Source organism: Misgurnus anguillicaudatus, chromosome 11 (assembly GCF_027580225.2).
Source record: "Misgurnus anguillicaudatus chromosome 11, ASM2758022v2, whole genome shotgun sequence".
Classification (NCBI taxonomy): Eukaryota; Metazoa; Chordata; class Actinopteri; order Cypriniformes; family Cobitidae; genus Misgurnus; species Misgurnus anguillicaudatus.
The window spans coordinates 30,323,564-30,390,667 of NC_073347.2; the positions used below are offsets into that span (position 1 = coordinate 30,323,564).

Here is a 67,104-nt window from a genome sequence, read left to right on the forward strand (position 1 = left end):
TACATCAATGGAAAGCAGAGATGTATAAATTTACCAGATGATGTATGAATTAGCAATTTTTAAATAGAGATGGCATATACAGGCAGATTACAACTTTATGAAAATGTATATTAGTAAAGAAAAATACTTTTAACTTTGATTACAGTAATAATACAGGTCACTTTTTATGCTTTATCCTAAAGCATGAAACTAACATAAAATCAAATATTACACTGTCAAAAAAATGGTCCGTAGCTCTCAATGGGGCAGTACCCTTTAAAAAGTCCTAATCTGTACCATTTAGGTACAGATATGTATACATTTGGTACCAATGTGTACATTTGGGTTCCTTATATGCAATCTTTAGGTGCAAAGGTGTATTTTTTGAAACGGTGTCAACTGAGTGACAGCTAGGGACCTTTCTTGACCATTATTTTTTTTGACAGTGTACTACTAAAATTTGGGCACAAATGTTTTGAGGTCTCAGAAATCCTTTTGGTCATTAATCTTAGTGCAGAAAGCAGAACTATATGAGAATGTGCAGAAACAGTGTGTGACTCTCAGCATGCACCCTGACTGCAGTGTTTGTATGTGTGTAGGCTGCAGTATGACAAACTCACAGTATGTGATGAGAAAGTGTGAAGGTAAACTGTGATAGCCTGCTCACTAAAGCCACCCTTGAATCCGTTCACAAAATATTTGTATGTGTGAGGTATAATTTTACATGATAAATAGTTTTATGATAGGTATGTTTGTATCACATGAGCGATGACGGAGATAACATCACAGTATTGCTTCAGGCGTCTCGTCTGTGTGTATTTAAAGGTGCAGTCTGTAATTTTTAGAAGGATCTTTCGACAGAAATGCAAAATAATATACAAAACTACATTATCAGGGGTGTATAAAGACCTTTCATAATGAACCGTTATGTGTTTATTACCTTAGAACGAGACCTTTTTATCTACATACACTGAGGGTCCCCTTACATGGAAGTCGCCATTTTTCTACAGAAGCCCTTAACGGACAATTTGTTTAACTAAGTTGTCTCCGATGATGACATGTTTTTCCAGTGGCAGCCACCGTAGCTTCTCTATGTGTTCTCTAAGCGAGGGGTGAGCAGTGGACTAAGCCGTTGGTTGCAATTTGCAACCTCACCACTAGATGCCGCTGAAATTTACACACTGCACCTTTAAATCTGATTTCTTGTATGGTTCCTATCAGACACTGTTTCAGTAATGCCTCTGATATTTATGTTGTCTATTGCGCCTCAAGATTTCAGCACATATCCTGATGCGCTTAAGCATAGGTCAGTTGTCCTTTCTTTCTAAAATTACACCAGCCCCCAATGTCTCTTGAGGTCTTGATGTGAACACTTGGCATTACATTTCCTAACAAATGAATCTTACTGCATTACTTGCAAAAAATAAAACCAGTGTGCGGTCAATCCTAGACCTACGGAAATGTCAATGTATCACAGGGTTTATTATAATCCTTAAACTTGGAGAACAGATCTGTGAACAGCTACACACACACAATAACACAATATTGAAACTCAAATCATTTCATAGTATTTTCATAATATAGTATTTTCAAATCATGTGACAGATGACACAAGCTGAAGGGATTTTAAAGACAAAGAGGATCTCTTTAGGGTAACATAAATAAACTCTCTGTTGTTAATTGGGGGAGGGGGTAAAAATATACGATTCAACCAAGTAAATCAATAACTGTGTCAGTACTGGTTTGCGTGTAACAGTCAGACAGATAGCATCACAAGGGCATGTGATTTTTACATGATACGGTTGTCATAGCAGCACCCTGCATCACACTAAGACAGTGAACAGATCATTAAAGCTTTCTGAGGACAAGAAAAATATATACAAGCCGAAACGTCTAATCACAGACCACATATGAACTTAATGTGTACAGTTTCTAAAGAAAATGTTAGTGGTGTTGTAATGTGCTCCTGTATAGCTCAATGGTAGAGCTTAATAAAACATGCGTTCGATCCCAGGGAACACACATAAAGTTGTGTTATAAGTCGTTTGGGATAGAAGTATGCATAAAAATGTATGTAATAAATGTGAAAAAGTCACAATCCTTTGGGGTTCGTAGACTTGTTGCTGCAGTGTTTGGAAAAGATTCAATGGGTTGCAATGTGATATATACTAAGTAGGACTGTCAAAAGATTAATCGCGATTTATTGCATACAAAATAAAAGTTTGCGTTTGCATAATATATTTGAGTGTGTATTGTGTGTAATTATAATATATAAATAAACACACACATACATTTAAGAAATAAAAAAACATGTTATTTATGTATATATTTTTAAATAAATAAATAAATAAATAAATAAATAAATAAATAAATAAATAAATAAATAAATAAATATATATATATATATATATATATATATATATATATATATGCCTCGTCGAAAATAACAAATGTATTGGTTTCCTAGGTAATATATGTGTTGTTTTTTGGTTGTTATATAAATAAACTACGTTTAAAGAACTTTGTTGTTATTTATTCTTAGCGGAGTTTACCGGAAGTTACGTGCAACCGCTTGTTTATGTTGTTACTGCTGAAACGGTCTATATATATATATATATATATATATATATATATATATATATATATATATATATATATATATATATATATATATATATATATATATATATACAAATTACACAGTGCACACACATGTTACGCAAAAACAAACTTTTTTTTGTATGCGATTAATCGCGATTAATCTTTTGACAGCCCTAATACTAGGTAAATGTTAATATATAAAATAGCTATTTATATAAATATCAAGTTTATATATATCAGAAATCAAGCTTGTTTAATTGTTTATGTATTCTTAGGTTTGGCAGTACAAAACCAGTCACCTTTTTGAAATTGAAATGTATACAATACTGTGTAAATGTCTTAGGCCACCATGCTACCATTAGTTTTGTTGTTAAATTAAATCCTAATTTCTAACTTCAGTCTCCTAAAAAAAATCAAGATTTGTTTCGGGCCAAGAGAGGTCACACTACTGACTAATCCCTGAAAAAGACATTTAGTTCTAAAAATTGTTTTGCTAATTTTGTATACACATTTCCTGTATTTTCTATTTGTATCTTAAAAAAAGAGTGAAAAATAAATATGGATGGACAAACTTTGCTAAAAAACAACAAAGATGGTGATGGTGGCCTTTTGACTTTTGCACAGTACTGTATGTCATCTGAAAGTTGAATTAATAAGCTATATGGTTTGATAGGATAGGACAATATTTGGCTGAGATACAACTATGAAAATCTGGAATCTGAGGGTGCAACTGCAACAAAATCAAAATTTTGAGAAAAGCTTCTTAAAGTTGTCCAAATGAAGTCACATATTACGAATGATAAATCGATTTTTATATATATTTATGGTAGGAAATGTACAAAATACCTTCATGGAACATGATTTTTACTTGATAGGTGTGAAGTAGGTGTGACGTAGGTGTGAAGTCTGAATAACGACTTGCCTCTGAGAGACTTATTTTAATTTAGTGTCATTGTTTTTGTCTGACATGTTTTTCTCGTTGTGGGCAATTTGATAGTGGAAAGCACTTTGGTGTTCTTTTTAAAGTGCTAAAGAAATAAATGTTGTTGTTTTTGTAATATCCTAATGAGTTCGGGCATTACAAATAAATCATTTTGACCCATTCAATGTACTGCCACAAATTTGGTTTGTGGTCCAGGGTCAAATATTGTATTGTTTACATTCATGCCAACAAGACCATTTTGAATTGAATTGAACATTGGAGTGACCTCAGTGACTGAATGTGATATCAAATAGATTAGTCTGTATCTGGCCTTGATAAACAAGTTGTTTCAGTTCCTTTACCAGCAGCCATAGGGAACCATGCGTTCGTTCAACAGTTGAGCTGTTTGCCACATCCTGCTGCTTTACACACACAAACATACAACCAGCTTCCTGTCACTGGCAGCACCAGCTGGAGGTGACTGATAGTCGTTTAGTATTTGCCACACCCTCACACGCTAGGTGATATTATTTCAATATATTTATTTCACTACTGTAAGGTCAAAGGCACAATTTCAAAGACTCAGATATCAACTGAATTAAATGTAATTAGATCAAACAACATGAGACTGAATCAATCTGACATCACTCAATTGTCTTCTTTCTTCAATGACTACAGGAAAATTTTGAGAACAAAAATACCACATTAAAGGAGTGACCTATATAGAGAGAGACCAGATTATCACAGTGACTTTTGACCATGTGCCCTTTGCATTTAACCCATCTCAGTGAGTATTGAACACACAATGAAGGTCTCTCAAGGGCACCTCAGTGGCAACCCGCCAGTCGTGAGACTTGAACCAGCGACCTTCGTGTTACAAACTATCGACCACACACTGACAACTGACTAACAACCAGCAGCCTGAATGTCAATCCTGAAATACACATATTATTCCCAACAACAGATGACTCTACACCGGATCAGGGCCGAAGTCATCGGATCCGGTGCGAATTCGGTGCCAATCCAGCCCAGAGTGTGCAGTTTCGGATAAGTTACTCAAAAAAGTAATTAATTACTAGTTACTAATTGGATCTTCAATCATGTAATTAAATTACTGTACAAATGACTCTTTCCAGAAAGTATTAAATTGCTTTCTAAATCATATTTAGTAAATGATACAAAGATAGGCTTGAAATGACTCGAATAAATCATATAAGATTACATAAACTATTCTGGTTTAACTTTAGGGTCCAATTCTTACTATTAACGAAACATTAACCACTTTTCCCTCAATATACTCTAACTACTGCTTATTAATACTTAGTAAAGTAGTTGTTAATTTTTTTAAGAAAGTAAGGTATTGGTAGAAATGGGGAGGGTTAAGGATGAAGAATAAGATTTTGCAGAATCAAGTATTAATATATGTGCTATAAGTACTAATAAACAGCAACATCTCAGTAATATTAATGCTAATAAACACCAGTTAATAGTGAGGATTGGAAACTAGAGTGTTACCATTATTCTTATTAACTATCAAAGTATTTTAAGTAAGAAGGATACATAAAAAACATGCAATTTAACGTTAGACTTAAAATTATGACGTTAAATCAACTATAGTATTACAGTATACACTGAAAAAAATTATTCATTGAATTTAATCAATTTTTTTAAGGTAAGTGTTGCAATAAATTTATTTAAGCTACATTTAAACAAAAAAGATTAGTAACGTAAAATAAAATATAAAACTTTTGTTTAAATGTAGCTTAAATAAATTGATTGCAACCACTTACCTTAAAAAAATTGATTAAATTCAATGAATCATTTTTTTCAGTGTATTTGTGTGTATATACTGTAGATGTGTATATCATGATGTTGTGTAAATCGGTTATATTGTGTGTGTGTAATCGAGATATGTAAATTGTGATGTGTAAATCCGATGTTTATTGTAAATTGAAGTTTGTTTCATAATTTGTTTTATTACTGTCAATACTGACATGTTGCTCAAAACTGTACCTATGATTTTCATATAATGTTGCACTTGTGTATATGGTTGAGTGACAATACAGGGTCTGATTCAATTTAAAAGTGAAAAACTACTGGGTGGTACAATATGACATTAGCATAGTTGTCATAGTATTTTGATATCAAAAATTCCACTGTGATTCAACACTTGAATTTCTTTTTATAACAGTATACCATTAGACATGTGGGTATTTCAATGCACCATGGTATACTTACTATACATTCATAATTATAAGTTTCACCCACATATGCTAATGGCCAGTTTTGGGCAGCATATATATGTTAAAACTTTTTTTCACTAGGTTAGTTGCTATCTTTGTAAGAGAGCTCAAACTAGTGTGTTTTAATATAATGGTGTATAGAGACATCTAGCGGCAGAATCGTATATTTACAGATTAGAATGTTTAATGTCTGATTAATTTCTAACCATCGTTTCTACTACACATCAAGTCTTGTTATTTCCTTATTTAATGAAACGTTTTTTACAAAAATCTTGTGATATCTTTTGATATTTAAATATCCGTGATTTAGGATGGCATTATTTTGTGACGCAACCTAATGCAATGACTGTTGGAGATATCACATTTGTTGTATTATTTATTTCCCAAAGCATGTATTATTTAATACTGTGCTACTAAATTACTGACATCACATACTATATAACAAGGCCACATAGTCTGGTTAATAGACACATTTAAATACTTAATCATTAATAAATAATTAAATTACCATGTCAAATCTGACACTTTTCCAGAAAACATGAATGTCATGAGATGTTTTTGAGAAAAGTACTTTCACCCAGCTGATCATTTTCCTACAGCAACATTTGAAAAAAAAAATAGGGCTGCTTCATACAAGAAATGATTCATCTTCATCCAAATTGATAACCACATATGATGTATGTCCGATTATAAAGATGCACAATTACAGTTCTTGATCTCCAGATCATCTTTAAGCTTTTCTGATGAAAAACATATTCAGATTTTGACTAAAATGTATTCAATCAGTATTTATGCACCAAATAACCACACCCGAGAGGAGTGACCACTTTTTGTTAGATAAAAGTAACTTTAAAGTAACTTCTTATTTTCTTACTAAACTAAATTCTTAAATTCTAACTAGCTTTAACTTTTCAGAATGTACATAGTACAAATCCAATCTTTCCACTAAAACCATTCCCAGCCAGCAAAAATCGAGACACGTATGTGAGTACAGAGTACTTATGTGAAGATCTAGCTCAAAATACCACATATCATTTATTATAACATGTTAAAATTGTCACATTGTAGGGGTGGGCAAAAAATTTCCCATTTTGGGTGTGTCCTTTTAAATGCAAATGAGCTGACCGCTGCACTAAATGGCAGTGCCGTGGTGGGATATATAGTACAGATTAAGGGGCAGTATTATCCCCCTCTGACATCACAAGGGGAGCAAAATTTCAATAAGCTTCAATAAGCAATAAAAAAATTTCCACATGCTTGCAGAAAATAGTTTACCAAAACTAATTTACTGGGTTGATCTTTTTCACATTTTCTAGGTTGATAGAAGCACTGGGGACCCAATTATAGCACTTAAACATGGAGAAAGTCAGATTTTCATGATATGTTCCCTTTAATAAAAGCATAGCATAAACACTCACTGCATGTATTATGGTTTGTAGCTTTAAATCACAACATTGGTTATTTACAAAAAACCTTATAAATCTCTAGAACAGTGGTTCTCAAACTGGGGGCCACGAGGTGGTGAAAGGGGGCCCCAGTTTTATGATATTTAATAAAATACATTCCTTTTTTATAAATTATGTGTAATTATTATAGAAAAATAAGGCTAACCAACAGTGCGACATTGTGTAATTAAATGTTTTGTTTAATTCAAATTTGAAGTTTTAGAACATTTTATATCATCATTTTTCATTAGCGGGCCACACAGTGATGTACCCCAAGGGGACCACATGCCAAAAAGTTTGAGAACCACTGATTTATATGTATGGTGAGGTCCATTTATGATATTAGGCATTTCCGCAATATTCTTATTTTGGAGATATGTGGATATTTGTTATTGATTTACTATTTTGCTGCACACATACATAGGCCTATATAGGATATACCTGTCTGAACTGAGGTGACGTCAGTGTGACCAGGTGTAAAGTAATCTATCGATCATTCAGCTTTCCAGTGACAGTGCACCTGCAATTGATGTCAGTTAGGATCATTATAGATCTCATGATATCTGTTTGAATGCATTACATAAAATAGCCTATTGATAGCCTATTATAGATAATTTGTCTCTCTTTTTTTAAGTAATTTATTATAGACCTATACCATGGTATTGTATTGTACTTAAGCACAATGACTTTTACAGTGGTAAATCCCATGGTATTTATGTGGTTCATATGATACCATGGTAATACCATGGTACTTTTGTGTGTGTGTGTATGTGCGCGCGTGTGTGTGCGCGCGTGTGTAAATGGCTCCTCCTGCCACAGAAAATCGAAATCGGAGGTCTCGGACCGGAGCGCTCGGACAGTAAAATCGCTTCCTCGGAGTCCAAACCGAGCACATTTTCTGTGCAATGCACTTCAGGCTTTTATTTGCATTTTCTCAACTGTTAGCAGTGTAAAGATTCAAAGGAAAGGGCTGCAGTGGTGTGTGTTTTAACCCGAAACCCGTCAAATGAACTCCGTCAGAGCGACTAACCGCAGACCCCGGCGAGTGTCGAGGCCGCGCCCGGTGCCGCCGGACAGAAACAACGCAGAAAGAGATGAATATTTATTTTATAATCACCAGACTGTCTTTGATTCATATCAAAGCCATCCATTTAAGACGATCTATGTTGTTTCCGGACGTTTTCATGTGGCGATGTGTGTATTTTTAAGGTATTTGTGTTCATTTGTATGCGTCAGGAAACACCGAGGCTTCATATCTTCCCGCAGGCCGCGCTTTGTTTGACTAGATATGATCTGCCCTCTTGTCTGCTGTAAACCTGCTTTATCTGGTTATTGTACACTTAATTCTTGTCAGAATGAACTAGTCGTGGAGTTTAATCTCATATGAGTCTAAAGGACCGCACTGTGGATGATATAAATTTGTGAGAAATGTAAGAGGTCAGTTGATTTACTTCACTGTGATATTAGCATTTGCTCTTAGCAGTATAATAGCTAACCTAACCAAACATCGTATATATCACACAAACACAAATTAATATCACGACATGAGCAATTATTCACGTGACATTAGATTAAATTACGCAATGAGGTCGTTTTATGACACTTGACGTGTGTATGCAGGTAACAAAACATTACCAGAAACGTACCGTGGTAATACCATGTTTTTGGAAATGGACTGTAGTAGTACTATGGCATTCTTTGACACACATTAATTACCTTGTAAACACCATGAATATAGTAATCATGTTTTGGGGCATGAATACAATGTAAAACCACGGTACATGGTGGCTGGTTCTGGTTGTTGTATTCTTGTGGAAGTCCCATTGACTTTGTGGTTGAATTATTGTAGTTGCTTTGTTTTGGTGATTAGTTGGGGGTTGGTAAACTGTAGTGACTAGTTTACGTGTTGGTTAACCAGTTTCAGATGGCTCTGGGACTAAGACTTTGTTAATGGAGTTATGAATCATTCTCATGCACAGTTAAACACCAATATTTACATATGGGTATATAATGTTGTGTAAAACATGCGGTCAGGCTTTATGTTTTTGACTGTATACATTACCTTTGTGCTTATGACAGATTTGGTGGATTACTGCATTGTCAGTTTGGTTGTTATACAGTACACTCCTGTTTACTGTAATTCAGATGCATCTCTAGACTTTTTGGTCAGTAGTCGTATTAGTTATTCAGTACTAGGGATGTATAACGATTAATCGCGATTAATCTATAGCAGAATAAAAGTTTTGTTTATATCATATATGTGTGTAAACTGTGTATAATAATTATGTATATATAAATTTGCACACATGCTTGTATAATTTTAAGAAAAAAAATGAAGTATTTATATATAATATAAATTATACATAAATATACAAATGTATATACACATTAGGGATGCATATCAATTAATCGCGATTAATCTATAGCAGAATAAAAGTTTTTGTTTACATCATATATGTGTGTGAACTGTGTATAATAATTATGTATATATATAAATATGCACACATGCATGTATAATTTTAAGAAAAAATATATTTATATATTAAGTATTTATATTTATATATAATATAAATTATACATAAATATACAAATGTATATACACATGTAAACATTGCTTAAATATATACATGCATGTGTGTGCATTTAACTATAGGCCTACAAAGTTATTTTTAAGGAATAGTTCGCCCAAAAATGAAAATTCTGTCATTTACTCACCCTCATGTTGTTACAAACCTGTATACATTTCTTTGTTTTGATGAACACAAAACAAGATATTTTGAGGAATGTTTGTAACCAAACTTTTCATGAGCCCCATTTACTTCCATAGTATTCTATGCATCCAAAACCACCTATATCTATGCAGTATGCAAAAAGCAGTAGGCAAGGTGAGTAGTATGTCCAAATTTTATAGTATTTGATAAACAGTAGGCAAAAAGTACCCGGATGGCCTATTACTTTCAGCAAGATCCCAAAGTGTTCATTTATTTAGCACTTTACTATCCTCCTGTGAGCCCCTGGGAAAGGAGTTATCCAACGACGACCAAGGAGAGGTGTTTTTTTATTTAAAATGTCCGAAAGCGGTAACGCGGCTCTATTCAAATGCACATGCATATTAAACGGCTCACCCTTGTGGTTAAATTGTGCTTTGTCATGTGATTTCTCAACATGGCGGATGTAGTATGTCCGAATTAATTCATACTATCCATAGTCATACTATATAGTATCTACTGTTTTTTAACGGTCGATGAGTAGGTACTTCATCTAATTTATGACCTAAACTCACAGTATGCGATTTTGGACGCAACAATGCACTGCTCGTTAAACGCATTATTTGTAATCCCATCCAAAGTAGTCATAACCATAAAAATGTCAAAAATATAAAATTGTATTTATACTTCTTCAGGAAACTTAGCTGGACCAAAAGAACAACAACATGATTGATATGGTATTGACAGACGTAATTCTTATAGCAGATATTTTACCTTGAATGTACTGTAACTCATATTCATGATGCTCTCTGTAGAAGATACCTTTTCGTGGTGTCTTTAGACATCACCTTAATATGGAGATGTTTCCTCGGATGTGTTTTTTTTACCTGATGATGTGGTATAGTTCACAGCAGACACTTAATTTTAGCTTTGTGAGTATTAGGCCACACAGAGTCTCGTGAGGTATGTTAAGGTGAGCTTGGCACATATTTAGTGTTTGTAAAGCTCTATGGAGGCCCTCTAAAGGGAATGTGTGGAAATAAGCTGGACCGTAGGCCTATCTTATTTTCAAAAACTGGGTCATAACTGGAGAGCATTAAAACACTATGGTCTTAATAGGAGTGTAGTGATATTTCGCGATACACACTATAATACCTGTCCAAATTCGATTCGGAATCACAAGGGCGATATTATGCACAACTAAAATCAAAGTTTGAGTCGTTTATAACATGTATTTGAAAAAGCAACACTCGTCAAATATAATCTTTATAAATATTCTTTATTGTCATGAAAATACTGTAAATGTTTGAAGAACAGCAATATAATTATGCTTACACATTTCCTGGAACTGCTTGTGTAATGGTACTTCTTCTGCGGTGTGTATTGAGTTTCTGCATGAGAGCGCCATCTGGTTTTTGGATGTAGCGACATTTCACCATAATTCATTGAGAAGCATAGCAATCAGAATCGCACAATGTATCGTCACACCCCTAATTGTCTATATATACGCGTCGGTTTTTATTTACTTCTGCGTCTTTACATGTTACATGCAGATCGCTAGTAGGCAGTGTCCACTGACATGTTACGGGTGTAACCTACAATATCAAGGCAACCTTTCGATCTCTCTGATAAAGCCAAAAATACGGAAGTGACTTAAGCTGTAATTCATCAACTGTCCGCTAGAGGCTGGCTCCAAAAGGGAGTCAATTCCCATAGACCCCCATGTTACCTGCCCAACTTTACAGTAGAAAAAAATGTTTACAGTCTGGTACAAAAAGTGGTTCTTGGGATGTGCACTTAACTAATTTTTTCATTTAGATTAATCCATAGGGCTGAAGAACAAGTACTCGATTAACTGGGGGTGGGGCAATCAAAGGGGCATTGATCGGGGCATCCCTACAACTAAGTTATGTACATAAAGTTTAATTCTCATTGTGGATGTGCACCATAAACAGCGCGCTTTTAAACACATCCAGTCAAAGCATAAGCTTCATAACATTAAGCAGCTTTAAGTCTTTTGCTAACATTTTAGCGATTAGCTGTGTCATGTCGTCACCTGTTCTCAGTCAAGATGTAATGTTAATGCTCGTATGGCTCCCTGGTATCTCTTGACATTTGATGTTTAAATATGAGATGATAACCCATTGAACTTGTGACGGCGCTGTACATTTTGCACCTGACTGACTGTATTTCCGAAAATCACAGCATGCAGTTTACACCATAGTGCCTCAGTGATGTGAGGTGTGGTCGGCTTCACAGGATCGGCGGGTTGCTGCTCATTGCGCGGATTGGTGGGTTGCAGACTTATCTGTTTGTTTTTAAATCATGCATGTTAACGTTACTGATGTCATATGCCGGTCTGCGTAGCTCAACACGACGTCAAACACGCATCTCCAGACCCAGTCTTTACCACCACAGGCGCTTGTAACGCTAACCAGATATCCAAATGCCACCATAACCACAATAAATAAACCAACATGATCATCGTTTTCGTGATCGATCATCGATGCCACGTTTAAGTACTCAAGCGATCAAGTACTCGTGCCCATCCCTACTATATAGCCACTTTTGGCCTTCATGACAACTGTGAATTTTTTTAATGAGGGAGGGGTTTCAGCAGACCAATTACAGCGCTTGTAGTCTGCATAAAAATTGACACGTTGTTAAATTTTTGGAGAGGTGTGCAACAAACTACTCACAGCCTACACCATAGCTTTGGCACATGTCTGTCTTCGAAGTATAAATCAGGGTTAAGAAGAATTACCCATTTGTGATTGCATGTTATTTAGTGACAGCTAGTTTTGTGTGATTTAAATTAGTGAACAGTGTAAAGATTTTGATTTTGTGTTTCACAACTTTTTTCGAGGTTTACATCATTATGAGAGTAAGAAAGTGATGACTACATTTTGTATTCAGGTAAATTGTCCCTTTAAGGGTTAAATGGTCACACAAACTATGCTCCTGTACTATATGTAATAATAAACTGGTTTAGTAATGAAACGCTGAAGCTGTACTTTGTATCTTAATGCTTACATGTTTAATGAAGTGACAGTGTTTTATCCTTAACTAAAACCCAATCCACTGACTATTCAGGTTTATCATGTTTAGGAGGTCATTTATGCCTTTGATGCTTCATGGTTGTGGTGTAGAATATTAATGAAAGGTGTAGTAATGTAATTCACACTTTACAGATTGTTTAAACGCCACTCAGTGAAGCGTAACACCCTATCAAGCATACTTCAGTCTGAGAATGATGCTTTCTCAAGACGATGAACTTTGTTAGAAAGTCTGTAGGTGTAATGTTTTGTATTCTTCTTATGTGCTGCTTGTACAGGACTGTATGCTTTTTGTTTAGAAACCCTCGTGTTATGCTGAAGTGTAAATAATGTTAAAATATTTTGGAGACAGTCAAAAATCTAGTTATTTATAGGGATGCACCAATTGTTTGGCAATAAAAGTATTTGGTAAAAAAGCATGCACGCCTCTCAGTCTACGCTGGTTGCTTTTCGATCGCATCATGAAAAGTTTTATTATTCTGTAAAATAAATTATTCTGTACCGAACATGAAAATACGATTTCAGCCGAATAGTTTGGGTTGCAGAACATTTGATGCATCTCTAGTTATTTAATCACAGTTGAACACAGCTCTGTGTGACAATACAATATTTTAATATATTTTAATTGATCTGTTTGGGGTTGCGCATAATGCTAATGTTATTAAATAAACGTTTTTATGGGATACTAACATCTGTGTTGCTCGTAAACTACTTCAAACCAAATTCTTTGGTTATGATTCACTCATTAGGGGCTCTCATATAATGTGTACATTATATTGAAGCAGTCTGCATGTATGTTTGGAGACAACATGCTGTGTGTTGATGTAGTTGATGGGACACAGTGTTTGTAGTGGTTACTGGACCAGTAGCCCTGGAGAGTCTCTGAAGCTACCGGAGCAACAGATCTGCGTTTGTATGCGCTTCATTCACTTCTGGTCCTCCGGCACAATGTGAAGGTAAAATCGAGTCACTACCGATTAGAAAGCTTATTACTAGCGTCCTGCAATGATAAACTGTGTGTTGTGTTATAGCTAAGACCTGCGGTGTGTTTGGATATAGTCTAGCTCTTATCATTATGTGTATTTGATTGTGTTTGGCTGGTTAAGGCTGGCATTTGAAATGTCTGCTCTTACTTTTTATCACACTGTATATAAACCGTGAGGTGAAAACTGGTTTTATTTTTGGATCGGTAAGTAATTGGGTCTGTACCAGACTATCGATAAGCGGACGTATCATCAGTGAACTACGGCTTTGTGTAGTAAATACTACAACATCTGAAAGCAGGTGATGCCGATTTACGACTAATCAAGAAGCCGCCTTTACTGACGAGATGCGCATGACAATCGCATGTGATTTAGATGTATTTGTAAACTGCTGTTCAACAGTAATAAAATAACTTAATCTTTTCACATCAAGTCTTTTTGCATCAAATTTTTGCATCAAATCCGGAACTGATAAGCTGTATTGGTACAGATATCTATAAAATTTAAGCGATACCCATCCCTAGTTATGTCGTATGTGGATTTTGGATCTGTAATGATGCTGCTGGAATATTCTCAGCTCTTGAGTCCTTTAATATCTGGTATGTTTGTAAGCATGCAGTCTGCATATGTTTGAAATTGGTAATTGAGGCCTAGTCCACACCACACGGACACAGGTTTTTTTATAACCGTGAGTTTTTTCACGCGGTTCGGCCGTTTGTCCACACGAAACCGCAGTATCAGGGCACTGAAACCGAGCATATTTGAAAACCCCGGCCAGGGTGAGCTTTTTAAGAAACCCCGGTTGGGGTGGTGTCGTGTAGAGAGTAAAACCGGGGGTTTTGCCTTGCGACGTCATAGTGTGCGCGGTTATCCACTGTGTTTGACGTCAAGATTGTGTGCCGCTGACTGCTTTGTTGATGATTCTGTGCAATGGCGAACGTATCTTGCTAATAATAACTGTGCTAACAGGGCTTCTAACATGTATACAGATAGATGCTCAGTTATCTCACTATATTGCGGAACACGATTTGGGTTATATCCCTGCCTGCTGGTGTGGCATGCTCTTGACAGCGCTTGATAGCGTGCTTTTGCTTTATCGTGTGGATGGATATTTAATTTAAACCGAGCATGTGTAGACGGGATTTTTTTATAGGGAAAACTCCGGTTATAAATATACCTGTGTCCGTGTGGACTAGGCCTGAGATTGTCCTTAAGTTCTGCTAATAATTTTACATTACGTGATGTTAATAGAGATGTAATAATTACCGGTTTAATGGTTAACCGTGATAAAAAATGTCCAACGGTTAGTCTTTTTTTAAATTGCCCCTTTACTGTGCAAGTGTCACGGCTCAACTCCTTGTCCAGCGTCAGCCAATTTAAGCAGTAAACATTAATGTGCGACAAACATTAATGATATTTATTTGATGTTTTTGCAAAACAAAGGTGCACTTACATGTAAAGTCAATTTGGTTTGCATGAGATTTTTTTTTAGAAATTGTTCACAAAACCATGATAATATTGATAACTGTGGTGATTTTGGCCACTATAATCGTGATGTAACATTTTCATACCATTTCATGTTTTATGGTAAAAAACACATTATTTTCCACATACCGTACAGTTTTGTAGCTCCATTTATCCTGCCTTCCTCAAACGCGTTGATTTTGTAAAGTCATCAGTCTGAAAAACGCTGTGTCCCTGATTGGCGAGCTAATATGTACGTTGTGATTGGCATGAATATTTCTGATGTCAGATGGAAATGTGACGCTCCTTACCATGTTTGAAAGATTCGCTCACAATGCAATGCTAACAGGAGTTAAATTACAGGCTGAGAGTCCAAAGCGGGAGGAATTATGATAATGTCGGTCTTGTCTACATCACCAATCCCATGAAGTAAACTGTTGCCTAAAATCCGTGTGTTTGTTGTAGTCCAAACTAGGGATGGGAATTGATAAGAATTTAACGATTTCGATTCCATTATCGATGTTGCTTATCGATCCGATTCCTTATCAATTCTCTTTTCGATTCTCATTGGGTGAGGGAATAAGCACAAATTTGTATGTTTGTATTAACTCGCTTTAATACCTGTTCAGAAGACACAGAACAGAGTATACACACATTATGTGTAGCAACCTCAGAACCAACTTAAAAGTAGGTGAGCTACTTCTTAAAGTAAGGGACCTATAGCCTAGGGCAGTGTTTCTCAACCAGTAAATATGTGATCGGACTAGGAATTAATAAAACAGAACTAGACTGACATAAAACATGCAACTTTTGTTCATGCATGCATTTGTTATTTTCTTTTAAAGACATGATGCTGGACAAAATACAGCAAATTAACCTACCGAAATGCAGAGGCATCTACTGTGGCAAACGGATGCAAACCCTTTACCACAAACTTAGTCACTGCTCGGCAGAGGTGGACACTACTTGAGTATTTTAGTTTCATTTTCCAAGCATCTGTGCTTTATCAGAGTGTTGTCTTGGAAAAAATGTACTTTACTAAAAAATGTTCACTACATTCTAAAGCAAAGAATCATACTGTTTATTTATATTGCATATTAAAATTGATTGAATACATAATTACATAAAAATTGTGTACTTTTACTTTTCTTGAGTAAAAGTACTTTTTACTTAAGTAAAAGTAAAAAACATTACTAGATTTATAATGTACTTAAATATTAAATATAAACCAAAAACTTGAAATTATGAAATGTAGTGGAGTTAAAATTATGATAATATGCTTTGGACTGTATGTTTTCAAAAAAATACAAAAACACTGATAAAATACAAATACTTGAAAATGTACTTTTAAGTAGAAATACTTAAGTAGTGTTCGCCTCTACTGCTCAGTGAAATGTGTTTATGCTCGCCTCGGTCATTTTATATAGATGCACGAGAGATACTTTCTGCAGCCTCTATCTGAGCCAGTGTGAGAGCCAGCCAGACTCTGGCCGTCATCAATTTGATGGACAATGACAACGGAGATTATCCGTATAGTAAAAGTTTACATAATGAAATGGCGCTCACATTAACATTAACACATTACCTTCTGCATTAATAACAGATGACGTCCCGTTAGCTCCGCTGGTGTTTGACTCGCTGCTGTTATTGTGTAATACTAGTGTATCAAACACGCGACAGTCCTGCAACCTCCTGCAACGCGGCCGTATTGTCGTATGTTCGCGTGAAATATAAGTTACTGATTCAACTGTTTCAGTGTTTCGCGAAGCCTCGCTCTGCCCACCACTAAATATAACCAAACTTTTGGATCGTTCTGCCTCGATGCAATGTTTGCTGCGTTCTAAACCAACAACACAGCGTGTGTGTGACGTCATGACACATTTGCAACGAGCGCGAGCGGAACCGATAAGAGGAATCGTTAGGCCGGCATGCTTACGATTCAAAGGAATCGATTAACTGGGAACCGGTTCTTAAGTAGAACCGGTTCTCGATTCCCATCCCTAGTCCAAACAAAAAAAGATTTACGTTGGAAATGATAACTCGCGTCATTGTTTACCTTGGGGTATGCACCTTTAGCATATTGTTAACATGTACTAATATACACACTTACACTCCAAAGGAAATGTAAAATCACGAATCTATTTTGTGCAAAATAATAATTTTTAACATTCATACCTAACGAAGTTGTATTGGATAAAATATAAAGTGATTTTTTTAAGCCAAAAAAATAAGAAAATAGTTGACTATAGAAGTCATCGTCACACAAAGCGTCACACATTTTTTTGTATAGCTCACAGTGGACATAAAAAACATAATGTGAAGTTTGTGAAATGTGTGCTGTCTGGATGTGACCTGCACATCTGTATCAACTGCTATTGTCAAAATTAGTGATGCTCCGATCGATCGGCCGCCGATCGTAATCGGCCGATAACGACATTAAATGACGCGATCGGCACTCACTAAATTTGCCGATCTCATGAGCCGATTTTTCTGTTTACTTTTGTCATCATAGCGTTCCTGATACGGCTGCAATAAGAGACCATTTTACACAGTGCGAGCATTTTGTAACCTATTGCTCATGTGTGACGTGCAGATTTGGATTTCCTATCTGCCTTTAACAGAGATATGCGTATTTTCTATGAGGACGCGCGATGCGTCTTCACATCCCTATCAAACAGCGTATACAACACATATCTATCGCGGACAATTGCATCCTCGTGCCTAAAGTTTATTACTTGCATTCGTTTTAAAGTTTTGAAGGTTTAAACATCTATTTTCCTCATAGCTGCTCTTGTTTGCGGACTACGAGGACGCGCTCTGGTCCTCAGCGCAATGCGTCTTCACATTAGCGTATACAACACATATCTATCGCGGACAATTGCATCCTCATGCCGAAAGTTTATTACTTGCATTCGTTTTAAAGTTTTGAAGGTTTAAACTTCCATTTTCCTCACAGCTGCTCTTGTTTGCGGACACCCGCCGCACGCATACACAGCAGCCTGTCATCAGTGCACGTGAAGAGAATGATCTCTCCCACGTCTTAAAGCTACAGTATCCTAATTCATCTCTCAATAAAATTACTCTGTGCTCATCAGTGAAAAACTGTTTTACTTCATACGAATGCGTGTATCTAATTTATACAGTAAAGACTGTGAAGTGTTTTATTTTAATCACTTTTAACAGACATAAACCTTTTTAAAGACATATTACATTTCTCTTTGCAAGAAGAAATATTTGTTGTGCTTATTTATTTGATTCTCTAATTAAAACAATAATACACCTAATTTATAGTTAATTTCATTTCTACAAATGGTGCAAACTCTGCTAGATTATAGATAAAAGATTCCCATTCCACTGCCATTCTGTGATCGGCACTGATCGGCGATCGGCAGATCATGATTTTGGTGATCGGTAATCGGTGATCGGCCCCAAAAATGCTGATCGGAGCATCTCTAGTCAAAATGATCATGAAATTAAGTCAAAAATAGAAGTTACCCTATTTTACAATCTGTCATCAAAGTGTAATAATTCTGTCCATCTCAGCGGGATGTTTTTCTACTATTGTAATCAAGACCAAGCTGGTGAAGAAAACGAATATTTACTATGACTGCACAATATATAATTTCAGCATAAATATTGCAATGTGCGCTGTGACCTATACAAGAAATACAAGGCAGAAGTTTATTCCTCTGAAACAAAGATTTTTAAATCATCTGACAAAGTCATCCACTATTTCTCATATCACAATATAACTGGTGAATGCAGTAATATATAGTATTCATACTATTTAGTACCTACTGTCGATAAGTAGGTACTTTATCTCATTTAGTACCTACTGTCACAGTATGTGATTTCGGACGCAGCCTGAATCTTGTTTTATTCAGAGGTGTATAACATTGTGTTGTGAATTGTGTCTGTGGTTTTCTGAGATGTGAGCAGGAGGAACAGATTTGTGTGCAGTAACCTCAGTAAATGGAGAATAAATGGAGACAGCTGGAGAGATGCTGGCTTGTAAATGACCTCCATCAAATGGGGATGGTTACCATGGCAATGACCATTGAGAATATTACAGCAATATTTTGGTGTTGCAAATAACCGTATTGTTGGATGTGCCCTTTACAGATTCAATTCAATTGCTTTCTTCACTCCCTGAGTGTGTAAAGTTCATTTTGTACAGGAAAAGAAATCTAGTTAGACATCAATTGATTCATCTTCATCTTCTTTTTTTTTTTTTTAAATCTGTGCTTTACACAATGCTGCTTTTTGGGCTCATATTCACTCTTAAGTTAAACCATTTCCACTTGTAAATTGCTTGTGTTGTATACTTGAAAATGCACATGCATGGATGGTCGTGCATTTAAGGTAAAAATTACAGATATAGTAGCATTTTCTTTAATTCCTAGACAGATAGAAATTAGTGATGCACCGATGTATCGGCCGCCGATATTTATCGGCCGATTTTTGATGAATTTGAAACCATCGGCAATAGCACGAGAAAGGCCTATACCGATTGTTTATTAACTGCATAAAGAAATCCATTATATGTAAAAAAAAGAGTTAATGTTGTTAATAAAATAAATGCTGAATAGCTAAAAACACCTTCGAAGGTTGTCATTATATTTGTTTTAGCTTAATTTGTGCCTCTCTTATTATGTTGGTCAGTTGAATGTTAATTAGATCCAATCCATGTTCAGTAAAAATAATTTGATGCAGAAATAAACTAGCTAATAGACCAACTGTATAGTATTGTATACAAGTGTTTAATATCGGTATCGGCCAGAAGTTGTCTGTTTAAATTGGAATCGGTATCGGCCCAAAAAAATCCTATCGGTGCATCCCTAATAGAAATCATAAAAATTAGCTTAATTTATCTCTGCTTACGAATTGAAAGGATACACATTTTTTAAGCAAAGTTGAACAAAAAGAAAGGCTACCCAAATTTTCATACTCATTGTTACAACTAGGCTAAAATCGTTGTCTACTCTCGCCCATTTCTGAATGAAATTTTCTTTCAGCGAGATGAAATGAATGTGATGTGTCTATCTAAAGAGGTCGAGTGTGACCTGTAGAAGAGGAAATCTGGTCCGTGTTTGGGCTACTGAAGCAGTACGGCACTGTCTCGGGTTACGAAGGCTGTCATAAAAGGGATGTCATGCGGTTCATTCACCCTGTACTGGTGTCTTGCTCACCCCCTCTTCCTCTTTTGACCTCTGTTTTTGTCGGTGTGTGGCGTCACCTGCTCAGTTTGTCGCAGCTGTGTGGAGATCAGTGTTGTGTTAGTGGAGGTCACGGCTTCTTGACTGTTTTTCTTCACAGATGTTCTTTTAGCGCTGGTTTTCATGCCGCACACCATCTTGATTTGATTTCAATATGCTGTACACTGAAGTCATGTTGTTCCACCTTTTGCTGATCTAAGATTTTATCCGAGGGATGTTTGTTGAGAAAAAGACTGCGGCGTTGCAAGGCTCCCGTTAGGCTTGAATTATTGACGCGCCTCCTGTTTTATCACTTTTTGTTGCTTTCACTGAGACTACACGAGTCGTGAAACAGAATTGTGGTATTTTAAATTGAACAGGGAAATGAATAAACATGAGAACTGAAGCAATTATGCAATTTTTTATTATATCACCACCATATGGTAATGTGGATGGGTTAAAATAAAGGAAATCAAACCCATGTAGACTCATTTAGTGTGGTACGTGCTGTTTCTTCTTATTTACAATGTTAAGCTACGTTTACATTAGTGTGTTTTTTTTTTTAAATACATTACTTTTGCTTAGGTTACGTCTGGCATCAACACTACTCGGGAGTCAGGTCAGGATCTTTTGACCCTCGAAGCCTGAGACTTTTGTAAATGCTGCAGACTTTGTTTTTGGCTATGTTTAAATGACACTGACGAATAGTTTTTACCTTTGTGTTTAAAAAAAAAAATTAACATACATGATAACACTTTTAACTCTTTTGCTGCCAGCGTTTTAAAAAAAGTTGCTAGCCAGCGCCAGCATTTTTCATGATTTTCACAAAGTTTAATGCCTTCCAGAAAATGTTCTTTTTTTAAATATATAAACATGCAATATTATCAAATGAAAGAGCAGACCCTCTGCTTTCAATAATAAAAAGTTTCTTCCTACCTTCATTAGTTCTCTTGTAATCACCTCTCAAATATGGGTAGGTTTCTTCAAAAACACCAAATTTGAACAAAAAACTGAAATAATTACATTTTTGTGAAGGACTTTTGATAGAGATCAGATGCAGAGCGATCCTCTAAACTTACACGGACCCACAGATGTTTGCTCTAGGGCTATACTTCCGGGTTGCATAAGTTCCTGGTGGATAATAGCGGTATTGTGGAAAGCTGGAAAAGGCGTTCAAAATTTAAAGCAACACTAAAGAGTTTTTGCTCTTTGCTACCCCTACAGGTTAGAAGCGTAAATGTTTATTACCACTGTCGAAAATAATGCACCATAGATGGCTCTGATAGGATTGTAGGTCTGCCGTAAAGCAAGTTTTTGTAGTTTTCACTCGAACTACAGGACCACTACCCGACGGTTGGAAACTTCTTTGGTGCGGTTTTGGCTGATAGAGCGAATGTGAAAGTGCCATTCACCCTGTTTTGAGTGGATAAACCACTGAAACTTTTTTGGAAACGTTATTTTAAAGCTCCCGTTCTGTCTGTGTTTTTGAAGCTTTGATTGTGTTTATAGTGGGCAATATAACATGTGTTCATGTTTCACGTGTAAAAAACGCGGTATTTTTCACACAATTTACTTATCTGTATAGCGCTGTTTTCAGTATCGTGATACGTGTCGTATCGGGAGGCCCTTGCCAATACCCAGCCCTACTAATATGTACCATTTAGGTACAAATATGTATCTTTGAACTGCCAATATGTACTTTTGAAGTACTAATATGCATTTTTGGGTACAAAGGTGTACCTTTTTAAAAGGGTACTGTCCAGTGACAACTTTTGTACTTTTATTTCTGAGAGTGTACTCATATACTATCTTTTTGATCCCATCAAGAGAGGCTTCTTGATGGGAAATGCATCATAAAAAAGTCTATATATTTGGCAGATGTAAAGCATACATGTGTATTTTTTTGTGTTAGTCCATTTTTATTTTATTTTATTATAATTGTAACAGCTCAGTTATGTTTAAGGAGCAACATGTTTGTGCAATTTCTAAAGATTTTAGTTCGGGTTTGAATAAGGGGTTGGAAATGAATGCTTTTCTTGTTTTTTGTTTTTTATCAGATTCATCGATTACTCTAACAAATAATCGACATATTAATCGATTATTAAAATAATCGTTAGTTGCAGCCCTAACTGGCAGTGATAAAGTATGCACTTTTAATGAAGTGCTAGTTTTTGGACTAGTGTCAACTGATACAGGATTTGTTTTAATATTTTTCTCATTTGCACTTTATCTCATTGTTTTTCCAAAACGTAATAATAAAAAAAACTAAAATATTGTTACTGTGAGAATATTAACACAATATTATGAGGTAAAAATTACATATTCATATTAAACACTCGAACATCAACACTCCTGAAGCAGTGAAGGTAATGATTTGTGTGTTTTGTGTTTGTTGTTTTTTTAGATGAAGAAGTTCCTGCAGAAATGGTTGCAGAAGAATCCGGTCAAGGAGCTCAAAATAGTCCATATCAACTTCGAAGAAAATCACTGTTACCCAAGAGAACAGCGTGTCCAACCAAGACCAATATGGAGGTGGGCAAACAACACTTGTTGTCAGCTGCGTGTGTAAAAAGTCACCATGAACGGAAGAAGAGATTGTCGTCTTTTCTGTATCGTGACGTAAATCTAAGTGAATGACATTTTTTTTGGTTGGACTTGATTTTGTCAATTGAGAACTGAGTAACGCGTTTGGAAGTCGAATCATGTTACTAATTGCTTATCGCTGCGATCCTTTCTCCGATAGCCCTGTCCGCGCACCGTTCCTCGTGAAGTGAAAAGAGGTCGTTTCGTGAATTGGAGGAGGTTAATTAAGGTTAAAAATTATGAGGGCACGTAAATAAATAAAAAAATGAAGCAAACAGATAAGAAATTTATAAAAAGAACACTACAATATTCCATTAAAAAAAGTGTTTTTTATTTTAATTTCATGGTGACTTTTTTTAAGAAAAAGTTTGAATTAATCTTTTTTCATTTATGTACCGAACTGCCTTTCCCTGAATTTAATGTTTCTGAAATATTTATAAAGTCTCCGTGTAGTCAAGAATTTTATCAGTTAAAACTTATCTTTGAGCATCATAATAGCATATGTAAAAGTTTTAATTATTTCTTAATGCTTTAAAACAGCTTGAATGTAGCTCTACCCCCTGCCTCATTTCGTATACGCAGATCTATGAATATGCTAATTAGTCCCCACCTCTACTCCATAGCACAGCTCAGACCATAGATAGGAATATAATTAGTTCCCGCATCCACTCTTTTGCACAACCTCGGACCATAGATATATATCTAAATAGATGCTACATTTGGCAGTTTCAGACACACAACTGCTAAGTTCGGTGAAGTCTCCAATTTTCAATATAAATGTCTGTCATGTATAGGGTGGCCATTCCTGCCAGTTCCGCCGGACACGTCCCGAACATGTTTTCGGGTTTGTTCTCCGGAAGTTGCGTTGCTCGACCGCATACTTCATCAAGGTTTAATATTTCGGGATTAATTTCAGAAAAGCAACTGTTACATTTCAAGGTAAGAATGAAACTACAATGATTGTATGTCTTAAAAGAAATCAATCTTAATTTTCTAGTGCATTTTAACTGAAATGTGAGAACCTCGATGACGTATGCGGGCGAACAACGCGAATTCCGGAGAACGAACCCGAAAACATGCTCCGGACGTGTCCGGCGGAACCGGCACGAATGGCCACCCTAGTCATGTAACATAGACATAATTTCCTCTTCTTACAGGGTGCTTCCACATCAACAACAGAAAACTTTGGGCATCGGGCGAAACGCGCCAGAGTGTCTGGAAAATCGCAAGATCTGCCTGGTAACGGATCTTATGATCTAACAGACTTTATTGTGAAATGGGGTGTTACAAGCTTTCATTAAGACTTTTTATCTTTTGTCCCAGTTACCCCAGCAGAGCAATACCTGCAGGTGAAGCTTCCAGATGAGGTGGTTTTAAAGATCTTCTCTTACCTGTTGGAGCAGGATCTGTGTCGAGCAGCATGTGTGTGTAAACGCTTTAGTGAACTAGCCAATGACCCAATCCTATGGTGAGTTCTTCATTATACTTCAGTGATACTTACCAGTAAAGGCTGATTTATACTTCTGTGTCAGACCTGCGCCGTAAGCTATGCCATAAGCTGTGTATAGCACCACATAGCCAGAAATGCACCTCTCCTAAATTCAGCATGGACTGCAAGCCCTGTGATTGGTCAGCTAGACCCTCTTCCCCACCAAAAAATTTGGTCTATAGCATCACATATCTTTATACGCATTCTGCTGACGGTAAAAATAAGATGGACCAAGTTGAGGAGCGACAATTTAACAGTCCCTCCAGAAAAACGGGATTGCTATCGCATGATTCAATGCATAATCAACAAAAGCCGCATATTTATGCGGGCACCGCATTTTTTTCAAATATGCTGCACTTTTGCCAAATAAATCGCAGAATTCCGTGCGCAAAATATGCTTGCATGATTTCCTAATCCCTGCCTTTTTGTTGCAAAAAGTCACATATATCTTAGCAGAAAGTTGAAAAATGTAACATTTACTTCACACAAGCGCAGCCATGTTCCCTGTTGCCATGGGAACGTTACAAAGTGACGTACTTACGGGACATGAACATCATTGAAAGCTGCAAAGTTCCCGCAGTTTCGTCAAGCTCCCGCAGTTTCGTCAAGCTCCCGCAGTTTCGTCAAGCTCCCGCAGTTTCGTCAAGCTCCCGCAGTTTCGTCAAGCTCCCGCAGTTTCGTCAAGCTCCGATGTGGGCTCATCAGCGCCCCCTTTGCACCATTGACGCGGTCTTCGGCGAAGCCCGCACTGCTGCAGGCTTCACGCACTTTACCAACCCAGAAGTGTTTCGCCAAGTTCCCGCAGTTTCGGCAAGTTCCCGCAGTTTCGCCGCATTTTTTAAGAAAACGTGCCGCAAGATCAAGGATTTTTGCCCGCAACAATCACAAAAACCTCCACATTTTTCTGGAAGGACTGATTTAACAACTCAAGCTGCACTTGAGTTGTCCACAAGTCCGTAGGATGTCCCATCTGTCACTTTTATGCTCCAAAGTGTGCTCATCAGCGCCCCCTTTGCACCATTGATGTGGTCTTCGGCGAAGCCCGCACTGCTGCAGGCTTCATGCACTTTACCAACCCAGAAGTCCTTACGAAAAAGCAATCAGACCAATCAGACAATGGATTGGAGGGAGTTCACACTGATGGGCAACTTCTCTTCCTATTTTCTGTCCCAAATTACAACTCCGGTGCACCCTCATGGACTCACGCCAAGGGTCCCTAAGGTCTGCAATACATGATGTCATCAAAGTGTGGAATGAGGAAGTCCTTAAGTCCGGAGTGTGCCATTTGGGACTGGGCCAATGTACACAACAAGCTGCTGCTTCTTCAGCTTTTGCATTGAATACTGTAGCTTACACCAGTAACATGCCAGTGGACACTGCCTACTAGAGGTCTGGATGTGTAATTGCATATTGAAGCGGACAGTGACGCAGAAGTATAAATGAAAACTGGGTCTAACACAGAAGTATAAATCATAATAAAGTAACATTGGTGTTTTTAAACATGTATTATCCTAATGCAGTGGTATATTTGATAAATATCAGAACACATAAAGTAAACATTCAATAACCTGTTTTTTAATCCCCATCTGATATCATCACTGTACCAGGAGGATGGTTGTTTTAATCCTTATTCTCCTGACACGCTCTGTAGGAAGAGACTCTACATGGAGGTGTTTGAGTACACACGGCCCATGATGCACCCCGAATCTGGAAAGTTTTACCAGATCAACCCAGAGGAGTACGAACAACCCAATCCCTGGAAGGAGAGCTTTCAGCAGCTGGTAACATTACACACTTGATTTATATATATGGGTGATTCTCACGAAAACTTGGTTTTAAAAATGTCAAGCATGAAAATGTAAAAATTGCTTAAATTTTCTTTTTTTCCCACCAGACATTGAAAAACAAAGTCTGGAGTAAATGGGAACATTAATTTAAAAACTTTTACTTATCATTTAACACTTTTTGTAACATAATTAAAAAAAATAGTCCTAAAAAAATCTCATTACCGCAACAGTCAGAAAACATCAACACTGACATATTTTCAAAATGACATGACAAACCTGAAAGAACATAATTTGGAGATTCTGCACATGCATTTAAAATCAAAGTATATTGCTTCTATTAATTAAATTAACATTTAATAAGTATCTGTTGCGGTAATGATAATCAAAATGTCGTGTAAGCATTCTGACAAGACAATATTTCAAATTAACTGTAAAAAAATGATCTTACCTGGTAGCCATCTTGAAGTAACTGGTCCATGTGCTTGGTCACTCAAAATCAAACTTTATTAAAATTCTGTATGTGTGCTTAAACTGTTCTCAAAAAGTGTTGCGGAGGATGAGAACATCAGGCATGGACACATCATTTTCCTAATTTTTCTTCATTATTATTATACATGAATATTCAGTAAATATTTTTTCTGTTATCTAAAGTAGTCTAGCAAAACATCCATTTATTTTTTTTTCTTAATATTTTTGTGTTAATTTGATTAAATTACAACATAACGCATGTTCAAACACAGCCGGACACATTGCGGTAATTAGAATTTCAGCAGAAAATGAGATTAAATTTACAATTATAAATTCTTATGTTGAAATTACACATTGTGCAAGGTAGAACACAGTATTTTGTTAATTCTGATGCTTTTTAATGTTACTATATTACACATTTTAAAGCTAAAATCATTAGTGCCGTGGTGTTTCAATGGTTTCGTGAGAATCACCCATATATATTTCACCTGTTTGGGATTCTCATTTTGATAAAAATATGTTTAAGAAATTAAGAGGGGGTCTGATATCGCCATTTACCTTGCAATGATGTACACAATATGATGAACCATGATTCAGGGCTTTACAGTTTGAATCCTGGTTAAAAGAAGCCATTTTGACTACATTACTGAGTCATGTAGATTATTTCAACATCAGTTTCTTTATTACTCACACAATTGTGCACATAAATACACAAATATCACTTTAATGAAGTATTGATTATAAAGTAAATATGCTTTATGCATGTATGATTACCTTTGTATTTTATGAAGATTGTTTTCCCCTCTAAAACCAAATCTGAACAGATGGTGCTGTAATGTGGCAATTAAAGAGATGTGAATGTCATCAGTTTCATGTGTAAGCTTTATGAGAGCTTGTTACTAACAAAACCCCGCCTGACTGATCACTGATCTGTATGTATCTACAGTATAAAGGAGCTCACGTCAAGCCGGGCTTCGCTGAACATTTCTACAGTAACCCAGCCAGATACAAGGGCAGAGAAAACATGCTGGTGAGAGATATCATCTTAAAATGCCGGTCATCCAATTAGATTTCAAAGTCTCATAATCCCATTTTCAACCGTTTCCTCAGTATTACGACACCATCGAGGACGCTTTGGGAGGGGTTCAGGAAGCCCATTTCGACGGTTTGATATTCGTTCACTCTGGGATCTACACGGATGAATGGATCTACATCGAGTCGCCCATCACCATGATAGGCGCTGGTATGAACATGTCAAATATTTAAATGCTAAAGGGACCGTTCACCAAAAAATGAAAAATATGTCACGTAACAACTTAAATCTGCCCTTAAATTGTTATAAACTTGTATAAATGGAAGATGTTTTGAAAAATGTTTGTAACCACAAGCAGATTAGGGGCATCATTGACTTCCATAGTAAAAAAAAACATTACACTATAGAAGTGAATGGTGCCCCAGATCTGTTTGGTTATTCAATAAAAAAAATCTTTATTTATATTAAGCAGAACAAAGAATTTTATACAGGTTTGTAATAACTTGAAGGCAAGTAAATGATGACAGATTTTACATTTTTCGGTGAACTGTCCCTTTAAATATTTAAGTAGACCTGTAAAATTCGAATATGAATCACGCATCTGCTCCTGCTGCTCCAGGGAAAGTCGCAGATAAAGTGTTTATCGAAAACACCAGAGATTCAACGTTTGTGTTCATGGAGGGCTCGGAAGACGCGTATGTCGGATACATGACGATAAAGGTGTGCTTGCTTTGTTTTTGTTAAATAAAAGCTAACTTATGTGATGCGTGAGTGGTGCAATGCATGACGTCACTGTCTTTGATGCTTTGTGTTACAGTTCAATCCGGATGATAAATCAGCTCAGCATCACAACGCCCATCACTGCCTTGAGATCACAGTCAACTGCAGTCCCATTATTGATCACTGCATCATCCGCAGTACCTGCACAGGTGCCCAGAACTTTCCTGATGTTTTTGCTAAACCAAAAATGAAGCTAGAAGTAAAGTCCTGTTTTACGCATACATTGCATGTGATGCTAATTTCGTCATCAGAATGCACTGCTGGATTTTTGTAACCACTTTGTACGTGTAGGTCGCACATGCGCATACAGGAGAATGTAGTATGTAGCCCAGGAGATGCATAGCATTTTGTCACAGTGCGCATGCGTCCAACGTCTCCGTAAACGAATAAGTCAAATAAACTATGCTTTACAAGGCTGTGCGTTCAACTGTGCGTGTACGTTTGCATACACGTAAAAAAACTATAGACTGTACTCCGGGCTTTACTAATACTAGATACTCAATACTAGACCATACTAAAAATTTTTTTTTATATTATATGCTTTGTATCTGATGCATCCCACAGTGGGCTCGGCCGTGTGTGTAAGCGGGCAGGGAGCGTCACCCACCATCAAACACTGTAACATCAGTGACTGTGAGAACGTGGGACTCTACATCACAGATCACGCACAGGTAAAACGAAGCTGTGTCCGTTTCCTCTTTTGTCGTGTGTGGACCGTGAGGTCAGCTGTGCTCAGTCTCTTTGGGTTTCTACTACAGGGCATTTACGAAGACAATGAGATCTCCAATAATGCTCTAGCAGGGATCTGGGTGAAAAACCACGGCAACCCCATCATCAGACGCAACCACATCCATCACGGTAGAGATGTCGGAGTGTTCACCTTTGACCATGGCATGGTGAGAAGTCTCGAAACTCCTCAAATGTTTTTCACCATAAATACTTCATCATGAAAGTTTTTTGAGGTCATGGGAGAGAAATGGCACTTTTCACGAGATATATATCTTAAATATAGTAGGTGTTATAAATAATACACAGCAATTAGTGGGCTAGTTTCTATTTTAAACATACTACTTGTCTACTGCATGCTATTTCTGTTAGAGATGCACCGATCGACCGGCCATAAATCCGAACTGGGCGGTTTTTGCTCCATAACATGTGTTTGGCAACCAGCTGGTCTTGTTCAGTACTCTTTCAGGCTTTCTTGTCCGTTACTCAAAAAGGTGCAATGTGGGACTTTTAGAAGGATCTCTTGACAGAAATGCAATACAATATACATAACTATATTATCAGGGGTGTATAAAGGCCCTACTAAATTAACTGTATTGTTTTTATTACCTTAGAATGATTCTTTTTTATATACATACACCGCATCGTCATGTTTCAACGGATAAACTGCTCTATAGAGCACGTTTTGTTACTAATGGCGGTTTTCCATTGCATAGTACCCCATGGTTTGGTTTGGGTCAGGTCGGGTCAGCTCACCTCACTTTGGCTTGGTTAGCTTTTCCATCGAGTTTAGTAACACTTCGTAGTGGGAGGGATTATAGGCGTGTTATATTTGCGCTGCCTACTGCTGTAACATCATCATACAATTTAGAGCGTAGTTGTACATTCCCATACATTCATTAATTTCTCAGTCTGCCACAAAATTTAAATTGACCACCACAAATAGATGTAAGCACATCGCGTTTATCACTACCTCTGTCTCACATGACAGTTTCCAAACACCTGTGCTGTCAGTCGACGTGCTCCACCGAGCTTTATTTAAGTTGCATTTAAGCATATATGCGGACTTGCGCGTCGCGAATGTGTTGCCACAAACGCCTCCTGATGACCTCATTGAAAAAGACAAGTGACACACAGCAACAAAGTCGCTGGTAATGTGCATGCAGCGATAAACTGCAGTATGCAGCGTTGTTGCCACAAGGCCTTTTGCAGTAAATAGTCGGACGATAAATCTTTCTGGTACTTAAATTTGATAAAAAGCCAAAGGATATATTTATCAATGTTAAGCATAACAAATGTGTATTGTTTCACATATGGGTGATTCTCGCGAAATTCAGATTTAGAAGGTGTCCAGCATCAGATTTTTTCAAAAGCCCTTGAAGCCAGTTTTTTTTGCACATATAAGATTAAGGTCTGAACTTACTATAACCATTATTTTTACAAAATAAATTTAAAAAATATTTCCTGTAGAATTATTAAAATTTTTTAGATTATCATTATCAAAAATGATCATTACCGCAACATGATATTACATTAAATATATGCATTTACAAACTCATGTTTTGGTAATGAGAACTAAAATGTTGTCTAGGTACTAAATTTCAGTTTTTATCTGGAGAAAAAATAAGAACTGCTTACCTGGTAGCCCTCTTGAGTGTCACAGTCAATTTTGTCCCTTCCAAAGTTTTTTTTTTGAAAATGTTAGTTTATTGAGGGCTTAAACAATGATTGAAAATTGTTGCGGAAGATGAGAAAACTTGGACACATTTATATCCTTATTATTGTCTCAAAATTTACCAATGATCAGCAAATACCACATGTTTCTTTACTGTAAATGTTTATAGTATAACATGCACTGAAGCTTTTTATTTTTTTAGATTTTTCCATTATAAATATTTTCATGTCAAAGAACTCAAATCCAGTCATGGACACGTTGCGGTAATGAAAATTTTTCCCTTAAATGTGAAAAAAACAACAAAATTGGTTTGTATGATGTCATTTAAAATCATGTTCAAAAAATAGTACATGAAGAGATGTTTTTAACGTATGCTTCTTATTTTGATAGCATTTACTTTTTTTATCAAAATGGTTCATAATTTTGCGAGAATCACTCATATATTCTATTTGTCTTTCTCAATATTACTATCAGCCATTTCAAAACCTATATCGGTCGACCGCTAATTCTCCGGCTTCCTTTACAGGGTTACTTTGAAAGCTGCAACATCCACAGGAACCGGATAGCAGGTTTTGAAGTGAAGGCGTACGCTAACCCTACAGTCGTACGCTGCGAGATTCATCACGGACAGACGGGAGGCATTTACGTTCACGAGAAGGGTCGAGGCCAGTTCATCGAGAACAAGATCTATGCAAACAATTTTGCCGGCGTGTGGATTACCTCAAACAGTGACCCCACAATCAGGTATACCTAATATATCACTTCAATATCCTATAGATTCACTTCTCACTATTGGGTTTGGTTTATGCAAAGCAGTGCAATGATTTAATAAACAGTGTATCTGCAAACGTTTTTCAGAACGTGTGGACTGGATTTGAGAACTGATTAATGTATGGAAAGCATACTGCTCTCACTATAACTTCTCTTATGATCACTTAATAGGGGTAATGCCATATTTAATGGCAACCAGGGTGGTGTTTACATATTTGGCGATGGCCGAGGTCTCATTGAAGGGAATGACATCTATGGCAACGCTTTAGCTGGGATCCAAATCCGGACCAACAGCTGCCCGATCGTACGGCACAACAAGATCCATGACGGACAGCATGGAGGCATCTATGTGGTAAGTGAACGGACAAAAGCAAAATGTAACTGTAGCTGCACCTTCCTGTATGTTAGCAATGCAAAAGGATAGGGGTTTGAGTCCTACACATACAATATCTTTACTAAATGTAAGATCTCTCGACCTGGTGATGATTGTTCATCTTTGGTTGTTTGATCTCTTTTTGGCAGCATGAGAAGGGTCAGGGTGTGATCGAAGAAAATGAGGTGTACAGTAACACATTAGCAGGTGTTTGGGTGACAACAGGCAGCACGCCTGTACTGCGCAGAAACAGAATACACAGCGGTAAACAGGTATAGGCACTTGAGTTTTCGCTCCTTTCATCAAGGTCAATGTGAACACTTAATCCAGATCTAATGAAATGGGTTTCTGTCTACAGGTTGGGGTTTATTTCTATGATAACGGTCATGGTGTGCTGGAGGATAATGACATCTATAACCACATGTACTCTGGAGTTCAGATCAGGTCAGTTTTAATATCATGTGCCTTTTAGGTTTGATTTGTTTGCAAAAATGATCATGCAAACCTCACCCCCTATGTCATCCAAATTGTCTGTATTTTTTTGTTCAGTCGAGAAGAAATTAAAGGGACACTCCACTTTTTTTGAAATATTCTCATTTTTTAGCTCCCCTAGAGTTAGTTCATGCTCTCACCCCACCAATATGTTTGATTAAATAAATAAAAAAATTGGGCAACATTTTTCAAAATGAATTAATATTTAGAGGTTGCTCAAGACCTTTGAAGTTTAACACATTTGCGTATTATGTGATACTTTGTGCTAGCATGTATAATTGTTTAATAATATATACTTATGGCAACAATGGATTTATTTGACCACGCTCCATGCAATTAAAACTCCTGTTTTAGTTGTGATATTTTTTTAAAGCAAGAAAGCTTTAATGTGAATGAAGCACAATTAAGCAATATCGCTTGAGTAGGAGTGTGATATAGCTCTATATCATCACGGCTGTGATTAGGCCAGAGGCACGAGGCCGAGGGCCGGAGGCAATCACAGCCGTGATGATATAGAGCTATATCACTCGACTCCGAGAGCGATATTGCTTTTATACAACAGTTCGACGGCACACGTTTGAAAAACGAAAACTAGAAAACAACAACGGAGTAGTTTTAAAAGCCTCTTTGTTTGAGAACTACTTCTTCCGCCACGGATTTGAGGGCTGCCAGAATGACAGGTAACACTTTCGGCTGCTTTGAAGCTCATAACAACTCAATGGACGTTAAAGCCGTTTCTTTATATTACCGTTTCTTGGTCACAAAGTGTAGTTTTAAGATTAGTTCAGTCGAGAATGTATATGTATTATATTTAAATCTGCAGTCGATTAGTAAAGATAGCGCCTGTTTGAACGTTTGCTTAGTGAGATTCGGTACGAATGAGAACCAAAGCATGAGCGGACATCAGTGTTCACTCGCCCCGCTGACCACCGCCCTCTCTGGGCTACATCTCTGACAGGGATTCCCTGGCTCTGATATTTGCCTTGTTTGTTTTTGATGGTCAAAATGAGATCAAATCAGCAGTATTTGGTGTCATTATAAAACTATTACTTGTTTTCTTATTCATATTTAGTGTCTTTTGTGTTGTTATTGTTTTGGCACGAGGCAAAAGTTAATAAAACTATACTTATATAATGTTACTATTGGTTTCCCATTTACTCTTAACGCGATAGGAGCACTCGATTATTATTAAACTTCGTTCTTGTCAGTACTATATAAAACTGTTTTTTATAAGTGTCAGAGAGATGTTTTTGCATGCTGCTTATAAATATATAAGTGGCGATATTCTCATAACATGTTTTAATAGTCACGTCGCGATTAAATAAATGATCAATGTCCACATTTAAAAGCTGCGGTGCTTACCTGCAGTTCCACTGTGTTTTCGCGTTCTGATAAGATATATAGCTCCAGAAGAAACACAGAGTGTTTACATTCCTCTTTCCAAGTGTCCACAAGACATTAATCCCATTAAGTTTAACGTAACATCCAAAAGCGCTGATCTTTAACGGAATAATAACTTCCAATTGGGATTCACCGACTGATTTACGCGCTAGTGAACTAATAAGACACACGGAGAGTGTTTAAAAACAGCGCGTCTGTGCTTTTCCATTCAGAGATGAGCCTGTTTAGGACCTCCATTCACTAGGTGGCGGAATGATACGAAAGGTGAAGCGGTTACAGTGCCGTTATCAGTACAATATCGCATAGCTCTTAGCCAATCAGATTCGAGAACCAGAAAGAACTGTTGTATAGTAGACAATATACACTTAGACAATGGCTGAAGCAACATGAAGCAAGTCCGCTATATGGATATTCGGATCAGAAAAGACTGAAATAACTGGAACAAAGTTTCCGTCCAAGAAGCAAGTTTTATGTGTGTTGTGCGTTTTTAAATGGTACAGTTTTTGCAAAAATATGTGATTTCGAGAAATATTCAAAGGCTTTGAGCAACCTCTAGATAGGAACAATTCAAAAAATTTTATAGTGTGTTTTTATTGATATCCTAACACATTTAGGGGGTAAAAGTTGAACATTTAAAAAATAAAAATTGACCCATTATAAGGACCACTTAAGTCCACTATATGGAGAAAAATCCTGGAATGTTTTCCTAAAAAAAAAACATAATTTCTTTTCGACTGAACAAAGAAAAACATTAACATCTTGAATTATATGGGGTGAGTAAATTATCAGGATTTCTTTTTTATGAAAGCGGAATAATCCTTAACAAACTTGTAGCATTGAGCTGTAGGATTACTAGTTTAAAATGATTTACATTTGTCTGCATTTACATTGTCTGGTAGAACTGGCAGCAATCCCAAGATCAGGAGAAATAAAATCTGGGGTGGACAGAACGGAGGCATTCTTGTTTACAATTCAGGTGAGAGATCCTCTTTGTCTGCTGTGATGTTTGTTTTTGCTTTCTGGAGCTTCGTCTATATATCCGATCAAAAGCCACGCGACTTAATCTGTCTATAATCTGTCTGTTCTGTACATCTTCACAGGCTTGGGCTTTATAGAAGACAACGAGATCTTTGACAACGCCATGGCTGGAGTTTGGATTAAGACCGACAGCAACCCCACGCTCCGCAGAAACAAGATCCACGATGGGCGAGATGGAGGAATCTGTATTTTCAACGGAGGACGAGGTGACGGTCAATTTCTGAACTCTATATATTTTCATGTCTTCGGCTGGATAACTTTGTGCAGTTTGTGATCAAGAGGTTTCTGTTAACGTTTTAGGTTTGTTGGAAGAGAACGATATCTTCAGGAACGCTCAAGCGGGAGTTCTCATTAGTACAAACAGCCATCCTGTGCTTCGAAAGAACAGGATATTCGACGGTTTTGCTGCTGGTACGTACGCTTTTCCACTTTTTCAATCAAATGTAGTACAGATCATTTTCACAGCTTTTCTTGATTGTGATTGGTTAACGGTGGCATCAAATGTTTTTTTTATATATATTTATATAAAATATGCATGTACACTTTTATTGTTGGACAGGTATTGAGATTACAAATCATGCTACAGCAACGTTAGAAGGCAATCAGATTTTCAACAATCGATTTGGTGGATTGTTTCTTGCATCCGGTGTCAACGTCACAATGAAAGGTAAAGTGGGATAAAAATAGTGTTTTATTTTTTCAGGTATTAAAGTCCCTGTGAACATAAAGTTGCATGAAAACAGCAGGCGTGGCTTGAGTTTTTCACTGTGATTTGATTGGATATAGAAAAGTAGACATTTCATTCAGAAATACGTTCATTCAGCATACTGACACTTGGAGTGGGTGGGGTTAAGTGATGCCCCGTCCAAGCTGTCTAGCTGATGTCATTAAAGAAGGATCGCCACAAGAGGGCGAGAGTACATTTTTAGATTTTTATTAAAGGAACACTCCACTTTTTTAAAAATATATAAATTTTTCAGCTCCCCTAGAGTTAAACATTTGATTTTTAACGATCTTTAAGTCGATCTCCAGCTCTGGCAGTACCACTTTTAGCATAATCTATTGAATAGGAACTATACTCTCATTCTGGCGTAATAATCAAGGACTTTGCTGCCGTAACATGGCTGCAGGAGGTGCAATGATATTACGCAGCAGCCAAAAATAGTGCCCTTAGTATCTTTCAATAGCAGGGTCTTATTTTCGTGCAGTACGTATGTTACGGCAGCAAAGTCCTTGATTATTACGCCAGAATGAGAGTATAGTTACAAACGCGTTACTGTAATTCCACTACTTTTATCAGTAACGAGTATGTAACTAAGTATTTTTTAAAATCAAGTAACGCAATTACAATTACTGAAATTTAAATGAGTTCGTTACTCAAGTTACTCTATTTTGTAAAAAAAATAACACTTACAGACAAGACATTTCTGATTTAACGTCGCATGACCGTGGTGGTGCGGCGCAATGAATTAAACTTCATCATGGCTGACAGTGCATATAGAATGAACGTGAAAAATCTAAACGGGACAACATACCTTTGTTTAAAAATTGTGCGCAAGTCATAATCCATCCGGTCTCATGTTTGCAAATTATCTTTGCCAAGCAATCCCAGTATGACATTAACTTGCATGTGTAGTCCACAAAAGCAATAAATCGGAGAAATGTTAATATATATCTTAGATGTTTACATCGGCCTTCATGGAAGAGAACGATCCGCGATTGTTGTTTCCAGAAAAATATGCGCTGTACAACTGTTAAAACGTGTTAAAACTCCATATGTGTGAGTGCGCATTTTCAGTTTCACTCGCTCCGTATCCGACAAAACAATCAACTCGCTCTGTGTCTGTCGGACAAAACAATTCACGTACTCCGTTTCCTGATTAAATATCTTCCTTTAATCCTGTGTATCATTTAAATCCAACCGAAAACATATACTAACAATATATGACCAAAGAGCGCACTACCACCGCAAGGTTCACAAGCTGTGTTCCAATTCCATGGCCGCGCCCTGCTAAGCATGCGACCTAAAAAATTGAGCACTCGGTCTTTCAAGGTGGAAGCCTCAGAAGTTCGTGAAGAGAACTGAAATGAGACGGTCTAACCTTCGGAGGACCCTTAATTTGCGTCAGCTGCTGCACGCGCACACCGCGCCTGTCAGCAGGACACATCAGAGACGTTTCTGGCTTATTAAAATAAATATGGAATCAGAAAAATTATAATTTTAGAAAATATGACATGTTGACACAATTGTCTCCAAATTCTTAAAGAGACAATACACAATTTTAACACACTATATATTTTCAATGTAAACATACAGAATATTTGTCTAAATGATATACATAAATAAACTAAGCTTACATATTAAAATAATTTCTAACAAAAATATTCAACGGCTGAATCAAAGCAAAATAGACGCCTACAGTATGTGATATATTAGAGTCTTACGTGTAAAATAACCCATCCATAGCATTTTATTGTTTGACTGTTTAGTACTGTTCATATTTACATTTAAAAAGCAGACATAAAAGTAACTTATAAGTTACTTTCCCAAGTAACTAATTACTTTTGATATACAGTAACTGGTAAAGTAACTCAATTACTTTTAAAAGAAGTAACTAGTAACTTTAACTAATTACTAATTTTCAGTAACTTGCCCAACACTGCTTAGTACACGATGTAACTACAGAAGAGTCAAGTTTTAAATAGGAAAAATATCGAAACTCAGATTTTTTTTTTAGGCGTGATGCTAATGGTCTAATCAGATTCAATGGATTGTGCTAAGCTATGCTAAAAGTGCTAGCGCCAGACCCAGAGATCAGCTGAATGGATTCCTAAACGGTAAAAATCAAATATTTAACTCTAGGAGAGCTGGAAAATGAGCATATTTTCAAAAAAAGTCCCTTTTAAGATTATGAGGGTACATGAATAAAAAAAATAAAGTAATGGCCCACATGGATAAATTGTTCCATTTAAAATAAGAGTTGTCATTTTTCATTTCATCGGGACTTTAAGTTAACTGAGTGATTGACATTGTACTTGTTAATGGTTTTTGCAGATAATAAAATAATGAACAATCAAGATGCCATTGAAAAAGCTGTAAGCAGAGGTCAGTGCCTGTACAAGATTTCCAGTTACACCAGCTATCCAATGCACGATTTTTACAGGTAACGCTCCTCATGAACGTCTTTGAATATCTGCAGAGGTTTTGGCTGTGATCTCACAGCACTTCTGTTTCCATACAGATGTCACACCTGCAACACGACAGACCGCAATGCCATCTGTGTGAACTGCATCAAGAAATGCCATCAAGGGCACGACGTAGAATTTATTAGACATGATAGGTGAGTCCCGAAAACACCCAGGTCACCTCTAAAACTAAAAACTGTATCTTGTTCTGAAGACAACAAATGTTACTGTATTACAGTTATGATATTTATTGGCAGTAAAGTTACTTTTACATTTATTCAAATTTACCTACAGTGCATTGCATGTTTTACTAACACAATGTGCTTGAATCATAATGGATTTAAAGGATTAGTCAATTTTCTTTAAAAAATCCAGATAATTTACTCACCACCATGTCATTCAAAATGTTGATGTCTGTCTTTGTTCGGTCGAGAGGAAATTATGTTTTTTGGGGAGGACATTCCAGGATTTTTCTCATTTTGATGGACCCCAACACTTAACGGTTTTGATGCGGTTGAAAATTGCAGTTTCAAAGGACTCTAAACAATCCCAAACGTGGCATAAGGGTCTTATCTAGCGAAACGATTGTCATTTTTGGAAGAAAAATTAAAAACATGCACTTTTAAACCACAACTTCTCGTCTTTCTCCGGTCCTGTGACGCACCAGCGCGACCTCACGCAATACGTCATCACGTCAAGAGGTCACGGATGATGTATGCGAAACTACACCCCAGTGTTTACAAGTGTGGAGAAAGAGGACCGTTCCGACGTTGTTGTATGTCGAATGATACTAATCAATGTCTTTGTGTCAGTTTATTGTTTAAAATGGTCCGCAAATGTGCATTTCATATATGTAACACGTGACCTTTCAACGGCATTACGTGAGGTCGCCCTGGGTTGTCACACAGCCGGAGGAAGACGGGGAGTTGTGGTTTAAAAGTGCATATTTTTTATTTTTCTTGCCAAAAATGACACGTTTAGAGTCCTTTGAAACTGCAATTTTAAACTGCATTAAAACTGTTACGTGTTGGGGTCCATTAAAATTAGAAAAATCCTGGAATGTTTTCCTCAAAAAACATAATTTCTTCTCGACTGAACAAGGAAAGACATAAACATTTTGGATGACATGGTGGTGAGTAAATTATCTGGATTTTTTAAGAAAATTGACTAATCCTTTAATTTTCTTTATTTCTTCCATTTTATATCATTGTGAAATATGACCCAGCCAGACTTCTGTTTTATTTAACTCATTTAGTGTATACTTGTGTTTGTAATCGTCGTATCCAATTCACTAATAGAGTTTTTTGTGCTACACAGGTTTTTCTGCGATTGTGGCGCTGGGACTTTGTCTAACCCGTGCACGCTAGCCGGAGAGCCGACTCACGATACAGACACGCTGTACGATTCGGCCCCTCCTATAGAGTCGAACACACTGCAGCACAACTGAAGCGGAGCCCTTCTGAACTAACAGACTATAATGTGCTCGGTCTAGTTCGGACGAGCGTACAAACTAGAAATAATTCAATTTTATAAAAAAAAGAACTCTTTGGAAAAAAGAAAACATTGTGTATACTTGGACGATGCAAGCTGAGAGGAAACATTTTTATTTAAAGAAATGAAAAACATTCTGCTGTGGACTTGTTAATCCCGTTTCCCCCGTCAGTCTTTACAAAAAAATGGACCCTGAGGATTTATGGGTGACCGACCTCAAGTGGACCCTGAGCGTAAAGACTCGAAATGCTTCCCGTGCACCTGTTCTCCAAAAAACGTCACCATGCTATTGTACATGTACGGATAAAAAAGACCCAGCACTTCAGTTATTTCAGTTTTTTATGGTTTGATTTTAATGCTTTCTCATGTAGTTTTGTATTTCAAGCAAAAATCTTAAATGTACTTGAATGTCTTTTTATTTTATTAAGTATATTAATTTCGGGGTTGTTTATACCTTAGACTTGCTGTATTTGTTCTCATGTCGCAGGATGTATGTTCTTTCTGTGAAAGAGATTCGAGGAAAAAAGGATGAGAAACACTAATGTATTCTCCAGCAATGTACCGAACGCAAGGAAAGTGTTTTCATGAGCCTGGTAACGTCGTTGACCACACGCATTCATTCTGAAGTGATTTCCCGCCTCTTTATCTCGACCGGAGACGCTAGACGCTTGTGAAAGCACGCAGAGACCGAAGTGACGTGCGACCAGGAATAACATTGCTGGAGATGTTAAAGATGCTTCTCGCTCATATGAAGCTCTGTGGAGTATATGTACAGTTTTATTTGCGCTTTTCCCCTCCATCCAACTGTATTTGGTGACTGTGGGTTCTCTTACAGCCTGAATTGTATGCATGTTCCATGACATCTAGACTTAATATATTGTGAAGTACTCAATAACCATTATGTAGCTGTTAGTAATTAATCAAAAGTTTAATTTCCTAGTCAAAGAGGAACGTGTTACATTTTTAAAAATAAACTTTATTAGATCGTTTCAGTAGTGAGGATTGTTTTCTACATGGGGGAAATGAAACAAAAAACTCATGGAATTGTGAACGGGTAAATACGAACACAAATCAAAACATTTAATTAAACTACAGACTGCAGATCAGTTGAACTAATGTGTTGAACTCGTCACGACTGGCTGTGGCATCTTCAGCGTATGAACACAATTTCCTGTTGAGACATAAAATATTGGTTAAAAAAAAATTTCTCCAATGTACTCAATATGATGAAAACAGAAACTGTTAAATGTTTTTTAAGGTCACATTTCATAACAAAACCTACAAGACCTATTTTTTTGTTGTTGCATTTATTCAATAATGGAAAAAAGTGAAACTTTTTATGGTAATGAGATTGTGGGGTTTGGAATAAATTTCCATAATATAACATCAGGAAAAAAACTCAAAACAGGTTTTTTTTTTGGTGTGAAATATCAGGACATGAGATCAATTGCCAATCTTTAATAAAACGGTTACTTACTTGAATAACCTGAGAGACACCGTGCTCCTCTCGAACTCCCGGGCCTTTTTATGTCCGGACTGGATGACCTCCTCCGGAATATTAGCCAAGCGAGCTGCGTTGAACCCGTAACTTTTGGGACAAGCACCACCGATGAACTTGTACAGGAAGGTGATGGTCTCCTGACTGGGGTCCTCGCATTCATTCTCCACCATGCAGGCCTGAATAAGGCAATAAAGATTAATATTTCATGCAGTAAAAACTGGTGCACATGCCTGTCTTAATGTACTTTACTTTTTCATAAGTGGATGGCTTAGAGGACTTTCACATTAAAGTATTTTCCTTAAAAACATGCATGGGGATTAAATAATACATGTTTATATCAGAGGTCTGGAATAAGCTGTTTTAAAATGATTAGTTTAGGTATTGTGCTCTTAATGTAGCTGTCATTATTTGAATCTAAAACCAGCGGCATTATAATAGTTGTTGAGGAATAAGAACAAGTGCCATTGCATATAAACAATATTTCTTTGTGCACGTTGATCATGATTGAAACAATTCAATAGCTTAAAGGAATATTACATTTTCTTAAAAGAGAAATCCAGATAATTTACTCACCATGTCATCCAAAATGTTGATGTCTTTCTTTGTTCAGTCCAGAAGAAATTATGTTTTTTGAAGAAAACATTGCAGGATTTTTCTAATTTTAATGGACTTTAATAGAATCCAACATTTAATACTTAACTCAACACTTAACAGTTTTTTCAACGGAGTTTCAAATGATAAACGCTCCCAAACGAGGCATAAGGGTCTTATTTAGCGAAACGATTGTCATTTTTGACAAGAAAAATAAAAAATATGCTCTTTTAAACCACAACTTTTGTGTCCGGTCCAGCGCGACCTAACGTAAATGCGTAGTGACGTAGGGAGGTCACGTGTTAGATATATAAAACGCACATTTGCGGACCATTGTAAACAATATCTTGACACAAAGATATTAATTAGTATCAGTTGACATACAACAACGTAGGAACGGTCCTCTTTCGCTTGTAAACACTGGGGCGGAGTTTCGCGTTCGTCCTCTGTGACCTCTTGACGTCATGACGTATTGCGGTGAAGTAGTGGGGTCACGACCGGATCTACACGACGAGAAGTTGTGCTTTAAAAACGTGTACATTTGTTTTTTTATTGTCAAAAATGACAATCGTTTTGCTAGATAAGACCCTTATGCCTCGTTTGGGATTGTTTATAGTCATTTGAAACTCCGTTGAAAAAAACTGTTAAGTGTTAAGTTTTAAATGTTGGGTTCTATTAAAGTCCATTAAATTAGAAAAATTCTGCAATGTTTTCTTCAAAAAACATAATTTCTTCTCGACTGAAGAAAGAAAGACATCAACATTTTGGATGACATGGTGGTGAGTAAATTATCTGGATTTTTCTTTTAAGAAAATGGACTTATCCTTTAAACTCAGGAATCTATGATATGCTGTCATTTAGAACAGAAACTAATTGTATATCTCAATGTGTAAAAAAACTGCAATGCATTACGAAAAAATACTATGGGGCAAGGGAAAGCTTTAAAGGGGACGCTTCACAAGACTTTTTAAGATGTAAAATAAATCTTTGGTGTCTCCAGAGTACGTATTTGAAGTTTTAGCTCAAAATATTATGTAGATAATTTATTATAGCATGTTAAAATTGCTATTTTGTAGGTGTGAGCAAAAATGTGCCGTTTTTGGGTGTTCTTTAAAATAAAAATGAGCTGATCTCTGCACTAAATGGCAGTGCTGTGGTTGGATAGTGCATATTAAGGGGATCGGAATTATCCCCTTCTGACATCACAGGGGGAGACAAATTTCAATGATTTTTTTTTACATGCTTGCAGAGAATGGTTTACCAAAACTAAGTTACTGGTTTGATCTTTTTCACATTTTCTAGATTGATAGAAGCACTGGGGACCCAAATATAGCACTTAAACATGAAAAAGTCAACTTTTGATGTGTGACATGATATGTCCCCCTTAAAGCAGAAATGTATCTTGTTTTTAAAGGGATAGTTTGCAAAAAACGAAAATTACCCCATGATTTACTCAACATTCTCTTGTGAATATGCATCGGTCGTTACCGGAAGCTAGTTATTTTAGTTTTTAAGTTTTAAATATGGATTTTATTTTTAAAACAATTCACATCGATTGCCCTCAGAAGGCCTTTATTAACCCCCTGAAGCTGAATGGATTACTTCTGTGAAGGATGAATGGATTTTTATGGGCTTTAAATCAGAAGCACCATTTACTACGATTATAAAGCTTGGAACAGCCAGAACATTTTCTAATAGAACTCTGATTGTGTTTGTCTGAAAAAAAGATAATTATATACATCGAGGATGGCTTGAGAGTGAGTAAATCAGTGTTATTTTCAATTTTAGGTAAACTATCCCTTTAAAGCGCTTATGTTACCTGTTACCGTATTTTCAAGCCTATAAGTAGTTCCGGAGTAAAAGCCGCATCAGTCAAAAAATGCGTCATGAAGAGGAAAAAACATATATACGTCGCACTTGACTATAAGTCGCATTTATTTAGAAAAATATTATTCTTTTTGGGGGCATTTTGTTTCTAAAGTCTTTCTCCGTTGTCTTTAAGTTACTGTTTCAGTTAACATTTTTTCAAGGGTAGGCTACAGGAGCAACTTATGGTGCCCTCTCGTGGCTGTAGACGGTTATGTTTTCCTTTGGTTCATGTTAGTCAGTATGAATTAATTTTGACATATAAGTTGCAGAGCCAGCCAAACTATGAAAAAAGTGCAACTTATAGTCCGGAAAATACGGTACAAAAAATGTTAGCTATTGCTGCTGTAAAATGGCCTTATCATTCAACTACTAACTTCCATTGTACTCACGATAATTGTTTGCTTTAAATCAAATATCTAAGTGACAATTATTTTTCATTTTTGTAAAAAAGTTTTGTAAAAAAGTGTAAAATAAGTGTTTGGAAGCTCAACTGACCATGTGTCCAAGCCTGACGGCAGGATCCCGAGCGTGATCCTCCACCAGTGAGTGATAATGTGTGGAGAACAGAGTACGGCAACAGATCTTCTCCGACAGCTCCTTCACCACTGCGCTGGCGATAGCTGTACCGTCATATGTGGCCGTACCTCTGCCTGCAGAAAAGGTTAGCATCATAATTCAGAATAAAATATATTCCTTCAAAACTACTCCTTACAAGCAATTCAATAAGAATTTACCCAGTTCATCGAGGAGGACAAGAGAGTGGTTGGTTGCGTGCAGCAAAATGCTGGCCGTCTCACTGAGCTCCACAAAGAAAGTACTCTCACCTGGTAAGCAAAGTGCAAAAATCTTTAATAATAAAACATGCTAAATAGTAGGGATGCACCGATAGGATTTTTTTGGGCCGATACCGATTTAAACAGACAACTTCTGGCCGATACCGATATTAAACATTTTATTTCTGCATCAAATTATTTTTACTGAACATGGATTGGATCTAATTAACATTCAACTGACCAACATAATAAGAGAGGCACAAATTAAGCTAAAACAAATATAAGACGGCATGACAACCTGCCGATGGTTTCAAATTCATCAAAAATCGGCCGATAAATATCGGCGGCTGATACATCGGTGCATCACTACTAAATAGATTCAATTCAAAAGTGTTAGCTTGATTTTAATTTTTAGGTGTGAATTTAAATTGAATTTGCCAAAAGGAAGATGAATCAAAATGACATAAACCAGAATTTTTGACATTGCTATACAACATGTACAGGTGGCATTCTGGGAAGTGAAGTTTTCATTTACCATGGCTTATGATACAGGTACAGGTGGCATATCAAGCAGTGACATCTGACAGAAGATAAGAAAAAAGCCTACGCATAAACTTACCCGACATGATGCGATCAGAGGCACCAAGCCGAGTGAAAACTCGGTCCACTGGAGTGAGACGCAAACTGTCAGCAGGCACATAACAGCCCAACTGTGCCAAAATCACCACCAGACCGCACTGTTAGAGACAGAGTCAATAAAGAAAATATTAACCTAACCGAACCAAAAAATTAACCTAAACCCTGTTCAGGAAACATATCTAGAGGTATCTGCAATTTTGGATCGATCCTGAAGCAGACATCACTTCTAAATCCCGAAGAGATTTATATTCTCAAAAAAATTTGATTAACTTTTTGCAGGTGAGAATGTGTCTTTTATTAACTTAAAGGCGGGGTGCACGATCTCTGAAAGCCAATGTTGACATTTGAAATCACCTAAACAAACACGACGCCCCTTACCCAATAGAATCTGGACCTTTTTTTGATAGACCCGCCCCACACATACGCAACAATGTCGATTAGTAGACACGCCCCTTACTGCTAATTGGCTACAAGTGTGTTTTGGTACTCAGCCTGACTCCCTTTTCCAAAGCATTCTCAAAAATCGTGCACCCACCTTTAATATTACAGATTTTAAAATACACTAACTTTTTAACCTTGTATTGGGTAGCGTTTAAAGTTTAAAAGTGCTTTAAAATGATTCTTTTTCATAAAACTATTTATTTCATTATTTTATTCACCTGTCTCATTAGTGTGGATTTGCCGCCCATGTTTGGCCCAGTGACTAGAACACAAGGGGCAAGTGCTTTCATGTCATCTTGACCCTCTTCTTCATTATCACCAGGGCAACCGATGAAGATGTCATTGGGAATGAAGTCGTCGCCAAAGAAGGTCTTGGTGACACACGGATGACGAGAACCTCTCAGATCCAAAAAGGGTGAAGCCTGACACCTGTCCCCTGGAAGAACCATCTCGGGTCTCACCATTGGCCCATCACCGCTCTGACTGTACCGGGATAAGCTCAACAACACATCTGCAAAGACATGAAGTACAGGACTAATCGCATTATTTCAAAAAAGCAAGACCGCAGTCTCTAGCTGAAGTCACTAGGAAGGTATTGTTTGAAGGATCATAACTGAGCAGTTGATATTTTTAAAAATAACACAATTGGGTAAAAAATTCTCGTACCAAGAACAGCCATGCACTCCACAGCGGTTTGCCAGTCTTTGTAATTCTTGTCAAAATTGTAGAAGAGTCTTCTCATGCAGTCCTTCAGCGCAGCATCCCTTTTGTCTTCCCAGCTCTGCAGCTCTGAAAACAGACGCTCGATCTCTTTGGTCGAGTATCGCTTCCAACCCTTCTTAGTGGATCTCACCTCGTACTCCTCCGGCAAGCTTCTTTCGGAAACACTATCAGGAACTTCTAACTGGTAACGGTTCCTTCCTGTTCCCCAATAAGACAAGTTTTTGCAACCCAATCTTTTCTTCTGTCTGTCCAGGTATTCTTGCAGGTCTTTCTCACAGTCTTTTATTCCACTAAGAGCCTGGTCAAACTCTGGGTCGAAGCCGGCCTTTGGGGTTATCACACCGGTGGTACGAGCTTTCTGATGGTCGAAAGCCGTGTCCCAACGTTTGAGCTCTGGTGAAAGGTCGGGGAAAAGCCCCTCTTTGTTTTCTGCTTTTAAAAGCAACACCTGCCGCAACAGCTTAGACCGGAAGTCTTCAGCAACAGGGTCCATGACTGACACAATTTCTTTCATGACTTTGAAGCCCTCGAGCGCTGCGAGAAAGTCAGCTATCTTTCGTTTGCTGTAGATGAGCTCTTCGTACAAAACGGCTCGGGAGTCTGGATGGTCCTGTCCTTTCAAAGGAGTTCCCATGCTGTGGATTTTACTCAGTAGTCTCTCAAGATCTGGAAGCTTTTTTAGTAGGTCTGTGACTTCAGTAGCTTGGGATGGAGCACCCATCAGGTCCTCCAGAGCATCTAAGCGATCAGCAATTGAGGATGGATTACAAAGAGGGGCGCAGAGCCATTGCTTTAGGAGTCTTTTGCCAAAAGGGGTGCAACAGGTATCCAATCGTTCAAGCAGGGATCCCTCCGGACCCCCGGTCGAGCTATTTTGAAGGATCTCAAGATTGGCAAGGGTCACTCCATCCAGGACCATCCTTTGGCGAGTCTTTGCAAAAAAACATGATGCTCCACCTGCTTGCTCCATCTCAACATCCACAGGAATATACTCCTCAAAGTTGCCCATTGAAAGAAGCTCTTGGTCTACAAGACATTTCTTAAGGTAAAACATGCAGCCACCAAGTGCAGAAAGAGCTAGTTCGTACCCCTTCTTTGGAGTGAGACTCAGAGAGTCACTTTCGGACGTCATTGCTTTAAGAGTCGAAGGGAGAATTGATCCCCCTTCGTTGTCAACTGTGCTTTCTTTGAAGTAGTCTTCCTCTGCAAGAACCTTGAGAGTCTTCTGGGCATCCCAAAACTGTGAGCCAGCATTTAGTCCTTCCTGTAGGGCGGATGACAAGATGGCCTTGAACATTTTAAGCGTTTCAGCTGATGGGTTGCCCTTCTCAAACAGAACCTGGGCGGGAGAGTAGTGCGCCACCATGGTACGCAGACGGGAACAGTGTCGGTCATCTTGAAACTGTCCGACGTGGAAGTGTCCTACAGAAGTGTCGACGAAGCAGACCCCGTAGATGTGGCCATGACCCGCGCTGTCTTCTTCACTCTTCTCTTTAACGCTAAGCAGATACTTGCTTTGAGTTTCAGAAGGGGCACCATCAAGCACGCTGTAGGTTTGGGTGCCTCGCGTGATGATTCGACAAACCTCTCGCTTTACAACACGGTCAAACTTGGTGGGACGTGCCATGGCCTTACATCTCGCTTCCATCATCTCAGGTGTCTCAGTCTGTTCCACGCGAGCCACTTTGTAGCCCTTCTGTACGAGTACGTCAGAGAAACGTCCAAAGCCAATCTCAGGGAAGCCAGAATGGGCCCAACTGCCCTTCATGAAGGTAAGAGCCAATTCATTTACGCCAATCACGGCATCCATGTGGTAGAGCTCGTAGAACTTGCCAACTTTATAAAACAGAACCGTATCAAACATTTCACTCTTCAGCTGCCACCAGCGGCGCATTCCAGGTGTTGTCCTGTTCAAAAAATCCTCGGGTACGTATAGAGTCGTGGGGTCGTAGTTTTCGTCAGACTGACGTTTTCGCTGGCCATCTTTTCTCTTGCCATCCTGAAGCCAGTCGAGTTTCTCATGGTCCCACACGGTGGACCCTCCATCCAGTCCGCCTGTACCGCTGTTCTGACTCTCAAAGTTGTCTGGGGCAGAGAAAGCAGATAGGCGTGACTTGGTGTTAGATCCCAAAGACGGAGTAACAGATGTTGCTGGTGCCCGTTTAGGGGTGTTTGAGGCGGCAGATTTGTTCTTTGCTTTAGCAGGCTTTTCAGAGCGTTTGCGTTTCAATGGTTTCACAGGGCTGTCTGGTTCTGCCTCGGGTTCACTCTCTTCCTCTTCCTCAACCCCACTGCTCACCGTCTCCTCCTCTTCCTCCTCCTCACTGCTACCTGCTGCGTGCTGATCAGGTTTAAACTCTTCACCGGAGTCCTCGCTGTCAGACGCCACCACAATGCGTCGACGCTTGGACTTCTGACCTTTTTCGGCTGCAGCGCGAGATGAACGGCGACCGGGCTTTACCTTTTCCTCAACCTCTTCTTCAGACATTTCCTCATCTGATAAGGTTGATTTCTCAACCTAGAATAAAATACAACATTTCATGCTGAAATGAAGCAAAAGCATTTTAACAAGAGATCACAGTGATATTTTGTCTGTATTATTTATTTTGGTCTAACACTGCTCACCTCCATATCCTCTTCATCTCCCTCTTCTTCATCCGAGGGATCCGCGCACATTGGCATCTTCAGTCTCTGCTCTGCACTCTCTTTCATCGCAAGGTCCGCCAGCTCCATCGCTTTACGAATCACAGGCTTACCACTGAAGAACACGCCGCCTGATTTGGCATCTGGGCTATCAGAACCTTGAGCGGACAACAGAAATGCATTTAATGTCGAAATAAAAACATTTTGCATATTTTAAAAATCACTATACAAAATAACATTCTTCAAACAAAGAGAAAACCTTATTTACCTTGATAGTCCCTTATGTACTTTGTGTTAACCCAACCACGTGTCGGAGGTTCGTCAAAGAAGTGCACGTGAAGTCTTTGGTCTCGGCCACGACCTCTCATCTGCTGTCCGGTCAGAGGCTGAGGCACAACCATACAGGGCCACCAGGGATGACCCTCCATCTTAGCCCATACAAGAGCACCAGCACTAAACATAGATGAGGAACTAGGGGAAAAATATCTCATGTTAATTGTGAGATGTTCATTAACCCGAAGAAACCAATATTTAGCACATAGGATTATAATGCTGCGTTCAGACCAGCCGCGGTAGAGGCGTCAAGCGTGAGTGATTTCAATGTTAAGTCAATGTGAAGACGCGTTGACGCGCATCTGAAGGTCTCGTGGCACGAATGAGGCGTTTAGTGCGGCGCGGTAGATGCGATTCCATCTCATTGGCGCGAATTGAGCGTTTCCGCGGCAAACGCGCAAGTTGAAAAATTTTACTTTGGCGGAAAAATGCGCAGCGTTAACCAATCAGGAGCTTGCAATTTAGTAGTGACATGATTACAGGAAGCGAGCGGAGTCGCAGAAGCCCCTCCCACAATGCGAATTTCCTCGTGAATGTCTCGATGACTCGAATTTCACGCATGAATGAAGCAAGTAAACTCAAAATGTTCAAGCGGCACACTAGACGCGGTAGACGTGAATTTGACGCCTCAAACGCGACTGGTGTGAACCCATGATAAATTAAGCACTTTGGAAAACAGAATCTTATATTCCCTAAATAAGCCTGGCAGGTTTAGGACTACTGCAAATCTTAAGTTTAAATACATGTATAAAATTAATACATTGCTGCATTTGATAACAAAACATTGAACATAAATAAAAATGCACAGAAATATTTGTAAAAATCAGCAAATAATTGCTTGCTAAAGCTTTTCTCTGAATTTTTTAACCATTTTATGCAATGAATAAAACAATGAACCTCTAGAAGTCAATCAATACTTTTGGACTACACTGTAAGTATTTAGCATAGCTTAATAGTTTAGTACAGTGAAGGTGTACATAATATACAAAACAAATTTGCATGAAAATACATTAAATGCATACAAAAACATAATTTTGCTATATACATTACAGTGAAAAAAAAACCCAAATTGAAAGTATTATCCAATATGATCAATGTTTTACAGAATACCAAAATCCATAAACAATACCACAAGCCATATAAGCATAAAAAAGCAACTAACGTCATTACTTTCGTTTTTTCCCAACTAAAATATCAATTTAATGATAAAGGCTGTGGTACAATTATGGTAACCACAAAAATAATGAATTACAACGAAGATATAACTGTAGCAAAAAGGATTTTGCCGTAAAGTGCGGTTGCCATAGTGATGTTTGTAACAAGTGCTCCTATTGGTCAAGACCGATGAGAGAAAAATCCTATGAAGCACAGAGAAAAATGATCCACGAGGCTCACGAACTCCCGCCAAACTCAGGAAATAGTAAGGCACACAGTTAAATATTAAACACAAAACTCTTACAAGTGTTCATTTTAAAGAAACACTCAATGTTACTACACTGTACGTTCACTTTAATCTGCATAATCTTTACAAAAGGCAAGTAACGGTACGACACTCGGTGTTGAAATTGTAAAATACACGGTGTCGAAATTGTACACACACTCACTGTGTGTGTGAAAACATGGTAATATCATAGTTCTCTTTATTAGTGCTATTAAATGATACTGTCACAAGCATAATAAATAACACATCACGAACAGCTGTTTCGTTATTTACCATAAATAATGCTGCAAAGTAACGTAATGCAAAAATACTACAGTGATACGTTAGTCATCATCATGACAGTGTCCAGACTCCAAACATAGTATCACACTGGTGACAAGTGCAAAAATGTGGTGATACTTTAAAACTTTTGCATTAGGGACACATATGAAGGTGTGCAGAGACTGTAACGTTAACTTACCTCTGCTTTGCAGAAACCGCTTTATCTCCGAAGAGTTTCGCATGGCCGGTCTTCTGGTGGTCTTTGACTGGTTTTGATGTGGTTTTCTTGATAATTTTCGCCTCTTCTTTAGGAGATGTGTTGGATTTATTTGAGGGAACGTCCGCCTCCACTGGAGACGGGCTGGATTTGGCCTTTGTCACGAGCGGCGGTGACTTTGTGAAGAAATTAAAAAGGGAACTTTGCTTCGCCATGTCCGAAAGCTTGTTGTTGTGCAGAAGATGGTTTTAATTGATGAAAAATGACGAATAGTTCATGTGTTCATTCCAGCAGCCCCAGTCCTGCCCCGAGTGCAGCGGATTCGCGGGAAAACGCTGCCACGGTACGGAACGGGAAGAGGCGGGTCATATGACGTCAAGTGAGTATAAACCAATGGGAATTTCTGTGTATCATTTTACCCTACCCACGTGGCCGAAATGAATGTCGATGTTTTGTTTTAAGATGTTCTTTTATTTGGTTTCTGTTTAAATATTGGAAATTATTTAGAATTTAGTGTGGGACATACGTTTATTAAAAGAAGCCAAAATGAATAAAACAAACGACATAAAAGTGCATAATGCAAATAAAGATAGAAATTAATTAAAATTTCGTTTATAAAATTATTTAATTAATTAAAAATAAATATAAACTGGTAATCCTAAATTTGGATTACATGTCATAGTGAATCAAACCCCTCACCAGGGAGCGCCCATAACACCGCATCGTGCCGCATTCAAATCTCAGAAGATTTTGCTTCATAGGAGACATTTGAACACTAGGAAGACTAATCGTTTATTATCGCTATTAATACCAACTATTCTCTAAAATGCCCCAGAAAAAGTTATGGTTTTATATTTATATACATTATTGTTCCTCCTTTTGACGCCAGTAGGGTGCAGTGTTGGTCCATTTAAGACCCCATATTAATAACTAAAGTATATGACCTTTCACAGTAAGTTTCAGCAAATGCATAAAATGATTTATCTGCTTCACTGCATTTAAATCTACCCACATGAAAGCACTGCAGTATATTTGAGTAATTACTATAGTTAACTGTAGTATACAATAATATATTATACACTTTGTTAATGCATACACTAAAGCATACTGTATAATAAATTATAATAAGATACTGTAGTAAACACTATGGTATACTTTAATATTTACTATGGTAAGGTTCAAAACACTATAGTATTTATGAATTTTACTACATTTTACTGTAGTCTTGACATATGGATCTGAACAGTCCAAAGAGCCTAAAACAGGTAAAAATAACACAAGTTGTGATGAGTCATCATAATTCGCTTCATAAATCGCACTGCATCCCGTGTGATATCCATGCACGACTAGTTTCAACTAGTTAATGATCAATTATATTAGGAAGTCATACAATATACTGTACAATTTCTTTAAACACTGTGCTACTATTCATAATTGAATTTGGTATATGAGCAATTTGATTTTGCAGATACAGTGAACATATTTATCTCTCCTGAAAAACAGTAAGTGAGGTGTGTCTGTGGAGAATTTTATTTTGTTTATGTTAAATCATCTGATATGAGAAACAATACGAGCTTAAAGCACTACATATGTTTTGCAGTCATGTTGTGCAGTGACTGCGTTTGTGTGTCAATCACTGAGCATATTTGCTTTGTTATCTCTGCACAATGCACAGCCGACAGCAATAATTCACAGTATTTAATTTGGCCTTGTCTAATAATACGCTTGTCTTTCCAAATGGATTTGTTTGGCATCATTGAAGCTTAATTGCCATTTGTTTAATAAGTTTCCCTGTAGCTGTCAGAGTGACACACGATGTCTCTGCCTGAGGTTTTGTCTCTGTGAGTTTAGTTTCCTACATTATCTAGCTGACGTCTTCTGTTCATTCTGGTTTTAAGTGTTTGTCAAATGCTTCTTTCAAAACAACTGTATTGTAGGGAGAGTAATTACAGAGTGACCGGAGGTTAAGTGCTTTACTCCATGGTGATAAAGCTTTACAATGACCTTAATGATACACCTCTGAGACTAGCCCAGATAAAATCACTAATCATCTTTAGATGTCACAATACAACAATACAACCTATTAAAAAATATTCAATTCATTCAAATAAGGGTGATTCTCATGAAATCCAACATCAGATTTTTTAAAAAGACCTTGAAGCCATTTTTTTGCACAGGTCTGAACTGTCTATAACCATTATTTTTATAGGATTTAAAACATATTTCCTATAGAATTATTTACATTTTTAAATTATCATTATCAAAATTATTATTACCGCAATATGATATTACATTAAATATATGCATTTACAAACTCATGTTTCGGTAATGAGAACTAAAAAGTTGTCTAGGTACTATGACAAACAAAATTTCAACTTTTATCTAGAGAGAAAAAATAAGAACTGCTTACCTGGTAGCCATCTTGAGTGTCACAGTCAATTATGTCCCTTCCAACAATTTTTTTTGAAAAAGTTAGTTCCTTGAGGGCTTAAACAATTATTGAAATTGGTTGCGGAGGATGAGAAAATTGGTCTTGGACACATTTATATTCCTTTTTATTGTCTCTACAATTACCAATGATCACCAAATACCACATGTTTCCTTACTGTAATGTTTATTGTATAACATGCACTGAACCTTTTTATTTTTTTATTTTTTAATTATAAATATTTCCATGTCAAAGAACCCAAATCCAGTCATGGACACGTTGCGGTAATGAAAATGTTCCCCTTAAATGTGGAAAAAACAACAACATTGGTTTGTATGATGTCATTTGAAATCATGTGCAAATCAGATTTTTTAAAAAGCCCTTGAAGCCATTTTTTTGCACAGGTCTGAACTTTCTATAACCATTATTTTTATAGGATTTAAAACATATTTCCTATAGAATTATTTACATTTTTAAATTATCATTATCAAAATTATCATTACCGCAATATGATATTACATTAAATATATTCATTTACAAAATCATGTTTCGGTAATGAGAACTAAAAAGTTATCTAGGTACTATGACAAACAAAATTTCAACTTTTATCTAGAGAGAAAAAATAAGAACTGCTTACCTGGTAGCCATCTTGAGTGTCACAGTCAATTATGTCCCTTCCAATTTTTTTTTGTTGTTGAAAAAGTTAGTTCCTTGAGGGCTTAAACAATTATTGAAATTTGTTGCGGAGGATGAGAAAATTGGGCTTGGACACATTTATATTCCTTATTATTGTCTTTACATTTACCAATGATCACCAAATACCACATGTTTCTTTACTGTAAATGTTTATTGTATAACATGCACTGAACCTTTTTTTTTTTATTATAAATATTTCCATGTAAAAGAACCCAAATCCAGTCATGGACACGTTGCGGTAATGAAAATGTTCTCCTTAAATGTGGAAAAAACAACAACATTGGTTTGTATGATGTCATTTGAAATCATGGGCAAAATAGTACATGAAGAGATGTTTGTTACTGTATGCTTCTTATTTTCTTACTTTGCATTTACTTTTTTTATCAAAATGTTTCATGACACATTATAAGTCTAATTTCGCGAGAATCACCCACATGTTATTTTTCCCCTCTTGTAGTTATTATGTTTAGCTTTAGCAAAGGAAGAAGAATGACAGAAGAACCGTAAAAGTGACATTTTATTCATGTTTTTATTCTGCATATATTGTTCATACACACAATCCTTTGTCCCAATCCGCATACTATCCGTCCTAAATAGTATTCAAAATTAGAATTAGTGTCCAAAACCGTAGTATGTTGAAATGAGTATCCATGAAGTTCCCGGATGGTCTACTATTTCCGGTGAAAGAAGTGTAGATCCATGCACACTCAAACGTTTCACTCAAATATTACCCGACTGATCTCACAGTCGTGTTATGGTCATGAAAAGTTTGATTAATTTATATGTTTCCATGGCACAGCTTTTTTTCGTGCCTTGAGCACGAATGTCTTTTTCGTGACACACACATTTCTATAAATTGTTTTTCATATCGGTGGCACGACTTTCTTTTTCGTTTCATTTATGTATTGTTTTCTCGTTTTTTCCCCATATTTTCTTACCATTGTCGCTTGGGGTTGGAATCACTTTTTGTTACATTTTTAGACATCTTAACCCAAACCCCAATAGTTTTAAAGTGGAAGAAAAACATGTAGAACCAATACATAAAAGTACATCCTAACCCAAACCCCAAATCTATCCCTAACCGACAATGATTTACAAAATAGGAAAACAAAAAATAGAAAGCAATACATAAAATGACGCGAAAAAGAAAGTCGTGCCACGGACACAAGAAATTTATAGAAATTCGTGCTGAGTGATACAAAAAAGCAGAATTTCGTGCCATGGACACTAATAAATTAGTCAAATTTTTCGTGACTATAACACGACTGTGAGATCATATTACCCACAATCACTACGAGTTTAGTTGCACTACACAGAATTAATAAATTAAATACATTTTATATCACTGAATCAATAAATAAATCATGAAAACAATAAAGGATGACAAGCGTCATCCATGCAACAGTCGCTCTGCATCCTTCGCTCTGCACTTAAACGTAGCCTATGTACTTTCCTAACACAAAAACAGTTCATACTATAGGGCATATAGCACAAGCAAGAGAATTGGGACGCAGCTACTGTTTTGTTTTCGAAAACTCTTCAGGATGTCATACTGCTGATGGATTAATTTCAGTCGACTCTGCACATTAAACTAGAGCTCCTGTGCTGAAGGAAGACGTGTAGTGTGATTTAAACCGTGTGTGGTATGATTTTTTAAAGAGATGTCAGAGCACAGCGTAGGTAAAGATGGGATTACTGAAGCAATATCCAATCCACTACTAAAGTGAGTTATTTACTTATAATACAAGTGCTAGAGTATCGAAATGGACTGTCAGATGGATTCAGATAAAAAATGGATCCAAGGCCCTTGCAAAGAGACAGGCTCGAGAATATCTTACAATAGATATAACAAGATTGAGCACTGCTATTACTATGCATAAGGGACAATGCAATGCTCAATACAGTGGTGACAGAAGTCCTGCAATCCATTTAAAAGAACCAATCATCAATCAATAAAGATTAATTATTCTCTGGGGGTGCTCTAAACAGAGTCTTGTGAATGCCCACCAAGCTGTACGCATGCGCAGTAGGGTTTTTTTTTTTTTTGTTGGTATGAATCAATCTGATACTTAGGATCGGTATCGAAGCAGATCTGGAGGTTTTTGCTGGAATGGTTATCAGACTAACTGGACCGATCTAAATCTAGTGCTTGTTACTATCAAGCTATTAAAAGAACAAAGCATTATAAAAGCATTGTTTATGCACTATTTTAAAGGAGCTGTATCTAACCCCTAGTGGCTGAACTTGGTATCGCAGTCTAAATTCAAAATATTGGAGATGGTTTATTCTCCGCCCCCTCCCAATTTGCGAGACACATGCAGGAGCGCAACTGACTATGGAATGCACAGATTTATCTGCTACATTTTACATTTACATTTCGGAGGTTGTGTCCACCGAGGGCCGCATTTCGATCCATTGGAAGCTCATTTAAGCAACTGTGATAGCTGGAAGCAGAGCTGTCGGAATACACTTTTGGCTAAATTGGCAGTGACGGGATCACACAGACCAAAACAAAAACAGAGATTCCGACCAGTAAGCAACATTTCAAAAAGAGAATAACTAGCTACAGCATTGATTTTTGTAGTAACAGATATGTGTACTTAGCATATTTCCTACAAATAGTTTTTTTCTAGATTTAGTACAGTCAAAAACTTACATACAGCTCCTTTAAAGGGACAGTAAGTAGGATTTACCGCCATCTAGTGGTGAAATTGTATTTTTCATTCAAACAAATAGTGCTCTCTAGCGCCTCGATTTTCTACATGCGTGTTGCAACTACGGTAGCCGTTATGTACTCACTGATCTCCTTGTCCGTTTCAGCTGGTTCACGTTTTCTGAATGAAAACGCGTTGTGGAAACACGTTGGTAGGCTAGTGCTTTTTGTCCCTCTCTGCTATTATAGTTTATCAATACGGCGGAACGACATGGAAGCCTCCTTGGACTTACCCGTTCAATGTAAGTAAAGAGAAGAAATTCTAATTTTTGGGGCAGTAGATAACCACCTAACAATCACCCACAACACCTTTGCATTGTGGTGGAGAGTTTTGCAAAGACGTTTTTTTTAAGAATAATGTAAAAATCGATGGTGCACTATGGGTTTTACAAATGTCTTTTGGGTTCCCAGTATCTCATCATATAATGGATTTTAAATCTGTGACCTATGAATCTTTAACCACCATATCATCTTGTTTCAAATGTAACACCTTTATGAAATCTCATATTGTGTTTGGTGCAGTGTCAAGATCCTTTTTACACCATCAGTATGAGACACTATCTTCTTATCTGATCTCTCTAATGCTCTGTGAACACTACACAGGTCTGATAGTGTTGGATTACCACTGCTTCTGCCAATGCTCATTTGGTTTTCGTGATTATATATGAAAATCTCTCACTGCTAACTATTGATTTCTTTTTAAAAATTCAGAGTTTTGTTATATCGCTTTGGTCATGAACCCACAGCTGGGTTTTCTGAGTGGATTTGGTGCATTGCCATGCAATCACCAGGGTGTTCTGAGCGGTTGCTACAGAGTTGGCGTGATACTCTGATCTCTATAGTTTAGACATTTTATTTGATTGAAAATCCTAGGTCCAGTAACATTATTGGTAATTTCAGCATTTACTAATGCATTTATAAAATCAAAAGTTTTTAGCAGTAGTTTATGCACATAATGCATGAACAAATGTATTGGCCATAACTATGCTGCAAAACTACCCTGCTCATTGTTAGTTAATGTTAGCTTATGCATTTACTAATGTTAACAAATACAACCTTATTGTAAAGTGTTACAAGCAGTGGCGGCCGGTGACTTCTTGTATGTTCACTCACCTAAAGGATTATTAGGAACACCTGTTCAATTTCTCATTAATGCAATTATCTAATCAACCAATCACATGGCAGTTGCTTCAATTCATTTAGGAGTTTGGGCCTGGTCAAGACATTTTCCTGAACTCCAAACTAATGGTCAGAATGGCAAAGAAAGGTGATTTAAGCAATTTTGAGCGTGGCATGGTTGTTGGTGCCAGACGGGCCGGTCTGAGTATTTCACAATCTGCTCAATTACTAGGATTTTCACGCACAACCATTTCTAGGGTTTACAAAGAATGGTGTGAAAAGGGAAAAACATCCAGTATGTGGCAGTCCTGTGTGCAATAATGCCTTGTTGATGCTAGAGGTCAGAGGAGAATGGGCCGACTGATTCAAGCTGATAGAAAAGCAACTTTGACTGAAATAACCACTCGTTACAACTGAGGTATGCAGCAAAGCATTTGTGAAGCCACATCACGCACAACCTTGAGGCGGATGGGCTACAACAGCAGAAGACCCCACCAGGTACCACTCATCTCCACTACAAATAAGAAAAAGAGGCTACAATTTGCACAAGCTCACCAAAATTGGACAGTTGAAGACTGGAAAAATGTTGCCTGGTCTGAGTCTCGATTTCTGTTAAACATTCAGATGTTAGAGTCAGAATTTGGCGTAAACAGAATGAGAACATGGATCCATCATGCCTTGTTAACAATGTGCAGGCTGGTGGTGGTGGTGTAAGGGTGTGGGGGATGTTTTCTTGGCACACTTTTGGCCCCTTAGTGCCAATTGGGCATCGTTTAAATGCCACGCCCTACCTAAGCATTGTTTCTGACCATGTCCATCCATTTATGACCACCATACCCATCCTCTGATGGCTACTTCCAGCAGTATAATGCACCATGTCACAAAGCTCGAATCCTTTCAAATTGGTTTCTTGAACATGACAATGAGTTCACTGTACTAAAATGGCCCCCACATTCACCAGATCTCAACCCATTAGAGCATCTATGGGATGTGGTGGAACGGGAGACAAGCAACACACATGACACTCCGAACACATATTTTGAATTTGCGCCCCTCAGAAGAGCAGTCACCAGCCGCCACTGGTTACAAGTAAAATGAATAAAAATAGCAAAAATGATACGCTTTTGATTAACATTAACTAACAGCCCACATTGCCTTGGTGACATCAGCTGTAAAGTTGTTTAAGCACTGATGGATCATGCGCAATAAAACAAGGGTTTGAGTGATTCCTGATCATGTCAGCTGTAACGGTAACAGATCGAATACAATGCCTCTCATGTGTGTTCGGATTTGTCAGTGTCTAACTCTGTGAATGATGACAACGTGGTGTACGTTTAGTGAGCATGAGGTTCATTGATACAAGCACTGATAAAAGATCTGCACAGGGCGAAGAGTACAAATGTAACCTTCTCCTTAGTATCATATCAGTGATTGATGTTTTCTCTTTATCTCGCTCTACAGACATCACTGTTGCCATCATTTATACATCAGGGCTGTGAACCTGGATGCATTATGGATGAGGTTCTCCCTCACCAACCTCTGCAGATGGATGCAAGATGTGTACAGGTGTGTTTTTTTCTAGGGCTGTTATAGCAAAAAATTTGAATCTCAGTATTTTTCACATATTTTGACATAGTAGTGGTAGAGCAATTGTGTTAGCACCACAAAAGGTCACGGGTTCATTGAACACACATATTGATATAAAATGTATACTTTGTAATGCAATGGATTAAAGTGTCTGTCAAATGCATTAATATTAATTAATCCCGTAATTGGCTTCATCATTTCAACATTTCAAGTGTAAATCAAAGCATGTTTAAATAAAATAAAACAATTTAATGTGTTCATTAAAACCAGTCTGTACAATATAGGTCTTGTTTCTGCATGTATAATTGGAAAAGAATGATGTAACGTTAGGCTTTCTGTCTCATATTTGTGACCTCATTAATGTAACTCGGAGGTTGTTGCTGTTCCAGCGCACCTTCAGAGGACCACAGAGGCCGTTCAAAGAGAAATGTCCACAAAAGTTTTACTTTGAACTGTCTGTGATCTTGCATTCAAAGAGAGCAGCTGCAGAAATGTTTGAGGAATGTTCCTTTGAGAAATTGGACCACAGCTTACTCCACATTTCTTCTGCACGAACGCTTTATCAGCAATGTCATTTCATTTTATTCGGTGGGGTCAGCATTGTGCGCTTGGGTATGCATCCCTGTTACTATTGCTTCAACTGGGGATTTATAAACAATAAAAAAGCACCAAAGTATAGCAGACATGAGCAGATCTGTGCTGCATTTTGTGTCATGGCTCCAAAGCACATTTCCATTGATCTGCAAAGCGAATGGATTTATAGATCAACACAACATTAAGTGTGTGAGTAAGACCACAGTGAGAAAATCCACTTCACCAACTATCAATTATATTGTTGGTTAAACTTAATAAGATCATGACACTCATTTCCAAGCAATTGAATAAATCTATCTTAACCTATGTTAAACCTTTAAGGGGGTCACACACACCAGACCAGAAGCGCTGCGTCACGCCACGAATCTAAAAACAAAACACATTATTTTCTATGAATGTACGCCCAACGGCTGTCGGTGGCTGTCCACTGTGACTCTGGACACTGCTCAAATCACTATCGCGCCACTCACATAGTTTAACATTAAACAACATCATATTTGTCCCAAATTGTTAGCAATTAACATTGGCTGCTAACATATATTTTGCATTTTGAAGTAGACGCTATCTGACTAAGCTTGCGCTATTTAATATTCACTTCCGGTGTACGATACCTCCAAATTGTCCTAGACGTGACGCAGCGCTGCGCTTCTCGCCCGGTGTGCGACCGCCTTTATCCCCCACCCTAGAGTCACATTAGCTACAAAAGTGAACGACACGCAATCGCTTGATGGGCGTTCCTTGGCTAGTATCTAGCGGTATCAAAAGTCACTTCAGAGGTATTGTTAAGTTACAATAACAATGTTTTTAGATTTAAAAGTATTTATTTCTCAATAAAAGTAACAAAATATATGAGATAAAATGCCAAACTTATCAGATATATACAGAAAAACGCATTTTCCGCCATCTTGAATTAATTCTTCCACTCAAGCCACTGCACTGCAAAAAATGAATTTCTTACTTAGTATTTTTGTCTTGTTTTCAGTAGAAATATCTAAAAATTCTTAAATCAAGATGTATTTTCTTGATGAGCAAAATAGCCTAAGAAAATAATACTAGTTTTTAGACAAAAAATATACAATTTAAGTGCTTAAAACAAGCAAAAATATCTGCCAATGGGGTGAGAAAATTTTACTTGAATTAAGTGTTTAAGAAAAAAGAAATCCTTTTTCACAGTTTTTTTTCTCACGCCATTGGCAGATAATTTTGCTTGTTTTAAGGACAATTTCACTTAAATTGTATATTATTTGTCTTAAAACTAGACTTATTTACTTAGGTCGTTTTGCTCATCAAGAAAAAACATCTTAGTTTAAGAATTTTTAGATATTTCTATTGAAAACAAGACAAAAATACTAAGTAAGATAGTAATTTTTTGCAGTGTGACCTACGTCATGCTGCCCCTTCACTCCGATTGGCAGTCGCTCTGTCGCATCACGCATCATTTGCATAAAATAGCCTTCTTGTCTATTTTGGCCCCACCTTGCTCGGCGCAGCGGCGAGCTCGGCGCTTGTCGCTGGCAAACAGCCACTCCCATTGAAAATTAATGATAGCCTGTCGCTCTGTCTCTTGTAGCTAATGTGACTGAGGGGTCTCATATATTTTGTTACTTTTATCGAGAAATAAATACTTTTACATCCAAAACATTGTTTTTGTAACTTAACAATACCTCTGAAGTGACTTTTGATACCGCTTTTAGGTACTAGCCAAGGAACGCCCATCAAGCGAGTGCGTGTCGCTCGGTGTTGCTCACTTTTGTAGGTAATGTGACTCTAGGGTAAATCTGCATTGACTAGCAGTAGCAGAGCGATGCAATCTCATTTATTTCATGGAAGCTTGGCGACCTTCGGCGACACAAGCGACAGGGGCTGTTGCCGATTGGATAGGGCGTGTCCAGTCGCAAGACAAAGTTGAGAAATGTTTAAAGGTACATTCACATTATAAGCGAATTTGTCGCTCATCTTTTTCGCTCGGCGTTTCTATATCTGGTTGTCATAAATAAAAGTCGAAAGTCTCTCATAATTTGCATAAAGTTAAACATTTCTCAACTTTGTTGCATGACTGGACACGCCCCATCCAGTTGCCAATGGTTACTGTCGTGTCGCCGGAATTCGCCAAGCATCCATTGAAATTAATGAGATTGCGTCGCTCTGCTACTGCTAGTTGCTGCTAGTCTGAATGCATCTTAACTTTATGCAAATTATGAGTGACTTTCAGGAATGAATACCAATGAGAACGAAGCAGTGGAGTTCCCGTCATCCGTCTCGAGTCAGTTATTGGAGTGGATGAGACTCATTTGTTTATGACAACCAGATTTAGAACACCTCTTTTGAAAGAGACGAGCAACACAGAGCAACAAAGTCGGTTATAATGTGAATGTACCTTAAGGCCGTCCCAATTTAAAGCCTGCTTAATATGCGACCTCAGAATGCGTCCTTCTTTCTCTGGGCTGTAAAGGTTAGAATCATAGCCTTGGCTATCCAGAGATTCATCACACAGCTGTAACGGCTGAATATAATGGCTGAATATTTTAAAATAAACATTTTTAAAATAAAAATGTGTATTTTATAGAAAAAAAGGTTCTTGTCGCTATTTTTGTATAAAAAATATAATTGTATAATATTTGATATACTGTTGGTTCAGCCTGATCTCATGAAAATGTGTACATATTTTGCAAGTTGGCTAATTCATATTAATTTGTACGAAGTTTATCATGTATGATTATTAGTGATGCACCGATGTATCGGCCGATTTTTGATGAATTTGAAACCATCGGCATATCGGCAATAGCACGAGAAAGGCCGATACCAATTGTTTATTAATTAACAGCATAAAGAAATCCATTATATGTAAAAAATGAGTTGATGTTGTTAATAAAATAAATGCTGAATAGCAAAAACCACCTTTGAAGGTTGTCATGCTGTCTTATTATATTTGTTTTAGCTTAATTTGTGCCTCTCTTATTATGTTGGTCAGTTGAATGTTAATTAGGTCCAATCCATGTTCAGATAATTTGATGCAGAAATAAACTAGCTAATAGACCAACTGTATAGTATTGTATACAAGTGTTTAATATCGGTATCGGCCAGAAGTTGTCTGTTTAAATCGGAATCGGCCCAAAAAAATCCTATCGGTGCATCCCTAATGATTATCATAAAAAACAATAACGAAAACCTACCCCAACGTCACAGGGGTCAAGGCAAATTGTAAAAAAATTTGGTTGTACGAATTAATTCCAATTAGCCACATTGTACGAATTGCCATGAGATAGCGTTGGTTGGTTAGTTTTATGTGTCATATTTTCTGCAATACAATGAATATTTTTCTGGTTAATAGAATTGGGAAACAGCTTTTGTTAATTGTATAGCACAAGGTAACTCAGTGGGTGGCATCTGTTTTGTTATATTTTAAGTTAAAGCCGCATGTGCGCGTGTAAATTTTCAGCCTTTCTGAAAAGCTGTTTTATCGTTTTTCATTAATGAAGCTTTTGCTCTGCTTGAAGGATTTCAAAGGTTTAATGCGTTAATCCTGCATTTCCTCCATTCAGAACTTACTGGATGCTTGTGCATGCTTTTAACAATTTTTTTTACCAGAGCTAAGGTTGGGCAATATTAAATTAAACATGAAACATTTATAGATAAGAAATACACTGAAGAATAGCATTTTAAATGTAATTAGGTTTTAACTAAGGCTCAGACTGCATTTCAATTTTCATTCCTGTTTGTTTGTTGATTTTTTTGCCGTTTCTAGTGGCAAATCCTTGATGCTGATGTATTTGCTGTCTATTTCTGAGGTACTGTGGTCCTCTGATGTGTCATAATCGGACAGATTTATGGCTCACTTATCTAGATATTTATATAGGCACAATACAAACAGTATTGCATCATTTATGTCTCGGTTATTTGCTTCTATCAACACCTGACCGATTGAACATTGAAATGCAGTTTCATCTGCGGTTTCCTTTCTGAGATCTCAACATTGTCTCTGTATGTGCTCAGATTTTTCAAGATATCAAAATCAGATAAGTTTTTAATATGAGTGCACTTTTAAATCAAAACATAGTGAAAAATGTTTAAGGCATCACAGGCTTCATCATGTTAGTTTACTCACAAAAATTAAGATTTTTATGCCACTTTTTTCAATTGAATTAACAAAAAGTTTTAAGGCAACCAGGTAGCTTACTTTATAAGGTGAACCAACTTTTTTTTAGCAATGTGGGATTCATAGATGACTTGTGGGCAAAGACACTAGACTGTAGCTACAGACCGATAAACAACAACATTACTATGCTTTATTTACAATGTTCAGGGCTGACAATGCCCTTCATTTAAAGTCTAATGTCTAAGGCTTCTGATCATTAAGCATTCTGTCATTCAATTCCCGTAAGATGCAAAAAGTGCTATGTTTTGGGAAGTCTGATCTTAAATCTCGTGAATGGTATAATGTAATACTGTAAAACTGGTCTATTTTATCATGATTTATCTTTTTTATTTGAAAAGTCGTATTACAGCCAAGCGTTATCAGACATTTTAGCACATTTTATAGCACTCTGTAATACAAAGCCTGTAGTGGTTTGTGTAAGATGTTTGCAAATTGAATTGCGGTTTCGCAAATCCATAATAGTCATTCATCTTTAGGTGAAATTATAATCATGAGAGATGCATCCTAACATTTGTATTGATTCATTTTCTAAATGAGATCTTTTTTCTATAAGGTTTTGCTGTGTTTAAAGCTGAAGAACAGAAGTAGCTAGCTGTGTTTTGTGATGTTGTACTGAGTAATAATATATTATAGTACTCCCAGCTTTACATACTGTGTATATTAAACATTGATATTTATGAATTTGGCAGATGTCACTTCATCCAAAGTGAGTTACAGTGCATTCAGGCTGTACGTTTTTTTTTTCAACAATATGCATGTTCCCTTAGAATAAACCCATTACTTTTAGTGTTAGTAACACAATGCTGTACCAACTAAGCTACAGGAACACTTTCTTCTTGTGTCATCATTTACGTCCTTGTGCGTGTCTTACAACTGGTTGCAAAACAGGTAATAGTAGTTGTGAAACTTTATTACTTAAATTGAACTAAAACTCTTAATATTTTCAAATAATCTTCATATTTCAGTCAAGCAATTGATTAGTTGTCAGGATTGATCGAACAGAACCCAAGTGCAGATGGCTCAGGGGTAACAAGAAACACTATTTACTTGGACAAAACATGGTAAACAAAACCCACAAAGGGAAAAACATAAACTTGGCAAACAAACAAAACAGACCAGACCAGACCAGAAACTTGACAATTATCTTGAGACTAGTCCAGTCTAGTCCGAAGATCTCTAGTCCAGTCTAGTCCGAAGATCTCTAGTCCAGTCTAACCTGAAGATCTCTATTCCAGTCCAGTCTAGTCTGAAGATCTCTAGTCCAGTCTAGTCTGAAGATCTCTAGTCCAGTCTAGTCTGAAGATCTCTAGTCCAGTCTAGTCTGAAGATCTCTAGTCCAGTCTAGTCTGAAGATCTCTAGTCCAGTCTAGTCTGAAGATCTCTAGTCCAGTCTAGTCTGAAGATCTCTAGTCCAGCCTAGTCTGAAGATCTCTAGTCCAGCCTAGTCTGAAGATCTCTAGTCCAGTCTAGTCTGAAGATCTCTAGTCCAGTCTAGTCTGAAGATCTCTAGTCCAGTCTAGTCTGAAGATCTCTAGTCCAGTCTAGTCTGAAGATCTCTAGTCCAGTCTAGTCTGAAGATCTCTAGTCCAGTCTAGTCTGAAAATCTAGTCTGAAGATCTTTAGTCCAGTCTAGTCTGAAGATTTCTAGTCCAGTCTAGTCTGAAGATCTCTTGTCCAGTCTAGTCTGAAGATCTCTAGTCCAGTGTAGTCTGAAAATCTAGTCTGAAGATCTCTAGTCCAGCCTAGTCTGAAGATCTCTAGTCCAGCCTAGTCTGAAGATCTCTAGTCCAGTCTAGTCTGAAGATCTCTAGTCCAGTCTAGTCTGAAAATCTAGTCTGAAGATCTCTAGTCCAGTCTAGTCTGAAAATCTAGTCTGAAGATCTCTAGTCCAGTCTAGTCTAAAGATCTCTTGTCCAGTCTAGTCTGAAGATCTCTAGTCCAGTCTAGTCTGAAAATCTAGTCTGAAGATCTCTAGTCCAGCCTAGTCTGAAGATCTCTAGTCCAGCCTAGTCTGAAGATCTCTAGTCCAGTCTAGTCTGAAGATCTCTAGTCCAGTCTAGTCTGAAAATCTAGTCTGAAGATCTCTAGTCCAGTCTAGTCTGAAAATCTAGTCTGAAGATCTCTAGTCCAGCCTAGTCTGAAGATCTCTAGTCCAGTCTAGTCTGAAAATCTAGTCTGAAGACCTCTAGTCCAGTCTAGTCTAAAGATCTCTTGTCCAGTCTAGTCTGAAGATCTCTAGTCCAGTCTAGTCTGAAAATCTAGTCTGAAGATCTCTAGTCCAGCCTAGTCTGAAGATCTCTAGTCCAGCCTAGTCTGAAGATCTCTAGTCCAGTCTAGTCTGAAGATCTCTAGTCCAGTCTAGTCTGAAAATCTAGTCTGAAGATCTCTAGTCCAGTCTAGTCTGAAAATCTAGTCTGAAGATCTCTAGTCCAGCCTAGTCTGAAGATCTCTAGTCCAGCCTAGTCTGAAGATCTCTAGTCCAGTCTAGTC

At 37.3% G+C, this 67,104-nt stretch overlaps 2 protein-coding genes across 3 annotated transcripts; one reads left to right on the top strand and one right to left on the bottom strand.

Moving 5' to 3' along the window:
* The first annotated feature begins 7,974 nt into the window (after window positions 1–7,974).
* Window positions 7,975–40,878, top strand: fbxo11a (F-box protein 11a). The gene is made up of 22 exons (XM_073873519.1): window positions 7,975–8,282; window positions 22,999–23,128; window positions 24,337–24,418; window positions 24,503–24,647; window positions 26,320–26,449; window positions 27,870–27,953; window positions 28,034–28,162; window positions 28,566–28,676; window positions 28,774–28,885; window positions 29,301–29,407; window positions 29,495–29,632; window positions 31,664–31,881; window positions 32,080–32,260; window positions 32,431–32,553; window positions 32,640–32,725; window positions 35,074–35,150; window positions 35,275–35,418; window positions 35,513–35,623; window positions 35,772–35,879; window positions 38,268–38,376; window positions 38,455–38,553; window positions 39,716–40,878. Exons 1-22 carry the CDS (start codon window positions 8,197–8,199, stop codon window positions 39,843–39,845), a joined length of 2,640 nt encoding a protein of 879 aa, XP_073729620.1. The 5' UTR covers window positions 7,975–8,196; the 3' UTR covers window positions 39,846–40,878.
* Window positions 40,845–51,681, bottom strand: msh6 (mutS homolog 6 (E. coli)). Of its 2 annotated transcripts, none has more exons than XM_073873518.1 (10): window positions 51,304–51,681; window positions 49,338–49,522; window positions 49,052–49,227; window positions 46,370–48,944; window positions 45,922–46,214; window positions 45,243–45,360; window positions 44,585–44,674; window positions 44,346–44,500; window positions 41,367–41,566; window positions 40,845–41,060 (listed from the first exon to the last, which is right to left on the bottom strand). In XM_073873518.1, exons 1-10 carry the CDS (start codon window positions 51,534–51,536, stop codon window positions 40,979–40,981), a joined length of 4,107 nt encoding a protein of 1,368 aa, XP_073729619.1. In that variant the 5' UTR covers window positions 51,537–51,681; the 3' UTR covers window positions 40,845–40,978. The 2 variants fall into 2 exon arrangements, with proteins under 2 accessions (XP_073729619.1, XP_055025838.2); XM_055169863.2 differs by having other exon boundaries at window positions 49,338–49,540.
* Window positions 51,682–67,104: the final 15,423 nt, after the last annotated feature.

Bases quoted from the DNA above. Each gene is read 5' to 3' on its own strand.
- fbxo11a (XM_073873519.1), top strand. From the start codon at position 8,197: ATGAACTCCGTCAGAGCGACTAACCGCAGACCCCGGCGAGTGTCGAGG. The intron at 27,954-28,033 runs GTGAGAGATATC...CCGTTTCCTCAG, and splicing joins AGGGCAGAGAAAACATGCTG to TATTACGACACCATCGAGGA. The intron at 38,377-38,454 runs GTAACGCTCCTC...GTTTCCATACAG, and splicing joins CCAATGCACGATTTTTACAG to ATGTCACACCTGCAACACGA.
- msh6 (XM_055169863.2), bottom strand. From the start codon at position 51,536: ATGGCGAAGCAAAGTTCCCTTTTTAATTTCTTCACAAAGTCACCGCCG. The intron at 49,228-49,337 runs GTAAATAAGGTT...TGTCCGCTCAAG, and splicing joins GTACATAAGGGACTATCAAG to GTTCTGATAGCCCAGATGCC. The intron at 41,567-44,345 runs GTCAGTTGAGCT...TGCCTTATTCAG, and splicing joins CCGTCAGGCTTGGACACATG to GCCTGCATGGTGGAGAATGA.